Source organism: Microcebus murinus, chromosome 19 (assembly GCF_040939455.1).
Source record: "Microcebus murinus isolate Inina chromosome 19, M.murinus_Inina_mat1.0, whole genome shotgun sequence".
NCBI classification, from domain to species: Eukaryota; Metazoa; Chordata; class Mammalia; order Primates; family Cheirogaleidae; genus Microcebus; species Microcebus murinus.
The window spans coordinates 39,463,912-39,536,000 of NC_134122.1; the positions used below are offsets into that span (position 1 = coordinate 39,463,912).

At 44.0% G+C, this 72,089-nt stretch overlaps 1 pseudogene; it reads right to left on the reverse strand.

The window, feature by feature from the left end:
- Nucleotides 1-45,623: 45,623 nt before the first annotated feature.
- On the reverse strand, nt 45,624-52,574 carry LOC105871156 (cytochrome c oxidase assembly factor 4 homolog, mitochondrial-like; annotated as a pseudogene).
- Between the last annotated feature and the right edge of the window lie 19,515 nt (nt 52,575-72,089).

Consider the following 72,089-nt stretch of genomic DNA (forward strand, 5'->3'; position numbering starts at 1 on the left):
TGAAGAATTAATTTGTAAATTGTTCAACAATGATATTGAAGTCTTTTGTAAATAAGTCCTTTAAATCTGAGGTGCAATTTTTTTCTTTTCAAAATCACTTGGAAATCTTATTCTCAGGAATCAATGCGTGGACCGCCAAAAAACTTCTTTTTGAGCTTTTGACACTTTCAGAGAATTGCATTTATTCAAAACAAGACCTGCACACAGGGAGATAATAAATTTGCTCTCCAGAAGTGAGGGAATCCATACATAAATTAAAAGAACAGTGTACAAGATTTACTTTTAAAATTCTATAATTGAGCTTTGGAATATTTTAAGTCTTTTGATAGAGTTCTTATTTTCAACTAGATACATTTTATTTTAATGGAATGGAATAAAATTGAAAAAGGCTATAATTTTTGTAGCATCTAAATTTGGCAAAAGATTTAAAAAAATCATAACAGAGGTAACTTACTTGACAAATTTTGTCTCATAAAAATTTTGTTAAAGAAAAGCACTATGAGTAGAGACAGAAAGACAGCACCTGTGTGAATATTTGAGCTGAAACATTTACATATTCAATACAAAAATGATTGCAATTGAGAATATTCTCCCTGTAGCAGAATATGATCTGAACTTACCAGGTACCTCAGCACCTGTGGAAAGAGTTTCTTAATTACAAATTTTATGGTCTATGGAAAAGGGTCGATTAAAGATGTCAATAATCTCAAATTAATTAATCTTCAAGTGCAAGTTTGAAGATCATAGACGATTTTGTGAAAAAAATTTTAAATAGTAAGAGCACACAGAAAAAAACCCAAAAACATTCTTTGGAAAGTAACAGTAACAAAGCATTAGAGATCAATATGGTTAAGACATTGATTAAAGTATGTGAATATGTATCAAGAGTAATTATTCTGCTTACATTATCTTTAATGTTCAAACCAGTATAAAGAATTTGTTTTTGGCTGGGCGCAGTGGCTCATGCCTATAATTCCAGCATTCTGGGAGTCTGAAGCAGGACGATCACTTGAGGCCATGAGTTTGAGACTAGCCTGGGCAATGTTGCAAGACCCCACCTCTACAAAAAAATTAAAAATTAGCTCGGTGTGGTGGTGTGCACCTGTAGTCCTAACTACTTAGGAGGCTGAGGCAGGAGGATCACTTGAGCCCAGGAGCTCAAAGTTGTCACACCACTGCACTCTATCCTGGGCAACATAGTGAGACTCAGTCTCTAAAACAAGAAAAAGAATTTATTTTTGAATTTGCTTCAATGTACATAGATATATGCCTTGTTTATCTTTTAGAAGGAATTTTCTTGTAAAACTGTTTTTAGCATAGAAACTATATTGTAGATATTATCTAACAATATAAGAAACCAATTTTCAGTCTATAAATCAATAATTTTAATAATTATAATTTACTCTCAAAATTGTATTGACTTAGCAGATAAATTATATGATTCCATATCCATAAGTCTCTTCAGAATTTTTGGCAGGAGGGATGGGGTCTCACTATGTTGCCCAGGCTGGTCTTGACTTCGTCATCTCAAGCAGTCCTTCTGCCTCACCCTCCCCAGTAGCTGGGACTGCAGGCACAAGTCACCGTGCCCGGCTGCTTCTGTATTTTCTATCCTCAGCCTATGTCCTGAGTTCTGTGACCATTCTTACCCTCTCTCCTCTGAACAACTTGCTTTACAGAATGTGCCAGGGATAAACTCATTCGTACAATCTCTTATCATAGAATATACAGTTTTATGTAGTTTATTTTACTTTCTAAGCGTGAGAATTTGATATATTCCTCATTCATTCATCAATTCATCATTTTCCCATGTTCCAGGTGCTAAGGGCATGAGAGACATGGACAGGGACCCTTGAGAAACTCACTCAGTGGACATGTTTGAGGGAGACTCAGGCCCTCTCCCATTTCTCTGAAAAGGTGTTTTTCTCCCTACAGAACATCTGGCCCCTCAGCCTGCAGGACAAATGAAGCTCTGGATCTCTTGCCTATGGAAAAGAAAGAAAAGAACCCAATTGCAGGCAGAACCTCTCCTGCACTTTTAGTTTCCAAGTTCACTGAGCAGGTGGAGTTGCAAAAATCTCACCGGGCCCACAGGCCTGGGCATTGCTGCTCCATGGGTGGGTACTTCCTCCTTTGCCAATGTCACCTCTGTCAGCTGTTACTACTGCAGCCAGTGAGGTCCTTTGTCCCTAAGCTCTGTGCTCACCCTTTCAGATTGCAGCTCAGTGTCATTCCCAGGTGCCACAAAGCCAAGTCTTGACCTAGGTCATTCTTTCCCCCTCTGCCCTTGGCTGGGGCTATTTCTTACAAGCCTGGAGTTATAACTCCCACAGCCCAGGATGGTGCAGTGGACCCCATCATACTTCAACGTGCATTTGCCCTGTGCTTTAACACACCCCAGATAACGCCCTCTGCACTCACCCCCATCCTCACCAGACCCGCACACTCCACCTGGCTAAGACTCAACCCCTTCGTAGGACCCTGAAACTGAGGTCTCTTTTCTGTCCTTTACTAACAGTCCGAGTTGTTTCCCGAACTCTTTGCTTCCTGTGTCTGCCCCCTTTTTTTAAAGGCTGTTGTTCTGCTCTGTTTATTAGACGAGGCTAGTCAATATCGTAACGGGAAGGAAACGTATTAAAAAATGCTTCAGTGCTAGCGACTAACATATGTAAATTAAATGCATAAAAGCCTGGGTTAGGAATTTGAAAAGAAAGAAGAAAAAAATGGAAATGGTAGAGAATGGAGACCCAAAAGACCAAACACTGACAACCAGGAGCATCTTATATAAAGGGACATATTTAATAATAGGTAGGGCTGATGGGGATGGAGACCGTGCCCGTCATTTCCCAGCTGGGGAACACAGTCTTGTGGCACCTCCGATGGTCTCTGCCCAGTGGAAAAAAAGTGCTGGGTGGGAACACATTTGAGGCATGTATTTGCCATCCACAGGCAAGGTTTGGCCTGAGCACGAACCTGCAGGTTCCTTTGCGTAACTCCCTGCGTGCCAAAGTAACCCCAGCCCCGAGGGCAGAAGCCACTGTCCCACTGCACTAATCCTGCCCTCAGTGCAATTCGCAGGACTCTGTGCCAAGTGCCCTGAATAAGCAACACCAGGTTCAAGCCCAAGTCAGCCCCAGGGCTCCTCAGAGCCCAGAGAATTGTGTCTTGTTTTTATTCCTTTCTTTCTGCTGATACGTGTTTTCTGACTTCTGTACCGCAGACATAATGTACCTGTCAAAAAAATTGTAAGTTATTTTTAAAGGAGAACCTTCTTTTGATTTTATTTATCATATACTTGAACGCTACTCACTATATGTCTGGCATATTCTAAGCTCATTTCCCACCTAACTCAATCTTCACCTTAGCACTATTAAGCAGCCATTACTATGACCCCACTTTACAGACGGGGAAAATGAGGCACAGAGGGATGAAGTGATTTGCCCAAGGTCACGCAGACGGTAAGTGGCAGAGCCAGATCACGGATCAGGCAGTCTGGCTCCAGAGCCCGAGCTGCCTCCCATGTGACAAGAGCGACACCACTGCATAAAAGGCTAACGGACTAAAAAGATTTTCAGGTGATGGTAATGAACGAGCCAATTAGTGATGAAGCAGAAACAGCTGGTGAAAGGGACTGCAGGATGCCACAGGGCAAATGCTCGCAGGCAGGGAGGCCAGGAGAAGACACAGCAGCTCACAGGGTCTGGGGCGCCAAAGTAGAGAACCTTCAGCACAAACTGGCGAAAATGATGAAGCATAGATTACGTGGCAAAGCCAAAGACCATTTCCCACAAAAAGGACTCGGTCAAGACGTGGCCCTCAAGGCAGTCGTCGTGTCCGTGTTCAGTGAAGAGCTGGGACGGCTGGAAACGAGAGGAACACGATGGAAAAGACGAAATGGAAAAAAAGAGAAGAGAATGAAAATTCAATTTTGGTGTGTACGAGGGATAGATGCAACTAAGTCTAAAAACATTTCGCTTTGATCTGGAGTTGTATATAATTGCACACGACTTTCGAGCACCTGTAAGACTCGACTCTACAAGCATGAAGACGTTCATAGCTGCAGAGCTCCTCTAGCCATCCAGAAAATGCCTCTGTCTCTCTGTTAGTCCTTATCGTTGACCCGAGGAAGCCAGAGGCCACGTCTCCCATTCATTCTACCCGGGAAGGACAATGTCTGGGCACCGGTGGGTAGCTGGCTCAGGGCACCACTGAACATTGACGAGAACAAATTTCTCTTGCCATTGCTCCTCCCAAGCATCCTTTATGGCCCCTGTGTCAGCCCCTTTCTCCCTAGGCTTGGAGCCATTACAGTTCAGGCACCATTCATTCTTTTGGAGAAGGAAATTAAAGTAATAATCGTCTCCTCATTTTGCTCATCAGAAGAAGTGCTATGTTATACTATAAGGGCCAAATGAGGGCATTTGCAATGCTTTTGTAATGCCTTCATCTAAGACTCACTTTTTGTTATGAGAACTTTGTCCCCGGAGTTTTTGCTTCCTTTGTCCCTGCCAACTTCCATTTATTCCTTTTTATTCTTCGTCATGTTATAGCTAAGGTTAGGGACTTAGGTTATTCATATATATATATATATTAAATCAATATGTGGTTTTCTGCTGTAAACAATAGCAAAAAATAGATTTTTCTTTTGGAAAGAGAGCAAAATGTGATTTATTACTGGAGCTTGATAAGCTACATACATTTGACCATAAAGGATAACATCCGCGGTGTTCTTGACTAATAACTTGTTCCAAGTGGAATTCACAGCTTTTGATAAATTAATAATCTTGTTTGACAGATTAATTAAATTGCCACCCCGAGCTCACAGAAAAGCAGGTTTTCCAAATGCTTCCAGTACCCTTTGTAGTTCTTACAAACCAACAAGGTCCTTTTTCCTTTTTCTGGGAGACAAAGCAAACTCTTGGTGCAGGCAACAGAAAGCTCTGACCGTCTGAATCCTAGGAGCCCGCAAGCTTCGGAAGAGCAGAGTGGCAAACAGGTGGTGAACACAAGGCTGGGTTACAAGAGGTCTCATCTCAGATTGGTGGGGAAATCTCACGAATCTATTCTCTGGTTAGGAGACCACTGCTGCTCCTAATTCCAAATCCCTAGGAGAAGAGATAAAAAATGAAGAACAGAGTAAAACAGAGATGAGCCCATCATAGACGGCATCAGACGAATGCTCTGTGACCCTCTGGGTTAGCTCCACATTAAGAGATGGTCCTAGAAGGATGCCTGAAACCCTCGTTATATGGGAAAGCAAGAAAGTAAACACATGCCCAAGTAGGCAGTCCCAAGGCCTTCACCACACTCTTTTATTGTCACAGAGCTGCTGTAACCACCACCACCCTCCCCAAACCTCTCACCACCAAATAGCCCCACAACCTAGGAACCCGGATGAATAAAACCCACGAAAAGACAGCCAGCAGCTTCCCTGGAAGACACACTATGCAACTTAGATGTGGGGTTAGGGAAGTATTCAGGAAAGCCAGGGTAGTTGGATTTAATGAACATCTCCGTTGAATTTGATTTGAAAACTTCCTGCTGGGCCCCGACTGTGTGCCAGGGATTGTTAGCAGTCTGGGGGAAGGAGGGGAACGATGCAGGTGTTTGCCTCAAAAACTCCACGGTGGCAGAGTCACCAGGGCTTTTTACTGGAGTGCTGTCTGCCCCCAGCCCCTCCCCACAAGGGAAGGCCATGGGTCTGGGCACTTCCTCCAGGGTCTTCCCTGGGATTGCAGACAGGCACGGCCTCACGCCCCTTTGAGTCACAGGTGCTAAGAATGTAGACCGGGAGCTGGTAGGTGACAGCTGTCCCACCACTCGAGCAGACCTTACCTGCCACACAAAGCCCATGGAGAGGAGAGAGAAAGAGAAAGCTCCTTCCGACCTCTGGATCAAGCCTTTCCAAGCCAGGTACACGTTTAGGATTTTCAGGTTATTTGAGCTGGTCTGAGCAGAGTTTGTGAATGTGCCACCTACGGAGTCCTGACTGCGGTCGTCACTGAGGTTTAGGAGACAGAGAAGAGCATTGTGAACTTCGTGGGGCCCTACATCAGTGGAGCTCTGGAAAAATACTAGGCTTTCCAGGAAGGAAATGGGGAGCATGAAGATCTCGTTCGCAGAGAAAAGCGAAGGTGAATAAAAAGCAAAGAACAGCAAGTAAGAAAAGAAAGAATACACCAGGAGCTCTGGACACGTGCTCACTGAGATGCTTGCTTTTTCTTCTAAGGAGAAAGGTGTACAAATTTATTAACATACATGGAGTGGGGCAGGGGAATCACAGAATGGTTGATTACCCCACCATGCAATGGGGTGCAGATACGTATGTACCTATCTTCTTAGGGGCAAGGGAGATGGGGCAGTGTGGATGATTTTAGCAGAGGTAGTACATTATTTTTAGAGAAATTCAACGTGCTTGGAAAACATACAATGGCCTGGGACAACAATTTGTTGGACCTGCAGAGCAGACAATGGTTTGTGACATGTCTGTCCAGGTGACAGACTTCAGTCTCTCTTCCTGAGATATGAGTTCAGCTAACGAAAACTCAGGGAAAGGACCAGAGGTCATTGTTTTCTTCTTTGGCTGGTCCGGACTTCAGGCAGGGAAGGAACTTCAGAGAACAACTTTATTTTGTGCTTGGAAGAGACAGAAGATTGAGGGACAAGAGGGGAGGGGAAAGTCAGAGAGACTTTGAAGCTTCCTCATCAAGCATGTCAAAGTGCCAGATTTGGGGGTAGCAGTTTTTGAGCCCCAACATTTTCAATCTTACTATTTTGCTTCAGTGAATAACCTTGCACATGAATTACTTCACACACATCAGTTATATTTGAATGAAAGAGTAAATGCTTTGTTTAGAAATAAAAATTGAGGCTGGGTGCGGTGGCTCAAGCCTATAATCCTAGCACTTTGGGAGGCTGAAGTGGGAGGATTGCTTTAGGTCAGGAGTTCGAGACCAGGCTAAACAAGAGTGAGATCCCTATTTCTATGAAAAATAAAAAACATTAGCCGGGCATGGTGCTGACACATACCTGTAGTCCCAGCTGCTCGGGAGGCTGATGCAGGAGGATCCCTTGAGCCCAGGAGTTTGAGGCTGCAGTGAGCTATGCTGAGGCTACTGCACTCTAGCTCGGGTGACAAAGTGAGACCCTGTCAAGAAAGAAAAAAAAAAAAAACAAAAGAAAGGAAGGAAGGAGGAAGAAAAAAAAAGAAAAATAGCATGTTTTAGCAAAACTGGGATGGTTTACACCCAGTGAAATGTTTGGTGTTATTTTTCTGTTTCATTTTGATTTTTTCATAAATCTGGAACTAGACCAACCTATGCTTAAAGCCAGTTTCTGAGCAGTGTATGTGAGTTTGTGTTTGTTTATAATTTAACTCCCAGGCTACTAAAGTAGAAATGAAAACCCAGAAAAGGGAATATGCAGGTGGTCCTTCCTGAGAGGAGGGGGGGAATAGTTGCCTTGGCAACTCTAGGGGTCACCACGTGGTGTTGAGGCTCGAAAACTCTAACTCTGGGGTGTCTCTGCTGTCATTCTAGCAGTGTACTGGACTCTATTATACTCTCATCCTATTATTCTATTGTTATGTTTTATCCAGACCACAGATACAAAAGATGCCCTTCTTTTCATTATTATTATTTTTTATTTTTGGAAATTATGTTTGTACATTTATTGGATACATGTGAAATTTCATTACATGCATAGAATGTGTAATGATCAGTCAGAGTATTCAGGGTGTCCATCACCCACATATTTATCATTTCTATGTGATGGGAACATTTCAAGTCCTCTCTTCTAGCTACTTTGAAAGATGCAGTACATAGTAGTTAACTATAGTCGCCCTACTCCGCTGTGGAACATTAGAACTTATTTCTTCGAACTGTACATTTGAACCCGTAAGCCAACCTCTTTTCATCATCACCCTGCTTCCCAGTCTCTGGTATCCATCCTTCCCCTCTCTACCGCCATGTGATCAACTTTTTTAGCTCCCACATATGAGTGAGAACATGGAATACGTCCTCCTGTGCTTATTTCACTTATAATCACTGACATGCTCTGATGTTTTATGACAAGATCTCAAACCCCCCTCTGGGACGTCCCTGCATTAATGCTGACTCCCATGTGGGGACTTCCAGCCCATGATTTTGCTTTGGAATATGTTTGACTTTACATAAATTCAGGTGTAAATTCTCACTCTACCCCTGTTATTGAAAAACCTGACTAGGGCTTTGTATCCATGTAGCCACGGCTGAACACCACTTCACTTGAAAAAGCAAACTGGTGGCTCAATTGAATTGACCTTTTGGTTACATAGCAAAGTTAATTATGGTTGCAGACAATCCAATTATACGTACTGACACAGCCTATAATGAACTCTATTGTCTGTGGTACGGAGAATTTCAAATAAGTTGCCTAACTTTTCTCAGCTCCATTTTTTCCCCTAGATCTGGTGGGGCAAATGGAAAATACCCAGCACAATCAGAAAGTACAAGGATGTCCCTTGTAGCATTTTGTGCAATAGCAAAACATTGTTAATAACCAAAACATGTATCAAAAGGATTGAATACAGTCTAGTACATTCAGATGCAGCATAAAAAAGATACAGTCTATATATGGTTGGCCCTCCTTGTCCACAAGTTCCTTATTTACAAATTCAACCCAACACAGATCAAAAATATTTTTTATAAATTTAAAATTAACAATGAAAACAATATAAACACAATACAGTATAACGACTATTTACATAGGGTTTATATTGTATTAGGTATTTTAAGTAATCTAGGGATGATTTAAAGGGAGGATGATTTTATGGGAGGATGTGCACAGGTTATATGCAAGTACTACATCATTTTATATAAGGGACTTGAGCATTTGTGGATTTTGGCGTCTGCAAGGGATCCTAGAAACCAGCCTCCATGGATACCAAGAGATGGCTGTATTGGCATGGAAAGCTATCCATGATATATTTGTGAAGCGAGAATAGGGCTAGGATATATGACAACACATATACCATGATTTCATTGTATATTTATATTTATTCATATACATTTACAAATGCATGGAAGGACACATCCAGTTATACTAATGAGGGTTATCTCTGGTAGAGTGTGGGGATGGGAAGAGGAGATTAATTACAAGGGGATCTTTACCTTGTATTTATTGTATATATTTCCATATAGCTTTATTTTTGTTTTAAAATGAGCATGTGTCATTTTCATAATTTAAAAACCTACCATTTGGTCCAACAATCCCACCACTCGGTATCTACCCAAAGAAAAAAAAGATATTCTATAAAAAAGACATCTGCACTCGAATGTTTGTAGCGGCACAATTCACAATCGGAAAGATGTGTAAACAACCCAAGTGCCCATCAATACATGAGTAGATTAATAAAATGTGGTATATGTATACCATGGAGTTTTACTCAGCCACAAAAAACAGTGGTGATCTAGCACCTCTTGTATTACCCTGGATAGAGGTGGAACCCATTCTACTAAGTGAAGTATCCCAAGAATGAAAAAACAAGCACCACATGTGCTCATTGTTAAATTGGTGCTAATTGATCAACACTAATGTACACATATGGGAAGGAACATTCACAGGGTGTCAGCCAGGTGGGAAGGGGAAGGGATGGGTAAATCCACACCTAATGGATGTGGTGTCTGCTGTCTGGGGGATGGGCATGGTTGTTGGGTGGTACAAAGACAATTTATATAACCAAAGTGTTTGTACCCCTGTGATACCCTGAAGTAAAAAAAAAAACCCTAATAAATATATTTCCATTTTAGAAAAAAATAAAACTTCATTTGTGTTTTTTGTGGAGACAATATACACCAGTTTTTTCAGAAAAGATAAAAACAAGAAAACAATGGAACATTTTCAAAATTCTGAAAGAAAAAATGTCAAATTAGAATTCTATACCCAGCAAAAGTATCTTTCAAAAATGAAGGCAAAATAAAACTTTTTCAGAAATACAAAAGCTTAAAGAATTGATCACCAGCATCTGTACTACAGAAAATTTTAAGAAAGTCATTCAGGCATAAAAAAGTGTGCCAGATGGAAATGGAAATATGAATCTACACAAAGGAATGGGAGTGAAAGTGGTAATTATATTGGCAATTATGCAAGGATTTCAAAAAGTATTCAAACATCTTTAAAAGATAATTGAGTGTTTAAATAAAAATAATAACAGTGTAGCATAGGACTTAAAACATTTGACAAAGTAAAAAGTACAACAACAATGGCATAAAGATTGGAAGGGGAGAAATGGAAACACACTCATGTGAGATTATTATACTAAGGTAAAGTGAATAATATCACTTCAAGTTATACTGTAATAAGTTTTAGAGATTTATATCTTGAGGTCTAAATCCACCATTAAAACAACAAAACAAAGAGTAACTGTTAAAAGGAAGTAAAGTGGAATAATAAAATTATTAAATTAATTCAAAAGAAGACAGGAAACAAAAGGAGCAAAGAACAGATAGAACAAGTAAACAAAAAGTAAGGTGATAAATTTAAAGCTAACTATATAATTACATTAAATGTAATGTAAATGGTCTAAACACCCCAATTAAAAAGGAGAGAGTGTCAGATTGGCCCAGCTATATGCTGCCTACCAAAAAATGCATTAAATATTAATATGTAAATAAGTGAAAAGGATAAGAAGAGATAAACTGTGCTAACATTGATCAAAAGAAAGCTGAAGTACCTATACTGATATTACACAAACTAGATTTCAGAAGAAATAATATTACCAAAGATAAAAAGGTTATTTCATAATAATAATGGACTCAATTCATCGAGAGGACATAACAATATTAAATATATATGCACCTAATAAAAGAGCTTCAAAATATATAAATCAAAGATTGCCAGAACAACAAAGAGGAATAGAGAAATCCAAAACGATAGCCAGAGTCTACTATCCCATTCTCAATATTTGATAGAACAATTTAGAGAGAAAATCAGTTAGAACGTGGAAGATTTAAACACTATCAACCCATGTGACCTAATTGATGTCTAGCACTCTGTCCAAGAACAGCAGACACACACTCTTTTCAAATGCATACAGAACACTTACCAAGATAAGCCATATGCCGGGCCATAAAACAAGTCTCAATAAATGTCAACGAATTTGTCATATAAAATATATTCTCTGGCCACAGTGGAATTAAAACATAAATCAGTTACTGAAAGATCACTGGCAAATCCCCAAATATTTGGAAGCTAAATAATGTACGTAGGAATAACTCAAGGATCAAAGGATAAATTATAAAGGAAATTAAAAAAGCATTTTGAGCTGAATGAAAATGAAAAAAATATCAAAAGGAGAACTTGGGAAAAACTTTTGCCTCATATGTTTGCTCAGGGCTATCTGAAAATCTGCTTTTAGCGATTGGTCTGCTTTTAAAAGCGCAGCTTTCACTCTGAGGTCTTTTCATAAAAGTCTATATTTTTTGACTGGGTGACAAAATCCCAGCTCCTTAGCGTTGAGACACGGCAGCAGGCAGCCTGAGAGTAAGGAGCTGAGAGAGGGAGACTCAGAGGGCTCCTTCAGAAAGCAAGGGGCAAGCACTGGAGGCAAAGCCTTGTCCCAGGTAGACCCGGCGGCGGTGAAGACAGGCAGAGCCCTTGGCAGCCCTTGAATAAAGGTTCTGGGACACAAGTGACCTATGGGGAGCAGTAGGGCTGCATTTACTGTTAAATTAATGATGCTTGAGCTTCACAACCCACACATGCAGGTCCTCTCCCGAGACTCTGAATGTCATTTTATTGCCTTCAGGACTGTATCCTTTTTCTTATAAAATTTGAATCGGGCTGGTCAAGGTATTTGTACTAAAGACATCGTTTTCTTGGCCGGGTGTGGTGGCTCACACCTGTAATCCTAGCACTCTGGGAGGCCGAGGTGGGCGGATCGCTCAAGGTCAGGAGTTTGAAACCAGCCTGAGCAAGAGCGAGATCCCGTCTCTACTAAAAACAGAAGGAAATTAATTGGCCAATTAAAAATATACAGAAAAAATTAGCCAGGCATGGTGGTGCATGCCTGTAGTCCCAAATACTCGGGAGGCTGAGGCAGAAGGATTTCTTGAGCCCAGGAGTTTGAGGTTGCTGTGAGCTAGCCTGAAGCCATGGCACTCTAGCCTGGGCAACAGAGTGAGACTCTGTCTCAAAACAAACAAAAAAAAAGACATATATAAAAAAAGACATTTCTTGATATACTCTTTCTTCCTTTTCCTTTTCCTTTCTGACTTTTGTATCCCCATCCATTTAGTGCTGTATGTGCCTGGCTGTGTGTGCACATACGTGTGCGTGTGTGTGTGTGTGTGTGTACGCTGGGAATGCGGGATGCCCTGTGTTTTCATGGGGACTGCACCCATTTTCAGGACCTCACATCACTGTTCTGGTTGTATTTTCTTCAGACTCAAGAAAGTCCCACCACACAGCACAAAGCTCTCAGCCCATTTCCCCAGAACGGCCCAAACTTATTGCAGTCACGCCGAAAATGGCTCTAAACATAATTAAGTCTCTCTTTTTTTCCAGCTCCCTGAACATTTTTCTCTCTCCAGATAATGTCTTGGAAATGGCCCAGGAGCCGATGGAGTTATAAAGGCAACAGGATCCTTGGTATGGTCACATTCCAAAGATGCCTACACAGGGTTATCACATCAAGGGAGAAAAATGAAACCTCATTTCCGCAGCCTGCATGTGCCACGAGCCCCTGGGAGAGGTGCCCTGCGAGGCTGGAAGGAGGCCTGGACTACTACAGTGGCGTGGTGGACACCCCCTTCCCAGGCGAGCCAGGGGCTGCCCCCCTCCCCCCGCCTCCCCCCTCCCCACCCCCCGACCCCTCTTCATCTGGGCGACGTTTTAATAACTTTTCCTCCCACAGCAAATTCTTCTGGCATTCCCGGTTCGCTGAAATATACTTCATCCCAGGTTATCTTTCAGCAAATGAGAGCTGATGAAGGGTGTTTCAAAATGGTAAATTCAAGCGTATTTCTGCCTGGCAGGCCCGCCTGCCGCCCACTACTGGTTAATGGAAGCATTCAGCCCACAGATCCGGATTAGCTCTGCTCCTGCCCCGCAGCTCACCTTTGCAGGCTCTTTGAGCCTAACTCTGCTGGGCTAGCAACTGATAAGACAGAGAAAGAGAAAAAAAAAAAAAAGCTTTGCTCGCAGGTTTAGTTCCTGACTCTGAACCTGAGTTCAGAGGGATTGGAAAATATGGTAGGTATGAAAAGTTAAGAGTGTCCCCTAAAATGTCTCGAGCATGGGGCACTGTCTCTTGGGGGGGGGATTGGTGCAGAGGGTGGAGGGCAAGCTCGGGGCCCTGGTGCAAGGCAGAGCTGGGGAGGGAGGGCCAGGCATGGCCGTGGAAAAGACTGAGCCAAGAGGAGGGCACAGGGCTTTCTGCAGCTGGCCCATTTTCTATAATTGCCATCCAAGAGGATTTGAAGTGGCTTCCAGTAAAAGGTGGCAGACAGACCTTGCAGAACTAGGGGAGTAAAAACTTAGCTTGTGTAACAAAGGGGGTGGGGGATAATCATATCCAAAAATCTGTGATAGAGAAAGTTACTAAAAATAAGAACAAACTTCAGCTCTGAGCTACTAGAAATCCGAGGGGGAAAAGGGAAGCATCATGCACCACCTAATTTTCTTTGCTCAGCAGGACACCGTGGGAGCAAGCAGCATACCTGACGCCCAGTAGCTAGCATGGTGCCCGGCACATAGTGAACTCCTGGGAAGGATTTGTTGGTTGTATAAATAGGCCAAGGAGCCCGCAGCCTTTGCCCATGGGGAGCCTGCCAAAATTGTCATTGATGGCTGGCAAACAAAGCAGTGTCTGGAAAAGCAAAAAACAAGGCAGAGGCCTCAAAGGGACTGGTTGCAGAATTCTAACTCGTGTGACTTCTTTTCACTTTTAAAAAAAGTTATGACATAGAAGAGTGCACAAAACACGAGTCGACAATTTAATTAATAAATATAAAGCAAACACTCTTGTGACCAGCAGCCAGACAAAGAAGTAGAAGATTCAGTCCCTGACTTATAATGGTTCAATTTATGATTTTTTGGCTTTATGGTGGTGCACAGTTGATACTTGGAGTACCCATGCAACCATTCTGCTTTTCATGTTCAGTATGATATCCAATAAATTAAGTCAGATATTAAACCCTTTATTTTAAAATAGGCATTGTGTTGAGTGATATTGCCCAACTGCAGGCTAATGAGAGTGTTCTGGGCATGTTTAAGGCGGGCTAAGCTAAGCTTTGATGTCCCATAGGCTAGGTGTATTATGTGCATTTTTGACTTATGATATTTTCGACAGACGACAGGGCTACATCGTAATCAAGGAGCATTTGTATCACCACCACTGCAAAAGCTCCTGTTAAGTCCTTCCCATCCAGAGCAATTCACTGTCTTGTTATTCAGCCTAATAATTGCCTTGCGTTTTCTTTATAGTTTTACCACCTATGTGTTGAAAACCTAAAAAATATGGTTTCTGTAGTCCCTGATTTTCAATGACTGGAAATACATCAATGTATTCTGTGCACTGATTTTTTGCTGAGGATGATGTTTGTGAGATTCTGTGATTTTCCACAGCTGTAGTTTGGCCATTGTTGTTGTGTTGCGTGAACCACACTTGATGCGCACATGCTCCTGTCACTGGACGTTTGGGTTTTGTGCAGTCTTTGGCAGCCTGTGTGGGCTTTCAGGCCACCTCTGTGGTGTGTGCTCAGGAGCTCTTACTTCTGGTTGACACCTGTCCACGCTCTCTTGGCCAGAGGGCCATAGCTCCTCCATGAAAAACACCCTCGCTACTGCCCGGCAGCTCTGGGGCTCTCAGGAGGTTCTAAGTCACTGCTTGTCCCCAAAATATGTGTGTTCTGGGCATCCCGTGACTGTCCTATGACCTGCAGCTGTCTTGCTGGCTCAGACACTACATTATATTTGACTCAAGTTTTATTTTATTTTCTTATTTCTAGATTTCACCTCTGCTCTCCGTTTTCTAACTCCTGGGCTAATGCCATCCAGCCCCTCTGACAACCGTGGCCGGGCCCTGCTTCTCCCAGTTTGTTAATAGAAAGGGAATTCCAAACATTTCCCCAATCCCCACCATCTGCCCGGGCTCTTTGAATTGGATCAAACACGGTTATCGGTTTTGAGGAAACCGAACTGTGTCTGCCGCATCTTTATAGCCAACTGAGAAAAGAGCGATCACCCAGCCTCAGTAAGTCCCTAAGTCACAGGATTTAAATGTAAGACTTGCCCACAATTGGATGCAGCCACCATCTCTCAATTATTTCATTAAGCAAGTGTTTTATCTCCCACCCAAATTGAATAATGAAGGAGATCAGGTTCATCAATTCAATTAACCAGCATTACTGTGCACTTAGCATGTCCCGGGCACCCTGGTTAAGTGCTTTGAATTTAATAATGAGATGAAGAAGAGGCAAAAAACACGGGGAAATGGTTTTTACTTTGCAGCCAGTCCCTGGGAGGCACTGCAATTCATATTTGGAAAAACCAGTAAGTGGACTTTTTGCTGGAGCAGAGGTATGGCAGGGGGCCTGGAGGGGGCGATCGTCAGAGCGGGAGGGGAGCCCCGCCGCCGTGGGAAGAGACGACTGTCCTCCAGGACAGGGGAGGCAGGGCTCATGAGGCAGACTCTTGTTTGGGCTGGAGCAAATCCGGGACGCCTGGCTGCCAGCCAGATTCAAGACTGATGGCCGCAGGAAGACTCTGAACACAAAGCAAAGTGGGAGGATTTCAGGAGTGGCAATATTTGGTCTCGAGAGGCTTGTTCTCTGAAGCTTTCTGCTCCTCAGTTGTTATTAGCCCAACGTCACCCGCAACCTTTAATAAAGTTTCGCTGGACACTGCGGCTTACTGTCGGCTGGGCCGTGCAGCACCAGGGGCCGTGTCTGAGGGCGCGCGGGGACAGGGCAGCGTGCGCACTGGCGCGCCCACCCGGAGCGCACGGCCACCCGCTGCGCGCTCCGCCAGAGCACGGGGCCTGCCTCCCGCCTCGCACCAGAGGGGCTCGGGTTCCTGATTTGACCCAGGGCTGGGGAGAGCTTGGGACTTCTGTGTTAAAAAGAAATGAACATGGTGTCGCCGGCCCTCAAGGAGTTCAGATCCAAGCAGAGACAGCAGTCTGCACAGCGACGTGCGGGGCGCGGGGCAGAGCACCTGGAGCAAGAGGAGGGAGCGCCTGGAGCAGGCTTCCTAGAGGAGTCAGCCTTGAGGACGGAGGCATCTGGAGGCCAGGCCTCGGCAGGCCCTGTCCTCCGGGACGGTGGTGCCCAGGGCTGTGGGGAACGACAGCAGCAGCAGACAGATGAGCGTGTCGGCGCCGGGCCACCGGTTCCCGGATCACCGCGCCTCTAGCCGTCGCAGGACGCTGGACGGCTTCCCATGGAGCTGCCCCAAAGGAGGAGCCAAGCCTGAATCCCTGGCTAGGCCTCGGCCCCAGGGTGCAGCCTCTGGAAGCACGGGCGGGTGCCAGAGGCCAACCTGGGCCAGGGACATCTAGACCCTGCGGGCCTACGTGTGCGCCCTGCAGCCTGGGCTCCTGGGGCTGGGGGGTGCTGCTGTCCCCGCCCCTCCCGCTGCGGGGCAGGCCGGCTCCGACCACGCGGCTAACGCAGCGGGAACCCCGCGCACGGCTGGGCCCATCCAGCTGCTGTGGGGCCGCTGAGCCTCCTTGGCCGCTCCTACTCTACCGGGTCAGCGACTTTCAGTGGCGACAGTAACACGTGTTGCCATGCCTTTCACGAAAGTCTCTGTGTCTCTTCCCCAAAAGCGAGACCATACCCATGGAGGCACTTTTGAAAGGAGTGGACAATGAAATACGACATTTCCAGTGTCGTCAATATTTGGAAAGGGAACAGAAACGGAGTCCTCTAAATCAGCCATTCATTCACCCTGGGATAGAGAGTCCTTGCATAAGCTCTGTGAGAATTTAGTGGGTTCATTTTGAACAGGTCAACTCATCTTTGTTTGACTTAATTTTCCATTTTATAAAATATAGTAAGTAATGTAGTTTCCAACCTCTTTCCCTAAAAGGATGTTAAAATCCAAACTTTTGGTCAATCTCACCTCCCGCCCCAATTCCTCATTTCTTGGCATATGTATTTCAGACCATGGTGTTAGGACGCTCCGAGGCCCTGGCGCAGTGTCCATATCTTACTCTTCCCCACCTCCTGTTACCCACATGCCATCAGCCCCAAGTCTGGGCCACTCCTCCCCTGTACCACCTCCCACCGCCCTCCTGCCCTGTCTCTCCCAGTGGCACCAGCAGTCTCCATCCCCTGCCTGCTTCCTCCTGGGCTCCCTCCTTAGCTTCCCAATCGGTCACCTCCTTAGCATGTGCCTCTTTCAGCCACCTACGTACCACTCCCTAAAATACCCTTCTTCACAGATTGGCCTCTACACCAGGGGTTCTCCACCAGAGCAATTCTGCCCCCAGAGATGTGGCCATGTCACAGGTGGGGAGTGGGGGCTGGGCATGCTACTGGTGTCTGGTGGGCAGAGGCCAGGATGCTGCTAAACATCCCGCAATGCATATTATAGACAGTCCCTGTCAACAAGGAATTATATGGGTCTAGACTGTCAATAGTGCCAAGGTTGAAAAACTCTGCTCTATACAATGTTCAGTGGCTTCCTAGAATCTATTTAAAATAAAACAATCCACACGTATTCTCAAATCCAATCATCCAGCATCTTTCCACCTTCTCTTCCCTTAGCTCCCAACACCCATGCCCTGCAAGACAGACATTCAGCTTGGGACTCACAGGTTCTGGAAGACATGCCAGGTCCCCACCCTCACCTCCACCCCCTCAGCACACAGAGAGTGAGAAGCACTTTTGTCATCTGGGCCACCTGAAGCAAACTGCGTATTCTCTTGGATTGCTGGTTGCCTTTCCACATGCAATGAGACATTATGACCTACCTCCTTGGGGTCAGGAACATTCTCACTCTCCCAGAGGCCAAGCACATGGGGTAACACAGTAAGTATCAGTGACTGCTAAAGAGGAAATTACAGGAAAGAGGAATGAGAGAGCGTGCAATTCAAGTCCAAGGTGCTGTGCTCAAAAGAGCTTTTGAGCTTCTAGCAGCACTTGGTATTCTCTAACAATGGGACTTCCTAGCTCCTCAGATTCCAGACACACTGTGAGCCACATCGCAGTGTCACTGTATTTCTCATCCGAAACCACCCTGACGGCTCTGCAAGACTCTGTGTCTGAGGGTGGGTTCCCAACACTGTGCAGATTGGCAGTTGTGATAAATTCCTGTTTTAGGCAGGAACCCATCAATCCAATGTCTGCTTCGTTCTTTGCATGAATGACAGACTGTAGAGACTATTAAGGGCAACCCCCTATTTCAAAGACATACCAGGAGCTTCTTTGAACTAGAGGGATGTGGGGTCATTTAACCTAATACCCTGGCCTAGGACATCGTCATCATCATTAACATCATCGTTGTTTTTACTTCAAATCATGACTACAGACTTTCATGGTACATGGCAGAACTAGGTGTTATACAATCAGACAACCTTTGTCTTCTTTGAATTTATAATCTAGGGCACACATAGATGCCTAGGACTGGCAGAAGGCAGAAAAAGCTTAGCATGTGACAAAAATAAGCCTAGGACAAGGGGTTTATAAGTGTGTAGTCAATTAACAAGAATTGATTGAGCTTAGAAAGAATACAGGGTCATAATGCCACATAAAACGAGAAATGAGATATGACAATAAAGAAATGCCACTGATTTTTTTAAACTATCAAAATGCATCATCAAATTACCTGTTACCCTTTGAAATAGTCACCTTAAAATGGATTCCAATATTATTGATATTGTTTAAAATGCTTGCAGGTTTCCTGTTGTAGAATTTTCTTTAAGGCCAATCTTTTTGTTTACAATCTGCATGATTCTAAAATCATGCTAAACTTAGCATCATGTAACTTGATCACTTATATTAGTCACCTCAGCTCTCCAGGTAACTCAGTAGTTTCTCAAAATCAAAGCCATTCTTAAAGGGATATTATTCACTGTATAATTTTGCAATATTTCTTGGATGCAAGGGACATAAAATCCCACTTATAGTGGCTTAAAAAAATGCAGGTTTATTTTTCTAAATAACAAGTCTGGAGGTAGGTAGTTGCTGGTATTCACAACATATTCATTCACTCAATGGTGCAGGAACCAGAATCTCTGCGGTTATCTTAGCCCCTCCCTCATGGTGGCAAGAGGGCTGGTCTGTGCCCCAGGCATCAAATCTGTTTGAGGAAAGAAGGAGCGATGTGAGAAGCTGCACATAGCTGTTTTCAGCAGGAACATAATGGTTTTCCCAGACTATCCCCCCAGAATAATCCTTCATATGTTTCACTGGCCAGAACGATACCCCGTGGCATTTATAGCCTCTTTAATGGAGATTGTCAAGAAAGAAAAGATTAGGAGAAGGTGCTAAGCAGCAATTTACAGGGTTTCCGTGCCAGAGCACTTCTGAAAATAGGTATGGCCTTGCCAGGAGCTCTCAAATAAGGTCCCATGGTATTTAAAATGTAGTATTCAGATTTGTACTTCATTTTATAAGTTGATTTGCCTGAAGATTGGTAAATCGGGAATTAAATACATATACACAGACACAGCACAACAGATGTTCTAATAACATGGCGAGGGTCCTTTTCATCATGCTGTCCTCCTCTGCCCTAAAGGAGACTGCGCCTGCTTGCCCAGCAAGCCAGAGTGTTTGTAGACAGTGCTAAAGGCATGGAGAGAAGGAAGAGGTAGGCCACAGGGTCATCTGCCTGTACCTTTGTTTTATTTTCTAGTTGCAGTTGTTGTTTTCTTGGTCTACATTGTAAGAATAATACAAGACTGATATGTTGAAATCTGATCCCCAGTGTTGGAGGTGGGAGGAGGTGTTTGGGTCATGGAGGTGGATCACTCACGAATGGCTTGGTGCCCTTCCCAATGTAATGAGTGAGTTATCACCCTGCTAATTCACACGAAGCTGGTTGCCCCTCCCTCTCTCTCTTGCTCCTTCTCCAGCCATGTGACACAGCTGCTCCCCCTTCACATGGAGTGGAAGCTCCCTGACACCCTCACCAGTAGCAGAGGCTGCTGCCACGCTTCTTGTTCAGCCTGCAGAACCGTGAGCCAGATAACCCTCTTTTCTTTATGAATTGCCCAGTCTCAGGTATACCTTCACTGCAGTGCAAAATGGACTCACAGAAGAACTAATTCTCAGGCTGTGTGACCAATAGTAGGTAGCAGAAGTAATGGCCAAGTACTCAGGAGGCTGGGGCTAGAGGATCACCGGAGCCCAGGAGTTAGAGGCTGCAGTGAGCTATGATCGCACCACCGCACTCCAGCCAAGGCGACAGAGTGAGACTTTGTCTCTTAAAAAAAAACACAAAAAAACCAAAAAAACAAGATGAAGAAGTAATGGTAAGTCACTTCCAGTACTGGGTTATTAAAGTCTGTGGCTGTCTCCCCTCATCTCCTCTCTGTTTCTTCCCACTCTGGGGAAAGCTAGCTGCCACACACCAGTGGCCGTCCGTGGAGAAGTCCGCATGCCAAGAAACTGAACCTCCAGCCAGTGGCATTGAACTAAGACTTGCAACAATGATGTAAGTGAACTTGGAAGGAGACTCTCTCAAGCCCAATTCAGTCTTGAGATGACTGCAAACCTGGCCAATAGCTTGACTGAAACTTCCTGAAAAACTATGAGTCAAAACTATCCAGCTGAACCACTCTCAGATCCCCAGCCCTCAGAAACTGTGCAAAATAATAACTATTTCTTGTTTTAAGATGCTACGTTATGGGGGTCATTTGTTAGATAGCAATAAATAACTATAATACAACCATAAAGAAGAAACATCATGTGATGCTCTTGTTAGAGACAGAAAAAGCATGTGATAATCTTTAACACATATTTATAATTTTTTAAAAGAAAACTTCCATGTCAGCTAGGAGAAGGCAATGTCCTTACCTACAAAAGAATACTCACCACAAAAAACAAAAAGGTTGTACTTGGTGGTTGTCTTAGTCCACTTGTGTTCCATAAAGGAATACCTAGGGATGGGTAACTTATAAAATAAAAAAGATTTATTTAACTTATAAAATAAAAAAGATTTATTTGGCTCACTGTTCTGCAGGTTGTGCAAGAAGCTTGGAGCCAGCATCTGTGTCTGGTGAGGGCTTCAGGCTGTTTCCACTCGTGGTGGGCAGAAGGAGAAGGGAGCTGGCATGTGCAGAGATCACACAGTGAGAGAGGAAGCAAGAGAAAGAGGAGAAGGTGCCAGACTCTTTTTAACAACCAGCTGTCAGGAAACTCTGGAAGGAACTAATAGAGCTAGAACTCCCTCAACCTTCCCCCAGAGAGGATATTAATCTGTCCATGAGGGATGTGCCCCCATGACCCAAACACTTCTCATTGAGCCCATCTTCCAACATTGAAGATCGAATTTCAACATGAGATTTGGAGCGGTCAAACAAACCACATTATAACAGTGCTGAATTCTTAAAATCTTTCCCTCTGACATGAGAAATGAGACAAGCATGCTTGATATTGCCATCTTAACTCAACATTTTACCAGAAATCCTAGCCAGTGAAGTAAAGAAATAAAAAAGAAATGAAAGGAATAAGGATTGGATGGAAAAAAATTAAGCTGTCATTATTTGAAGATGACATGCTTGTGTTCATAGAAAATTCAAAAGTCTCAACAAATAAACTACTAGAATTAACATTTAGCAAGCTCTCTGGATAAAATGTCAATAAAAATTCATTGTATTCTATACACCAGTAATAAGAAGTAGAAAAAGAAATTTAAAATTAATACCATCTTCAATAGTACTCATAAGTCAAATACCTGACAATAAATCTAACAAAAGATAGGCAAGACCTTTCTACACAGTGAATTATAAAACATTATTGAAATAATTTAAAGAAGACATATATATACACCTATACCACATTCATGGATTAGAAGGTAAATGTTGGTTTTCCACAAATAGATCTATACATTCAACATAGCCCAGTTAAAATCCCAGCAGGCACATGACATTGTATACTTTCAAGATTGGTTACAGGCTGTATGCTTTCATAATCATGAGACTCCTTAAAATTGAATGTGGGATTGATCTTTAATTTCTTCTTTTATTATCATTAGTGCCTCAGATATAATGCTAAATAAAATTCAGACTTTCTAAAAAAAAATTCCAGCAGATATTTTTGAGAGACTTGATAAATTGATGATAAAATGTACATGGAAATGCAAAAGAACTAATAATATGCAAGACAACCTACAGTTTGAATGTGTCCCCAAAATTTCATGTATTGTAAATTTAATGCACAAATTCATATGTTGATTAGAGGTGAGGCCTTTGGGAGGTAATTGGAATTAGATAAAGTAATTAAGGTGGGACTACTATGATGGGACTGGTAGCTTTATAAGAGGAGGAAGAGAGACCTGAGCTGACATGCATGATCTTGCTATCTCACTATGTGATGCCTTTTGCTATCTTATGATGCAACAAGGCCCTCACCAAGTGTCAATGCCATGCTCTTGGACTTCCCAGTCTCCAAAACCACAAGCCAAATAGACTTCTGTTCTTCATAAATTACCTAGTCCATGGTATTCTGTTACAGCAACAGAAAACGGACTAAGATGGGACACAAACATTCAGTCCATAACAAAGATCTGTGGCATTTGGAAGCATGCAAGTGACAAATGAGTACTACACCTTTATTTCAATTTCAGTACTTGAGATCTCAGGTGCAATACAAAGTTAACCAAGAAAATTCTTAAAACATCTATAGCAGCATTGTTTATAATGATACAAACCAAAAATAATTCAAATGTCTATTGACAGTAGAGTGGATGTATCCATTGTATTTCCACACAATAAGTGTGAGCCATCTACTGCAAGCAACAGCATAGATCATTCTCTCAAGCATTGTGTTGAGCAAAAGGAGCTAGACACAAAAGAGTACACACTGCATGATTCCTTTTATATAAAGTTCAAAACAGGCAGACCAAACCTATTGTGTGAGAGGAAGAGACAGTGATTACCTCTGGAGAGGAGGGAGGAGGCAGTGATTGGAAAGGGCCAGGAGGGGAGCTCTTGGGACTGGCATATTATATCTCTTGTCGTGAGCAGTGGTGGCATGGTGTGTGAAATTCATGAAAATCCATCGATCTATATAATTATGATTTGTACATTTTCCTAAATGTATGTTTATTTAAAATGACTTATATTTAGACTTCTCCTCTGAGTATCTCCTTAAAAGCATAGCCTAAGTTACCCAAAGTCAGGAACTGGCAGTCTTCCTCTGAAGAAGCAGAGGGAAGTCTAGCGTTTGGCATTTGTTAAGCAAAAGTGATGCCCACTGGTGATTGCTCCAGCTCCCGTAGCCTCACGGTGAGTCAGTCTGTCAACAAGTCTTTATTAAATACCATCCTACACCCCGTTCTTGTGAACTAAAGGTCTAGCCAGCAGTAACACAGCAACATGGCCGAGCACCATGTGTAGAGCTTTCAGCTGCTAGAGCCAAGCAAGACATTCTGCCTCTCCCTGATACTACTTCAGGGATTTTTCTCATCCTGAACTTCTACCCTGAGATGCACTCTTGGGTAATGGAGAAAGTCTGGGAAAAGAAATGACTGAAACAAAATATCAGGAGGAGAGGCGGAGTCTAGAGAAGCAATCTTACAACGTTCTAGATGGTAAAGACAAGTTATTTATTTAAAAAAAAAAAAAAAAGAGGTCCAGATTGGCATCAGATTTCTTACCTTGTCTAGAGACCAAAATGTGGTAATTTAATGCCTGTAGGCTATGAAGAGTAAAACCCTGCAACCCTGCAATCCAAGAATTTTCTTCTCAGCCAACATATTATTCTCTGGTCAATATGCAAGAAATATAATTGAGAATTTGTAGTATATATTATCCACACTCCTAGGGTTGCCATATTGTACACAGTCCAACGGGAAAACCCACATTTACCCCATCCAACCTCACAATCCCCTAACGGCACAAAAACAGAATCAAAACAAAGATCTCGATTTTGTGAACAGAAAGACAAAAAAATAAACAAGATATGCCAAGGTGTGTCTTTTCCCACCTGATCATTATAGAAATCTTAAATTTAAAAAGTACAACTTTTATACTCCATTTTATCTAGTCGTAAGACAATAAAACTAGAAAAAAATAAGAATAAGAAGGAAGCAAAAAAAAAAAAAAACCTCTTAACTATTATAAAATTAGGAAACACACTCATGGATCAAAAAGGAAACCAAAAGTGAAATTATAAATGGCCTAGAAAGCAATGGAGAAGAGTACATTTTCTGTCAAAATCTACATGCATAGCAAAAACTATTTATAATTTAAAATGTCTTCTTCTTTAGAGAAAGAAGAAATCTAAAAATGGATGTTGTATTTGTCTATAAAAAGGAGCAGAAGTATAGAAAAATTATCAAAGCAGCATAAGGAATTAAAGAAATAGAAACAAAAAAATTTTGAAAGCATAAATGATTCCCAAAGTTGATGTTTAAAAAGACCAATAAATGGCTAACTCTTATAAACGTGAATTATAAGAGGGAGGAAGGAAGGAAGGAAGGAAGGAAGGAAGGAAGGAAGGAAGGAAGGAAGGAAGGAAGGAAGGAAGGAAGGAAGGAAGGAAGAAAAGAAGGGAGGGAGGGAGGGAGGGAGGGAGGGAGGGAGGAGAAGGACACACAGATAAAAAGAAATTAAAGAATTACAAGATAATACTTTGGCAATAAGTTTAAATCCCTAGAGGAAATGAATAATTTCCAATGAATTATATATTAACAAAAGTAACCAAGAAAAAATGGAAAGCTTGAAAAGACCAATTAATATAGTAGAGATGGGAAAGGTTAATAAAGATCTACCACTAAAAATTACTGGGAACAAATGGTTTTAGAATTTATATCTACTCAACCTTTAAAAAACAGATAATTTCAAGCTATAGAAAAAGTTTCTCTAATTTATTTTATACAACTAAGACAAAAACTTGATATTGTACAAAAGGAAAAATTATAACCTAATTTGATATGTGACTATGAAAACAAAAATTCTAATCCAATATTAGCAAATAGAATAATAGCAATGCATCAAAAGAAATACACTATGGACCAGGCGTGATGGCTCACGCTTGTAATCTTAGCACTCTGGGAGGCCGAGACGGGAGGATTGCTCAAAGTCAGGAGTTCAAAACCAGCCTCAGCAAGAGTGAGACCCCGTCTCTACTAAAAATAGAAAAAAATTAATTGGCCAACTAAAAATATATAGAAAAAATTAGCCGAGCATGGTGGCGCATGCCTGTAGTCCCAGCTACTGGGGAGGCTGAGGTAGAAGGATTGCTTGAGCCCAGGAGTTTGAGGTTGCTGTGAGCTAGGCTGATGCCATGGCACTCTAGCCCAGGCAACAAAGTGAGACTCTGTCTCAAAAAAAAAATAAAAGAAAAAAGAAATATACTATGACCAAGTAATTTTTATTGCAGAAATTCAAGAGTGGTCCAAGTGTCAAGAAATCCACACATAAAATTGGTTACAATAACATATTAAAAGAGAAAAATCCATGTGGTCTATTAATACATATTGAACTTAATAATGTTCAATAGCCATTTTTCAAAAAAAACTCTAAATAAAATAAGAATAGGAATCAACTTTAAAATGTTACATGCTGGTTACAAAGTTTCAATAGCCAGCATCATTTAAATTGCAAATCACTAAAACCATTTTAATTATCATTAGAAACTAAACAAGAATGGCAGTTCTGCCATTTTTCTTGAACAGTGTCTTAGAGGTTTTAGCAAATGCATTTAGGAAAGAAAGTGAAACAACTGGAATAAATATTAAATAATAAAAAAATAAAAGTTCTCTCTTGCTAATAATATAGTTTTATATCGAGGAAAGCAATTTAGCAAAATGACTAGATGTAAGATAAATATACAAAAATCAATAGATTTTCTCTATGCTGTTTTTCATGCAGAGAAAAATGACAAAAAAATTATGTTCATAATAGCGGCAAAAATTGTTGTTGTAAAGCTCATATGAATAAATATAATAGTGAAAGCATGGTATGTATATGAAGGAAACTTTTTAAATGTATTTTAAAGATACAAAATGAGTTCTGAATAAAGAAAAAGATATGTCTTTTTACAGATAAGAAGACAACATCATAAAAAATTAATTATCTCCAAATTATTATATATTATGTAAAGTTAATGGAATTTCAAAGTGTTGACAAAATTTTCTTTACCCTGTATATGGATTTTAAAAAGCTCATTTGGGAAGGTGGAAGAGAGGAGGGGGGATGGGTATATTCACATCTAATGAGTGTGGTGCATACCATCTGGGGGATGGACATGCTTGAAGCTCTGACTTGGGTGGGGCAAAGGCAATATAAGTAACCCAAACATTTGTACCCCTGTAATATGCTGAAATTTAAAAAATCAATGTCATATTTCACAGATCTAGAAGAATTAATTCTGTGCTTCATTTGGAACAAAAAAAGGGCCCAAATAGCCAAAGTAATATTTGAAAGAATCACATTACCTGACTTCAAATTATACTACAAGGCTATAGTAACCAAAACAGCATAGTACTAGTGTAAAAGAGAGACATAGACCAATGGAACGGAAGAGAGAATCCAGAAATAAAACCATGTAGCTACAACCAACTGATTTTTGACAAAGCAGGCAAGGAAAGGAAGCCCTATTCAATAAATGGTGTTGGGAAAACTGGATAGCCACATGCAGAAGAATGAAACAAGACTCCTATCTCTTGCCATATACAAAAATTAACTCAAGATAAAGGACGTAAATGTAAGACATGAAACCATAAAACTTATAGAAAAAAAAAAAAAACACAGGAAAAAAATCTTCCAGACATCAGCCAAAGAATTTACGACTAAGACCTGAAAGGCAAATACGGCAGCAACAAAAAATAAATGGGACTTAATTAAATTAGAAAGCTTCTGCACAGAAAAGGAAACAATCAACAGACTGAATAGATAACCTACAGAATGGGAGAAAATTTGCAAACTATACATCCGATAAAGGACTAATATCCAGAATCTACAAAGAACTCAAACAAATCAGCAAGAAAAAAAATAATAACCCCATTAAAAAGTGGGCAAAAAACATGAACAGAAATTTTTCAAAAGAAGATAGATAAATGGCCAACAAACACGAAAAAATGCTCAACATCACTAGTCATGAAGGAAATGCAAATTAAAACACAATTAGATACCACACCTTACTCCTGTCAAAATGGCCATTAATAAAAGGCAAAAACAATAGAAGCTGGTGTGGATGTAGAGAGAAAGGAACACTTACATTAATACACTGTTGGTGGAACTGCAAGTTAGTACAACCTCTATGGAAAACAATATGGAGATTCCTCAAAGAAATAAATGTAGACTTACCATTCAATCCAGCAATCCCACTGCTGGGTATCTACCCAAAGGCCAACAATTCAAACATACTTGAAAGCTACTGTACTGAAAGGAAGAAGAAAATATAGTCATCCTTCAGTATCCACAGGGCATTGGTTCCAGGACTCCCTCAGATAGCAAAATCTGCAGATACTCAAGTCCCTGATATAAAATGGTATAGCATTTGTGTATAACCTACACACATCCTCCTGTACACTTTAAATCATCTCTAGATTACTCGTAATACCTAATACAATGTAAATGATATGTCAATAGTTATACTGCATTTTTTATTTGTATTTTTTTTTTTTTTTTGAGACAGAGTCTCACTTTGTTGCCCAGGCTAGAGTGAGTGCCGTGGCGTCAGCCTGGCTCACAGCAACCTCAGTCTCCGGGGCTCAGCGATCCTACTGCCTCAGCCTCCTGAGTAGCTGGGACTACAGGCATGCGCCACCATGCCCGGCTAATTTTTTGTATATATATTTTTAGTTGGTCAATTAATTTATTTGTATTTTTGGTAGAGACGGGGTCTCGCTTAGGCTGGTTTCGAACTCCTGACCTTGAGCAATCCGCCCGCCTCGGCTTCCCAAAGTGCTAGGATTACAGGCGTGAGCCACCACGCCAGGCTGTATTTTTTAATTGTTTTGTTATTTTTTGGTTTTTCCAAATAGTTTCACTCCTTGGTTGGTTGAATTCCCCAGATACAGAGGGCTGATCTACTAGACAGAGAAGATGGTCTACAAATAGATTTTAATTTGAAAATAGAATTTAATATATGACAAAATTGATATGTCAACAAGTATGGAATTTTTTTTTAAAGAATATTCTCAAGTTGTTAACATGCATTATCATTGGAGGGTTTGGCAGGAAAAGTAGGTCATGCAGTTCAAGGGGGAAGAAGAGAGGGAAGGATGAGGTAAGCAAACATAACAATAATAATAATAGAGAACACTTATGGAGCTCTCACTAGGTGTCAGGTACACACACACACACACACACACACACACATACACACAGAGTCATCTCTTGGTATCCGTGGGGGATTTGTTTCAGGACCAGTTCTGGTTATTAAAATTCAAGAATGCTCAAGTCTAAATGCTGAAGTACTTGTATATAACCTAAATACATCCTCCCCTATACTTTAAGCACACTTTAAATAATCTCTAGATTACTTATAACACCGAATACAGTGCCTGCACACTACTTCATTTGGGTGGATTTAATGCAGTACTTGGCATGCAGCAAATTCAAATTTTTGCTTTTTGGAAATTTGTGGAATTTTTTCCCCCAAAATATTTTCAATCCACAGTTGGTTGCATCCATGGATGTGGAATCCGTGGATACAGAAGGTGGCCTGTGTTCTATATATAAAATACATATTCTATAGAGTATGTGCATATACAAGGGCTGTCCGGAAAGTATCCAGCCATGTACTATGTTCTTGTTATGTTAACAATGGGCGGATACTTTCTGGACAGCCCTTGTATGTACACACATGTGTCTATATGTAAGCTTCTCTCTATACATGTATGCGCATACTATGTAAATATTCTCTCTATTTATCTCCCTTCGTTTCTCTCTCTCTCTCTCTCTCTCTCTTTCTCTCTCTCTACTGCCCCCCACAGGTATATATAAAAATTGATCTAATTCTTATAACAAACCAATGGGGTAGATATGTTATTAACCCCATTTGGCCAGATGCTGCAATGGGAGGACACAGAGTGAAGTCGCCTGAGTTCACACAGTTGATAAGTGGCAGAGTCGGCATTCCAACCTGGGCAGTCTGGCTCCAGAGTACCATCCTTAACTCCTGTGATAATGCATTGCTCCCCAAAAGAAGAGGCTGCCTAAAAGACAGTGTGATAAGGCCCCATTTGCCAGGGCATGACCCTGACAAGCACCTTGTTTGTCCACCCGATCCCAGCCCTGCCATTTACATAATCTTATGTATATATGCATATGTGCAAAGGGAGTTCCAAAAAAAAAAAAAAGAAAAAAGAATTGGATCTATACCCACAGACCTGTCGGGATATACATGGCATTGACAAGTAAGAAGGGCAAGTTGGAGTAATAATATTTCTATTTCTGTGAAAACAAACAAACATGTACCAAAATGTTAAATGGGGAGATTTGTCACATACTTTCAAATGATGGATGTCAGAAATCAAAGACAAGTTAGATGACAAATTCATAAGGAAGATTTCTTTTTTTAAGTTACAGAACTAGAAGAAGGGGAGAATTTGTAACGTGGTGTCTTTGGAGAAGGCTGCTATCTTTCTGCGGGTCCCACCTCCCCATTTCAAGGGGAGGACATGGAGGGAGTCACTCTGTCCCCATCATAGCTAAGAAGAGCCAGCTTCAACAGACCTGCAGGGGCGCTGGCTACCTGCCCATGGAAATGGAGAGGCACATGGAAAGGGCCCGACACCCCGGAGCAGGTTCGCTGCGTGACACGGGTAGGGCACACCATTCCCAGTGGATTTTATGTGAGTGGTGCTGCCCCACTTGAGCCCTTGGCCATTGTCCTGAAGGGGACAGAGGAGAAAGGGAGAGGGAGAGAGATCTCCTGAGCTGGGAAGTAACTGCATTCCCCTAGAACAAGAGCAAAGGGTGCAAGCAACCCAGGGACCAGCTGTGGCGCCTGTAAGAGGAATAGATCAGCCCGGACCATTTTGGGAGAAGTCCTGTCCGAGAAGGTATTTCCAAAGTGAGTGGCCCTTGGCGCAGTCAGCGCGATGGATGGCTGAACCGGAGCAGCCAGCCCAGGCAAGAGGCCTCACCTCTGCTGCCGTGGGGGTGCAGCCAGAGTCCGCAGGGGGCCTCCAAGGAGCCTACAGGTGTGCACAAGAGAGCAAGAGGCCACATGGCTGTGTCACAAAGGCACCAGGCAAGTCAGACCTTCCTCCGCCTGCTTTGCCCCCCTGCCTCCCACCCTAGAAGGGTTGGTGGCAGCAGCTGGAAGTGGAGGGAGGCACAGAGAAGGACGAGAAGAGGAGCCACAGCACGCTCCCCCTGCGGGCAGACATCCCCCCACAGGGTGAGGGTGGGGTGACAAATGGAGGGGTGGAAATCTGAATTGTCAATGGAAATATATTAAGTATGGCTTAGTCATGTTTGAAAAGAGACTGAGTGTTGTTATGCAAGATAACTAAGACTTTCAATTTCCGCAAGAAACACTGTCGTGGGGCCTGCTGAGGTTTCCATCCAGACAGTGCAGGGGACAAAGTTCCTCCCTGGATACATTTGAAAGAGACAGTGGGCCACTGAAATTAATGCGCATGGAACGTATCTCACAGGTCACGCTTGGACAACACACCAGTGGTACAAACAGAACCCTGCCCATCTCCCTAAAGTCATGTCCACGTGCATGTGCTGTGTGAGCAAGGGGAGAGGTGGCAGGATATAGGATGAGCTGGTGAAACCGAGCACCCGGGAACAGGGTGCCAGGAGTGGGAGGAAAGCAGAGGGAGGCTGAGCTCTTCAGGTGACACACTGAAGCCACATCACAGCTTTGCCCAAGGCCAGATCTGTCGATATTTCTGGACCTGCTGACAGCCCTAAAGGCTTGCAGGGGAGCCAGGAACCCCGACATTTGCCCGGCAGCTCAGCAGTCTCTATGGCCAGCCTCAGCTCATTCTGAGGACTACTGGGTACGCAAGGCCTCAGCCCTTGCTGGGTAGGCTGAGATGGTGCCAGGTCACGGCCACACTGCATGTCTAGTCTTCCTGTCTCTGATCACAAAGCTGATCCAATAAAGGTGGGCAGAGAAAGGCTTCCCCCAGTGTCCTCTGTGCCCCTCTGCACTTTGATTTCTAACACAGACAGCACTTTCCATATTTTATTAAAATGGTATGCTTTTATGCCTGTTTCTTAGAAACAGAAAGTAAGTTCCTTAAGCTAAGAGCCAAATCGTACGCCTCTCTGCATATTCAGTAGTTGGCTCACAGGTACGAATAAATGTTTGTACTGAACTGCACCCATACAGGTTCCTCGTTGGAAGATTCTTAACTAACTCAGTGACAGAGCACAGTGACAATCCTTGTTTATGGCTGAATTTTCTGGAATGAGCAACAAGAACACAGTGCTCTGTTCTTCCATGAAGTCAGAATATCCTTGGGACATGTGGGCATCTGCCCAGTGTCTGGGTTGTTTATTTTGCATGTCTCTTCCCTCTACAAGAGCACACGTTCCAGAACATTGCCTAATTGGTCTGTTATCCCCAGGCCCCAGAAAAGTGCATAATGTAGTTGAATGAGCAAACAAATGAATGAATGGATCTTTTTCAGGGCTTATGCATGGTTAGCCCTGATTACCAGGGTCTGCGTTACGTGCTGGGCATTCAGAGAAAAACAAGATGCAGTCTAATCCTCATCCTCAAGAAATCACCTTCTCACGTGGGAAAAACAAAGAATGGAGACAGGTCAACAAATAATTGTGGAACAGAGTGGTACCATATGGGACAATAGAGGTTTCAAGAGAGGAGGCCACATCCACCTTTGTCTCCAGGGTGGCAGGGCAGGCAGGGTAGGTGAGGTTCAGGTAGGCAGCAACCACAGTGGATGACGGACACGTCCTATGCCATTGCTTCCAATTCTGAGCCCAGGGCCATGCAGGGTTGAGGGCCTGCCCTAGACCAAGGGGGCGAATCTGTGCTGTGATTTGAGGGGGCTATAAGAATTTAAAGCATGTCACCTCTGGACTGCCTCATAGCCACAGATTCCTGCCCTACTTGTTCATTTCTGTGACCAAGACAAGGAGAATCCTGTTGGAATAGTAATTCCCTCCCCCTGACTAAGCAACCAGAACAGAGTCACATTCTGCAGAATTGGAAGCCAAAACAACCAGAATGTTGGTAGTTTCTGAGAATAGTGCTGAGAAGAAATGTTACAACTCTCAAATGCATAGCTGTATCAGTCTTCTTCTCTTCCTTTATTCAAAAAATGAATATATGTTTAAAAAACAATACATATATTTGAATCTTCATGCTTGACTGATAGTTTGACTAATATAGAACTCTAGGTTGCAATGATTTTCCTCCAAATTTTGAAAGCACTGCTTTACTGTCTGGTAGCTTCTGATGTTGCCATTGCGATGTCTGCAGCCACTTTGAGTCCCCAGTCTTCTGAATGTGACCAGATTGTCCTCTCCCCACCTGGAAGTATATAGAATCTTTTGTCTTTCTCCAGTATTCTGAAATTTCACACAAACACCCTAATGATTGGTGTTCACTTTCACCCATTGTGCTGAGTACTTGGTACGCCCTTTGCATCGAATGTACGTGTTTTCCATCTCTCTTTTCCTCTGTCTTCTGTGATATTTCCACAAGTTGATCTTCTAGTCTTTTTACTGAGTTTTTTTTTTATTTCTTCTGCCATTTTTGTTTGTTTGTTTTTTAATTTTCAAGATCTCTTTTTTATTGCCTGAGTGTCCCTTTATTTATCTATTTTTTTGCAGCATCTGGCTTTTGCTTCAGTTTAAATATCATGTTCTCTAATATCCCCCAGGGTATTAGAGATTCTTTTTTTTTTTTTTTTTAAGATTTTCCCCTTTCTGCCATCTGTCTCTTTCAAATTCTATTGTCTTTGTTTCCTTGTTTGCATGCTGATTCATGTTTTGTGATACAAGAATTCCTTGGGCATCTGGTGCTCCTTGGCTTCTGGCCCCCATTGAAGAATGAGGACAAGTCTGATTAGAAGCTCTGGGCATGTAGCTGGCTCACCCGTAAAGGGCTCACTCCTTCACTCCAGGCTGTGCTGGCTGAGTCATTTCATTAGGAAAGACACGTCCTTTGGGAATAAAACCCTTACCTTTCTGCTAGCATTGAAGAGGGCAAGTATGCGACTGAACAGAATTGGAAAGGGTATTTAGGAGTCTGCTTCATAAATAGATGCTCAGCCCATATATCTTATTTTAGCATCCTGTGTTAACCACACTGCCAGGAGTACCTGTAATCTTCAATTCTTGAACATTTTGAGGATTCTGCAGACTATGCTGGGCTACTTTCTCAACTTACCCCATTACTGGTTTAAAACTTAGCCTTTTCTAGATCAGTAAACTTTTTATCCTTCATCTTTCTAGCTTCTAAAATTTGGTTCCCATTACCTTCCCTACATTCAGTACTCCCTCTCCTTCTGGAGAATTGTGTTTATTTATAATCCCAGACTCTGCTTTCTGACTGTGGTTGACAGAAGAACGGCCCTCCTAAAGATGTCCACATCCTGATCCCTGGATTCCATGAATATGCAAGTCACATGGCAAAGGGAGCTATGGTTACAGAAGAAGTTCAGTTTGCTAATCAGCTCACCATAAAATAGGAAGATTAGCCTGGGTTATCCAGGTGGTTCCAATGTAATCTCATGGGTCCTAAAAAGTGGAAGATAGAGGCAGAAAAGGAGGTCAGAGTGATGTCGTGTGAGAAGGATTCAACCTGGCTGGCTTTGAAGGTTGAGAAAGGGAGCCCAGAAGCTAGAAAATGCAAGAAAGTGGATTCCACCCAGAGCCTCCAGAAAGGAATACAGTCCAGCCAGCACCTTGACTTTGGCCCAGTGAGACCCCTGTTGATCTTCTAACCTACAGCACTATAAGAATAAATTTGTGTTGTTGGGTATTTAAGCCACTAAGTTTATGGTACTTTGTTACAGCAGCCATAGGACACCAATACACAAACCATGAAAGAGTAGCTGCTGTATGTCTTACCTTCTATCTATAAACAGGTAGAAACTGGACAAAATACATGAAACAACTGTTTTTAGAAGTTGGCAATGGCAGTATAGGACTGTGATCCTCAAAACATGGTACACAAACAAAGTGAGCCCTGTGATTGTTTCCACTTTCTGTCTAGATGATTTGCAGGCTGCACTGCACAGAAGGAAACCCAACAGAGCTCAGTAGTTTCACAAAGTGGAAAAGTCATAAACCAGAATTTAGGAAGGCTGAGGAGACTAGAATTTGTAGGACAGATTACCAGCAAGTTCAGTAAAAGAGTACAGGTCTCAGCATAGGGATCCCTTTAGTGTTTATAAGAATACCAGTCTGCACATAAATCGGGTTAAATTCCATTACGCCATGCAAAACCAACTTTTGGAAAAATGAAAATTCCTGGGAAGCTATAACCGAACAATTCCCAGAACTCATACAGGAATCACACAGTTAGATAATCATTAAGTTCCCCTCAATGAGGAGGCCTAGAAAAATAAATGAGGCCCTGAAAATAAAATCCTTTAGTAATGGGACTAAACTAGCCCTGGAGTAAAATATACTCAAAAACAAAAGTTTAAAAACAAGATTTAAAAGCAACAAGTACTTTCTTACCTGTGAGGCAGAATGAAATCCAAAACCTTTAAAAGAATATTATATCAAAAGTATAAAATTTTTAGGCACAGCATTTGATAACAAACTATTAGACATGTGAAGAAGCAGGGATGTGCAGCTCCAAACAAGAAGAAAAATCAGTCAGTAAAAATAGATCCAGAAATGACAGTGAGAATGGAAATAGCAAGACTAAACTAACTCACTTAGAAATCCAGAAATGACAGAAAGGATGCAAACAGCAAGACTACATAAATAACTCACTTATTTACATAGTATAAGTACATACAAAATGATTTTTAAAAACCATGAATGTAATGAAGAGAGAAATGGAAGATGTAAAATAATAAAAAGCAGATTGAATTTTTAGAGTTGAAAAATCGTGTCTGAAATGCACAATTCACAACTGCAAAGATGTGGAAACAACCCAACTGCCCATCAATACATGAGTGGATTAATAAAATGTGGTATATATACCATGGAGTTCTAGTTAGCCACAAAACAACAATGGTGATCTAGCACCTCTTGTATTATCCTGGATAGAGCTGGAACCCATTCTACTAAGTAAAGTATCACAAGAATGGAAAAACAAGCGCCACATGTACTCACCATCAAATTGGTATTAAATGATCAACACTTATGTGCACATATAGTAGAAACATTCATCAGGTATTGGGCAGGTGGGAGGGGGGAAGAGGGGATGGATATATTCACACCTAATGGGTGCAGTGCACACTGTCTGGGGGATGGACATGCTTAAAGCTCTGATTCTGGTGGGGCAAAGGCAACATAAGTAACCTAAACATTTGTATCCCTGCAACATGCTGAAATAATTAAAAAAAAAAAAACAGATATAAAAGCTTTATGCAAATGCTTAAGCAAAAAAAAAAAAAGTAAAATAGTGTCTGAAATGAAAAAATTCACTGAGGAAATTAATGGAAGATGAGACGCTGTAAAAGAACATATCACTGAACTTGAAATCATAAGAAGACTGTCCAATGAAAGATAGGGAGAGAAAAAAACTGAAAGCAGTAAACCAAACATCAATGACCTGTTGTAAAATTAGTATAGCATACAAGTAATTGGAGTCTCATTTAAAGAGAATGAGGAGGGACATAAAAAAATGTCAAAAATTTTTCAAACTTGATGAAAGTTAAAAACCCACAGATCCAAGAAGAACAGGAAAACCTGGGCTAGATAAACACAAAGAAAACCACACCAAGGCACACCATAATTAAATGGCTGAAAACTTCTGATAAAGAGAACATGTTAAAACCAATCAGAAAAAAAAAAGACACATTAGTACTAGGGAATACAGATAAGAATGACCACAGACTTTTTGCCAAAAATTATGCAAATCAGAAGACAATGAGAAAACATGTTTAGAGTAATGAAAGAAAAAAATTATCAAATAGACTCTTCTACTCATAAAAACATATTTTAAAAGTACAGGTGAATTGAAAACTTTTTCAGATCAACAAAATCTGCAGTATCTCTTTGCCAGCAGATCTGTACTATAAGAAATGTAAAAGCAGAAAAATAATTATACCAAATGAAAATTTGGATTAACACAAAAGAGAGTAGGGTGATGGGTATTTCATTATTTTGATTGTTATGATGGATATAATCATTACTATAATTATGATGTTTTCATGGGTGAATACATATGTCAAAAGTCATCAAATTCTAATGTTAAATATATGAAATGTGGATATCAGTTGTCCCTCAATAAAGCTGTAAAAAACAAAAAGGCAGGCCATAGACTTGAAGAAAATATTTGCACATTTTCAACACATATATATATGAAAAAATAACTATACACAAAATGTATGTAAAAATAAGAAGACAAAATGACCAATTCAGCAATGAGCAAAGGTTAAACAGACATTTCATAAAAGATAATATGTGGTGGTCAATAAGCACATGAAAAAAGCTCATCATATTTAATCATCAGCGAAATGGTGAAACCACAATAAGACAACACTACACATCAACCAAAATGGCTGAAATTTAAGAGACTGGCCCTACCAAGTGTTAGTGATGATGTGGAGCAATTAGAATTCTTGTACACTGCTGGCACAAATGACCCAGCAATTCCACTTACTTAAAAGAATGAAAACATATATCCATATAAATACTTATACATAAATTTTTATAGTAATCTTATTCATAAGAGCCCCAAACTGAAAACAATCCAAGTGTTCCAAAAATAGCTAAATGGATTAAACAAATGGTTGTCTATCCATAATATATGCTACTCAGCATTAAAAAAGAAGAAAGTGCTGATATATGCAACAACTGATATGAATGTCAAAAACATACTGAGCAGAAGCCACACCCAAATGACTTCATACTATATGATTCGTTTTATATGAAATTATCAAAAAGGCAAAACTAATCTATAGTGACAGAAGCCAGATGAATGGCTTCTTGGGAAAAGAACTGTTAGTGAATTGCTGGTCAAGAGACATAGGAAGTTTTCTGGGTGATGAAAATATGCAATATCTTGATTGTGGTGGTGTTTACAGCAACGTACAAATTTGTGAAAACTCATCAAACTTTATCTGTAAAATGGGCACATTTCATTGAATTTAAGTTATACCTTGATGAGGTTATAAAGGCATAACTTTGGTTGCTGTTTTTAAAAAAATCTCTCTATTGTCTCTTTAGTAAGAATTATGGAGGGAATGAAATTATATGTGTGTTTTCAATCTATCATCTTGACGAACAAGTTATTGCTAATTTCGAAGCATCCCTACAGGGCTTGGCTGAATATCATGTACTTGAGAACTTACATAACAGCTAATATTTTTATACTACTTCATAATTTACAAGGACTTTCACACATATCTCATTTTATCTTTAAAAAAATACCTCGAGAGGTTTGGCAATGATTTCTTGGATATGACACCAAAAGCTAAGGAAACAAAAGTAAAAATAGATAAATTAGACTACATCAAAATTAAAAATTTCTACACATCAAAGGATACAATCAACAGAGTAAAAAGGCAACTCATGGAACAGGAGAAAATATTTGCAAGTCATATATCTGATAAAAGGTTAATATCCAGAATATATAAAGAACTCCCACAACTCAACAACAAAAAAACCAAATACCTGATTAAAAATAGGGAAACAACATGAATAGACATTTCTCTGAAGAAGAGATACAAATGGCCAATAAGCACAAAAAAAGATGCTCAATATCACTAATCATTAGGGAAAATGTAAACCAAAATCACCATGGGATATTACCTCACACCCATTAAGATGGATACTCACCTAACCCCAGTGAGATTGGCCTCTATCAAAAAATCCCAAAACAACAAATGCTGGTGAGGATGGAGAGACAGGAACACTCTTACACTGCTGGTGGGACTGCAAATTAGTGCAACCTCTGTGGAAAAGAATTTGGAGATACCTCAAAGAGCTAAAAATAGAAATACCATTCAATCCAGCAATAGCAGTGTATTAGGCATCTACCCAAAAGAGCAAAAAAGACATTTTATAATAAAGATATCTGCACCTGAATATTTATGGCAGCACAATTCACTATTACAAGAATATGGAAACAAACCAAGTGCCCATCAATTCATGAGTGGTTATTAAAATTTGATATATGTATACAATGGAATATTAATTATAAGAAACGACGATGATCTAGCATCTCTTATATTTACCTGGATAGAGCTTGAGCCTATTATCTGAAGTGAGGTATCACAAGAACAGAAGAATAGTTTCCACGTGTACTTGCCGTCAAATTGGCACTGACTGATCAACACTATGGTGCTCACATGGTAGTAATATTCTCCAGGGATTAGGGGACTGAGGGGGATAAACTCACAACTAATGGACGCTGTTAGCATTCTAGAAGGAAAGGGCATGCCTCTAATCCTCAATTGGGTGATGCAAAGTCAAAAAATGTAACCAAAATATTTGTACCCTTATAATATCCTGAAATAAAAATAAAGAAAAAAGAAAAAAAAAGACAGATACTATAAAAAAAAAAAAACAAACAGAAAAATAAGTGTTGGTGAGGACGTAGAGAAATTAAAACCCGTGTGCACTGTTGGTGGGAATGTAAAATGGTGCATCCTCTGTGGAAAACAGTATGGCAGTTCCTCAAAAAATTGAAAGTAGGATCATCATATGGTCCAACAATTCCACTTCTGGGTATATACCCAAAAGAACTGAACGCAAGGACTTGGAATATTTGCAAACTTATGTTGCTAGCAGAAGACTTTCATTTTGGGAAGATGAAAAGAGTTCTTGGACGACTGGTGGTGATGCCGCACAACACTGAGAATGTCCTTAGCACTACGGAACTGGACATTCGAAAAGGGTTGAGAAGAACAATTCTGTTATGTGTATTTTACCACAATTTTAAAACATACCTCAAGAGGCAGATTTGTATCCCTGTTCCACAAATGAGAAAGCTGTGGGTCAGAGAGGTTAAGCGACGTGCAGAAGGTCCCGAGTGAAATTGGTAGCGAGGCCTGGGTCTGAACCGAAATCTTCTTACCATGGACTCTGCATCGTTCCCACTTGCTTTTATAGTCGGCTTAAAAAAGAAAATGACTGATTAATTGCAGAGCGGCTGATTCTCGCGCACGTTTCCCAGGCGGGTTCGTCGCTGGCTTTCTCTTGCGCTCGCTTCCTCCCACGCCCTCCTGAAAAACACTCACCCAGTGATCCCGCTTCCTCAAGCCAGCGTCCTTCTAGGGGCCACAGCCCAGACACCCAGCTCTGGAGTAGGGCCCCCAAACCGGGAGGCTGGACTAACCCTAGATCAGCCCAGGCTGAGCACAGAGAGGAGTCCTTGCTCCCTGTTTGTTGTGTCTTCACGGTTCTCTCTCCTCCTGCAGATGTACTGCGGGTGCTTATTAAAAAGCCCAGCCTACTCAATTCTTTGCCACCGGGATCTTCAGGTTCCACTTTGCAGTGCTGTGCCCTGCCCCCGGTGTCTAAATCCCACACCGAGGACCTGCCTTCCACCCTCTGGCCACCCCTGCTTGGTTCCAGAGTCGCCCTGGATCTTTCCAATTCTGCTGTGCGGCCCCCACACTGGGCAAGGTGAGGCCAATCCTGCGTGCCCCTCGCCCAGCCAACTGCTGACCAGTCCTGGCAGGTGCCCAGGAGGGAGAAGCCACCCCCTGCGCCCTGGCTGGCTGGTTTTCCTCCCTCGCTCTGGCTCTCTTGTCAGCACTTCCCACCTCGAGCATCCTGGAAAATGACAAGACCCTCTTCTCATAAACTGCTGATGCACTTTCCCCAGAACTCAGACTCCCTTCCTGCGTCTTCAGTGACATCCACAAGATGCCACTCCTTTCTCTGTGTCAGTCCAAGACACATACATGCCACATACATGCGCATACGCCCCATACATACACATGCACACCTCACACACATATACACATGCATACCACATGTACATACATATTCATATGACATATATAGATGCATACACCCCACATACCTCCATGTACACACAGCCCGCACAATACATATACACACAACACATATATACATACACACCACATGAACATAGATGCACACACTACACATACCTCCCTACACACACAGACTCCACACATATACTGACACATATACACACACCACATGCATACAAACACATGTGCCACACACATGCATATACATGCCACATACATATACTTGCCACACATGCATACACACACACCACACACGATACCACACACATGCATGCCTGTACACACCATGCATGCACACACACACACACACTCCCTCCTCTCCCATCATCACTTGCCTGCTGGTGTCAGGAACTGGCCGCAGCCTGCGAGGGCTGACGAGACTTGCATGTCACGCTGCTCTCCCTGTCCATCTGCCCCTGTGGTGGTTTCCCAGCACCGTGGTGGCTGGACAGCTGGCTCATGTTTCAGAATCATGCCAGTCTCCATCCAGAGGAAGAACTTGTGGGACACTTCGATCACCGGAGCCCCTGTTTGGTAGGGACACTGCATAACTTCCAGCAGACTCAGCCCAGGGAGTCACGAAGCAGGCCTGCAGAGGCCACTTTGCCAAGACAGCACAGCCTTCTCTGGGCCACCTACTCCACTCAGAGTTTGAGGACTGAGTAATCAGCCACGATCCTTGAAGCAAATCGGTTCCCCACACAGAGGACGGGCACCTGCCAACCTACTGTGTGTTCTCATGGGAAATTTTTATCCTTTGTCCCAGTGAATAAGTAACAAAATCTACGCTCCCCTGGGAAACCACAACTGATTGACTTTGGAATTGCTAAGACTGTGGGCTCTGACTCCCTCACTCCTCCCGCGCCAGGGCCGGCACCAGGTCCTAGAAGCCAACGGCAGCTGCTGCTGTTGTGTCCTGGCGTAGGTTCTCAGCCCTGGCTTCCTGCAGGGACGGCTCACCTGGCCACGCAAACCCTCCAGGTGACAAGCTACAAACTACTCGAACTACCTGCAGGCCACCTCTGCCAAGACCGCAAGCCTTGAGGTGTCCCTGGGGCCTGCAGTCTCCCTCACCTGCACTGAAGCAGCGCCCATATCTCTTAAGTTGTGTCTTTGCCGCACCCCTAGTAGGCACCGACTCTGTCTTGGCAGTCTGCTCTAAGGAAGAAATTGCCATCTGGCCGCACAGGGCCTTGTGCACTGCCGCTCAGGCTCTCTGCCTGCGCTCCGGCAGCTTTATTTGCTGGCTCTGCCTTCCCCAGCCCCTCAGGATGGTTGCACCATCGCAAATTCCCCCTCACTGCATCCTCTCACCTCCCCACCAAGGGTACAGGGCGCAACCAGGGCCTGGCTGGCACTGACTATCCCAGAGTTCCCCAAACTGAACGCCACTGGTGCCCAAGAGGCCACCACGCTTCCGGGGGCCACGTGACCTAACTCAGGAAAGCCACCAGCTGCAAGCGCAACAATCTTCGCTGATGCTCTGGGCTTTCATAGGTTTTCTCTCTTTTCTTTTCAAGAAGCAACGTAAGATCATTGAAAACACACATCTTTAATATTCTGGTGCCTTGCTACAATACACAGAGCAACAGTTCCAGGATAACTCAGTATCTGTAATTCATAATTTATGTCCAAATTTGTTGTGTTCAATTATTCATATCCTGCAACAGTGTGTCCCCAAAGAGGCAAACAAACTCAAAAGAAATCTCACAAAACGTAGGAGATGAAAAAGTAACCCAAGTGTTGCAAGGAATGGGGTGGGGTGGGGAAGGGCCAGGGGAAATGCAAGTGTGATCAGAAAGAATGTCATAGAAGGCTTTTCTCCAAGACCTGATGAGGTTGGTGTTTGTTGCCATATTCTTTGGGGAGTTGGGGAGGGTAGAGGTGGTGACGCACTGTTTTTTATTCCTAGCACAGATATCACCAAACAGTATTTCTTCTAACCAATTTTAGGGAACGGAATTCAGTCATCATTGCCAAAAAAATTTATTAATCATCTATGATGTGCCAGGCACTGTGCTTGGAGCACAAAAGATGAATAAGACACAGTTCTTGACCCTGGTGAACCTTTATTCTCACCAGAAAGGCAGGAAAGAAACCCCACCCACAGCAGCCTGGTAAATGCTAGAAGGGAGGGATCCAAACTCAACATGAGAGAGTCATTGGTCCTGCCAGTGGGAGGTGTCAGACAGCTTCACACAGAGAGAACGTTTGGGGGCAGCTGGAAGGGGAGAGTTTTGCAGATGGATAAGGTCAGGATGGATCACTGGGCAAGGCAGAACGACAAGCTAGCAGAAACCTGAAGGCATGGAAAGCCAAGTTTTCTGTTCTTTTCCACTTGAGATTTCAACGTAAGCCATGGGATTGAATTGAACTAATTTTTTCACCAAGCTTTTACATACATAGCCTAAGACCTAGACTGAACTGCTCGGGTATTGGCTGTGCTCTTAAAGTATTTTTATATTAGGAAAAAATAGAGGCAACTTCATGTTAAATACCAGGGAAGAAATTAATGAAGCAATCCATGCTTCCAGTGACAAGTAAGATAGCATCAAAAATAACAGCACCTAAATTGTTCATTTCATTCATTCGGCAGGTCTTGGTTGTGTTCAAGGAGCATGGTGGTGAACAAAACAAGCAAGGCCTGGGGCTTATATTCTACTGGAGGAGGGAGCCAATAAACCGATCAGCACGCTATACATTACCAGGCAATGACAGACAGACATGGCGGTGGAGGAGTCTCTGGAGAGGCAGATTGGAGCGGAGGCCTGAATGAACACATCAGTGGAGAAAACACAGCAAGTACAAAGGCCCTGTGGCTGGACTGTCCCTAAAAGGACCACAGTGGAGCAAGGGAAGCTGGGAAGAAACAAGATTGGGATGGTAAGCAGAGACCAGAGGAACTTGAAAGGAATGTGATTCATCTGAGAGCCAGAAGGAACTTTGGAAGGTTTTGAGCAAGAACATGCCATGCTCTTAAGTTTTTAAAAGATCATTCTTCATACTGTGAGATTCTGTTGTAGGGGGCAAGAGTAGAAAGTGGGGGACAGTCAAGAGAGGGTTCAGGAATCTAGGTAAACGCTGATGGTGACTAGGACAGGGAGGAGTTGCAGAGGTGGTAAGACGTGATCAGATTCAAGATACAATTTAAAGGGAGAGCCTAAAATATTTGCTGCTGGTATGAACGTGGGGTGTGAGGGAAGGAGAAGGGTCAACGTGACTCATGGGATTTGGGCCTGAACATTTGGGTGAATGATGGTGCCGTTTCCTGAAAAGGAAACAGTGGGGGAGGATCTGAGTCCGGTGTGAAATTAAGAGCTCGCTTTTAGATGTGTTAAGTTTGAGCCACTTTTTAGTCATCCACAAGGAGGTGTTGAGGTGGCCTTTGGGCATATAAATCAGAGCCTCTGGAGAAAAGTCAGGGCTGGAGACAGAAATTTGAAAGAGGCCAATTTATAGATGGTATTCAAAGCCCTGAGATTGGATAAGATGACCTAAACTGAAAGTATTTGAGAAGAGGTCCAAGGACTGAGACTTGGACATGTCCAGTATGTACAGGAAATAAAGATCAGGAATATTCAGCTAGCTGTCAGTAGCCCCTGTTAAGGTTTGCTAAAAGTGTCATCCAACAACTCAGTAACTTCCACTTACATCGCATATGGGGCCACACTTAGCTGCAAGGGAGGCTGGGCAATGAAGTCCTGTAGCTGATAAAATCAGGAAGAAAGAGGAGGAGGCTGGCTATTGTGTGGTGACAGTCCCTGACAGTCCGTCTCCTTCACCAATGGGACTTTGCATGTCCGCTGTTCTGACCCATTCGCCCACCCACCCCTGACCCAAGCAGGGCTACCATGCTGTAGGAAGAGATATTGGTGCCCTAGAAGGCAAGAGAAGAAAATGTTTCAAGAAGACAACCAAATGCTCCTCCCAGAAAGGATAGGTCTTAGGATGGAATAGATCCAGTGCCTGGCACATTATGGGATCTCAATAAACAGCTGAGGAAGGAAGGAAAGGAAAAAGAAAATGGGGAGGTGGGGTAGGAAAAGACATAGGGAAGCAAGAAAAAAATCTAGGCAACAATAGAATTCTCATAAATTTCTCAGCGAAAGAGCACAGGACCTAGAGTCAGGAGACTGGAGTTCACCTGCCAACCACGGGCTACTTGCTTAATCAACCTGAGCCCCCTTCTTACCAAGCCCCCCAGCAGAATATTTCTAACACAGATCCTGCAATAAAATGGCTACTGTGACATGTGACTAGTGGCATCATGAACATTGTGAATTGGTACATCCCACTAGAGAAGCAATTCATTAATGTGAATCAAGAATCTGCAAAAAATATACATAGTTTTGACCCATTTTAGAGTTTCTGTTCAAACAAGATAATCCCAAATATTTTTTAAAATGTGTACAAATATCGAAATAGCCTGTGTCCCTGACAATGTTGTGGCCTCCAGACTATATTATGTGGGAAAGTAAAGCATTAAATGATTAACCATTATAGTCCAGTCTCTATTACTAGCAAACGAACACAATTACTAACTGGTACCAAGCGGGGAGAGTCTGGCTGATTTGGGCCAAGCTGGAAGTCAGGTTACTTCTGGTGGTGACAAAGGGGAAATAGGAAAATAGTAGGTAACAAATAATGAAATTAGTCCTGCTGATATTTCAGGGGAAGTGGATGATCCACTCTAATTTCAGTTTCCAGTGTGTGATTTTTTTTTTTCAAAAGCTGAAAACCTGTATTTTAATGTTAAATATACTTTTAAAATGTTAGGCCAACTTTGTGTTTGTTGGGGTGGGAGCAGGTTGAGGCCAGACTCTGCATCTGTTAATTCAACAGAATGTGGCATATAAAAGGTACTCAATATTTGAATAAAAAGTTTTCTTGCTTGCTTGCTTCCTTCCATTAAACTGAATGAAACACCCAGAACAAATGATAAAAGATAAAAGCACTCATACCATTGTCAGGAGCTAGTTGTTCCAGTATTGTTTTACTACTGTCTCTCAATCTAGATTCTTCTCTAATCAACATGAAGGCAGAGGTCATATCATATTATTTATCATGTCAGTTTCCAAAACAATGGCTCAGAAATACTTGCTGTTGTTTTACCCATGAGTGAAGAAACAAAGATCTAATTTGCTAACCAATATACCTTTATATTGTGAATTTACTCCTAAATTAAAATGTCCCTGAATTGAGTACACTGAGTGCTTGGCACACCCAAGTACTGAGATGGGTACATCCCCTACCCCATTTTGTTTTAGATGGCAAATATTGGTGGAACAAGATGAGTAAGGATGTGTGGGGTTTGATCATGAATATATAACAGCTCTTTGTGGCAGTCCTGTCCAAACCCATGGTGTCTGGGTCTCAACAACTCCAGTTCCACCATCCCCATTATGTCCTTCTGGCCCATTATGTCCACCATCTAGGATTTCTTCTTCCCATGGTGTCTTTGGGTGCTGGTTTCTACATGGCCATCTCCTGGGGACAGGTGGTTTGGGGTCTCAGCGGTGGGCATTTGCTTGCTCTTTCCTCCTCTGCAAGCTCCTCCCACCGCCTTGCCTGCTGCTCACTCATGCAATCCCTGAAGGCCTGCACCTGTGGCTGGCACTGCCACCAGTCCTGGTGCTGGGCCATGCACTCCTGCACTGCAAAGTGGGAGGCAGCACAGCCAGAGCGGAAGATGAGCTGGTCCAGTGGGTCCTCTTCCTCATCTTCCTTCTTCACCTGTCGGGTCCAGTTATGGCCTTGAGGAACTGAGGTTGACCTCTTGGGGAATAGGGCAGAGTGGGAGAAGACAAACCAAACACCCTCTCCTGAGCGGCAGCACAGCAGCACTGCAGCAGGTGCTCTCCCGTGCTTCCTCCCAGGAACCAGCCCCTCATGGGGAGCACCTCCAGTGTGTGATTGATACAGGCGCAGTGTGGGGATGCCAGGCAATGACTACCTTCCCTGGAGGATGGGGTGCTTCAAGTGCTGCAGCAGGAACTAGCAAGGACCCTGCAGTGTGATACTGTGAACAAAAAGGCAGGCCAGCATGCATCATATTCACTCACATTACAGCTGTGCAAAAAGTATGTGATTTTTAAACTTTTGGGACTTTTGCAATGTTTTTTATTAAGCTATAATTTACATTATAAACATATATTAAATATATGTTTACAGTGTTTTAGTGTACAGTTATGTGAGTTTTGTGACAAATGCATATAGTCATGAAACCACTACCACCCACAATCAAGATATAGCACCTGAAAAGGTGCCTTGATATCCCATTGTAATCAATTCTCTGCCCCTATCCCAACCCCAGGTAACCAGTAATCTGTTTTCTGTCCCTGTAGTTTTGCTCTCTCCAGAACATCACCTAAGTGCAATCTGTAGCCTTTGAATCTGGCTTTTGCTTTCCCTTTAATGTCAAGAACAAGGCAAGGATGTCCACTCTCACTACTCCTATTCAACATCATACTGGAAGTTCTAGCTAGGCAATAAGACAAGAAAATAAAGTAAAAGGCATACTGATTTTAAAGAAAAAAAGTCTGTGTTCACAAATGACATGATTGTCTATGTAAAAAATCCCAAAGAATCAACCAAAAACCCCTCCTAGAACTAATAAGCAATTATAGCAAGGTTCTAGATACAAGATTAATATACAAAAGTCAATTGCTTTCTCATATACCAGCAATGAACAATTAGAATTTGAAATTAAAAACACAATGCCATTTACATTAGCACCAAAGAAATACTTAGGTATAAATCTAACAAAATATAAATGATCTATATGAGGAAAACTATAAAACTCTAATGAAAGAAGTCAAGGAAGATCTGACTGAATGGAGAGATATACCATGTGTATGGATAAGAAGATGCCATTATCAAGATGTCAGTTCTTCCCAACTGGATTCATAGATTCAATGCAATCCTAATCAAAATACAAGGAAATTATTTTGGGGGTATCAACAAACTGATTCTAAAGTTTATATGGACAGATAGAAGACCCAGACTAGCCAACACAACATTGAAGAAAAATAAAGTTGGAGCACTGACACTATCTGACTTCTACTTCTACTAATTCTACTGTAATCAAGGCAGTGTATTATTGGCAAAAGAATAGACAAACAAATCAGTGGAATAGAACACAGAGCCCAGAACTGAACCCACATGAGGACAGTCAGCTGGTCTTTGACAAAGGAGTAAAGGCAGCACCGTGGAGAAAGGCTAGTTTTTAATCAAATGGTACTGGAATAACTGAACATTCACATGCAAAAAATGATACTAGCACAGCTCTTGTGCCCTTCACAATTAACTCAAAATGAATTATAGGCCTAAATGTAAAATTAAAAACTATAAAAATCCTAGAAAACAACATAGGAGAAAATTTAGGTGATATTGGTTTTGGTGATGACTTTTTAGATACAACTCTAGAAGTTTGATCCATGAAAGAAAAAAATTGACAAGTCAGATTTCATTAAAATTAGAAACTACTGCTCTTTGAAAGACACCTCTAAAAAAAAAAATAAGACAAGCCACAGACTTGGAGAAAATCTTTGCAAAACATATCTCTGATAAAGGACTACCAGTAGTATCCAAACTATACCAAAAAAAATCTTAAAACTCATCAATAAGAAAACGAACAACCCAACAACACATTTTAAAAGTGAGCAAAAGTTGTGAACATACCCCTCACTAAAGAAGGGGTATATATAGATGGCAAATAAGCATATGAAAAGATGCACATCATATATTGTCAAAAATTTGCAAATTAAAACAACGAGATACCACTGCACACTTATTAGAATGCTTAAAGTCCAAACACTGACAACAGCAAAATCTAGTGAGGACGTGGGCCAACAAGAACTCCTATTCATTGTTGGTGGGAATGCAAAATGACACAGCCACTTTGGAAGACAGTTCGGCAGTTTCTTACAAAACTAAACATGTTCTTTATATGATCCAGCAATCACACTCCTTGATATTTACCTAAATGATTTGAAAACTTATGTCCACACGGAAGCCTGCACACAGATGTTTACAGCAGCTTTACTCACAATTGCCAAACATAGGAAGCAAGCAGGATGTCCTTCAGTAGGTGAATGAGAAGCAAACCGTGGTACATCCAGACAATAGGATTATTCAGCAATAAAAAGAATGTAGCTATCACACCCCCAAATAACATGGAAGGACCTTAAATGCATATTGCCAAGAGAAAGAAGCCAACTTTAAAAAGCAATTTCACTGTGCAATTTCAACTACATGACATTTTGGAAAAGCACGACTAAGGAGGCCGTAAGAAGGTCAGGGGTTGCCAGGGGTCAGGTAAAGGGAGGGATGAACACGTGGAGCACAGAGGGTTTTTATGACAGTGACGATAGTCTGCATGATACCGTGGTAGTAGGTAAATAAAAACCTAAAACCAAATCTGCCCTACAAATTAAAGTCTATTAATTTTTTAAAGTATGGAATGACCATTTCAACCATATTCCCTTAACAGAGAGACCCCATCCTAGAATGGTTTAGCCATAACCACCTCAGAGAGGATCTAATTCACTGCCTTTGTTTTTATCTATGAAAAACTGATATGAAGGAGCAGATTCTTTGTCCTGGATCACATAATTGATCAGAGGAAGAGCTAGGACCAGAACCCCAGTGTTCTGGCTCTTAGCCTAGTCTTTTTTCTCTAAAAATGTTTAGAATTGCATGGTGAATGTTTACATGGGTTTTTATACGTAAGGACCTTATACCTATACCTGCATTCCAAGGTTCCAAGTTGTAAGAAATGGTGATTGAGTCCATAGCTCCAGCCCCTGCTCATCTCTTCACTTCAGTAACTCATAGGTCATTTAAGAGCAGGGAGGCCTGGTCTGGACAGCTCAGCCTTGTGCACTCCCTGGACCAAGTGCACCAACATTTGCCGATTACACCAGTGCCCGTGTGTGCCATGGCACGGCCCCAGGCCAGCGACCCTACAGGTTTTGAAGACTATGTGAAAGAGGACACTGGACAGACTGGAGCCAGAAATAACTCTTGACATTTTCAAAGAGCTGCCAAGATGAATTCAGAGAAGTGGTGGCAAAGGGTCTGGACTGGGCAGAGGACACTCTGCTTCCAATTTGGGCTCAGCCGCTATCCAACTGTGCACTTTGGGCTTTGCCATCAGAACCTGAGTGAAGGATTCCCTATATGCTAACTGAAAAGCCATGTCCCTTTCTCTGGGAAGGTCATCTTTGGCTGATGCACACAGGCGCAAAGCAGAGAGGGTATCAGTGAGGAAGAGATGGATTCACTGGGTTCCACATCAGCTTGAGGTTTCCTTCCGTTATCCATTCTTCGGTTTGCTAAATATTTATAGAGATCTGAGAATACGCTCTATCTGATTCCATGGGAAATTCTAAATAGTTCTCAAACGTTTATAACCTAGATGAAAAACCCTTGGTAATCATCCACAGTGCTATTCACAAAGCAGGTTGTGGAAGGTTGGATTCCTCAGGAAGCAGATGCTGAGTGGGAGTTCAACATGAAGGATGTTTTTTAAGGAGTGTCCCGGGTATCATGAGATGCAATGATATGGATGAGAGGGGAAGGGAACAGGATTGGGCACAGGGAAAAACCAAGCTGTGATTTGAGCCCAACGACAAAATGAACCAACCCTATGGGGAGTTCTGGAACTAAAATGACCTTTCAGAATTGTCCCCAAATGGCCCGGCTCCATACCCCCAGACTGGATCAGACACCATGTGTGGGCTGCCATGGAAGGAGTGTGAATTCGGGCAAGATGGGCAACGTGGCTGTCTGCAACTGAGGCAACTCCTAAAGGGGCTGACAGCTGCAGGTATCTGCTGATGCCACCCCCAGCACCTGGGCGACAGAGCCTTCATGGACTGGGAGGCCTGGGTGTGCATCATGCTACCCACACACAGGTGCTCAGTAGGTATATGTGGAAGGGATGATAAACACTTTGAGAATCCCATTATTTTAACAGGAATTTCCATTTCCTGAGTGATTCATAAAATTTAGCCACTCTGCCAGTGAGAGTTGCCACTATCTAAAACAGCAGTCCTTTTCTAACCCCAAAAGATGCCTCTGGCTTTTCTTAGGATTATAAAATCTCCCGACCAGATACATAGTTCTCTGTGTGCCTTTGGCCTGGAGACCAATGAGTCAACCCATTACATCCGCTTCATTATGCAATCAGTCCCTAAAGCCAAATGCTCTTTCTGCTTTCGATTTATTCACCAAGAAAACTGCTCCCCAATGGTTAATTTGCAACATTTAGTTGATCTCTGGGCCTTATCTGCTTGGTCTCCTAGCCCAAAACCAGTGTGAAATCAATTTCCTGGGTCCCCTGAGAAGGAAGAAGGAACCCCAAAACTGTAATTAGAAACTCCTTGGTCCCCAAGCTCCTGCATTTCCATTCTACTCCTGGCTGTCAAGGAGAGATTGCAGGCAACTAGTAGAACATTCTGAAAGATTCTGAATGTTTGCATGAATGAAGCGATGCTTGAAGGGACGTTGGGATTTATACTCCCAATGATAGGGACGGGGTATTCCAAGCAGGGAAGAGCTTGAGTAAAGTTGGGAGGACAGAAAATATAGAGCAGATCAGGGAGGGTCAGAAGTTCAGCTTGGTCAAGGCCTGTGCAGGGTGGGGAATGTTTGTGGGAAGAGGCCTGTGACTGCTAAGAACATTTATTCTGGAGAAAATAGCAACACATACCAGATAGCTGACGAGGATGAGGAGTACGTCCTACAGTTTTGAACATCAGAAATGACTTACTGCCCCAAACACTGAATGCCAAGCTTTACAACAAACCACAAAGACAGCAAGGTGGGGACTCCTTCTGCTAAAGGAAGGCAGAGGTTGACAAGAAGCAAAGCAAGTCTGCCGTAGACCCTGTGTATCTGCCCCTTCCCCATCTGTGGATTAAACCCACTGAGGATCTAACATATTCCCCAGAAATAGATGGCTGAACACATACAGACTTTTTTATTATTCCCTAAACAATACAGCATAACAACTATTTACACAGCATATCCATTGTATTAGATAGTATAAGTAATACAGAGATGGTTTAAAGTACACGGGAAGACGTGTATAGGTTATATGCAAACGTTACACCATTTTACGTCAGGGACCTGAGCCTCTGTGGATGTTGGTACCCTCTGGGGGTCCCAGAGCCAACCCCCGTGGACACCAGGGGGTGAATGTGTTTTCTAGGCAGAAGAATTATCAGTAGCAGAACCGATCAATATGAAGCCACAAAAGCCAGCTCTGAAGTCTAGACAAGCTACTTCCTCCTTCTACTGCAGTCTATTTATAAAACCTCTCCTGCAGGAGGGTTTTCTGCTCTCTAATGTCTGTCTGATGGCACACACGCACACACGCATGCACACTCATGCACGCATGCTTTGGGACTCCATCCGCAAAACCTGTGGCAGTGGCGGCTCCGCCTCAGCAAGCTAGAGCTGCAGCCACCAAGACCTCTTCCCCGCAGGGCCAATCCTTCCTGCTGTCAGCCCCGCGTGGCAGCATTTCTGTAATAGCCTCTCATTGTCACGTTAGCAGCTGAAAGCACATCACCAAGCCACTGTATGAACTGCGCGATGAGTGCCGCTCACCCCTGTGAATTCAGTTTGTTTCTTCCATGTGCTGCTGCCCTTTAGGATGCCTGGCTCCCGCCTCTAGCCCGAGACTGGGGGAGCTGGTGCCTGGCAGAGGTTCCCCTTGCGGGGCTCATTCCCCTCTCCCCTCCTGCACAGCCAAAGGAGCCAGACGCCACCCCCAGACTCGCCTTCCGCTCTGCCTCCTGCCCTCGCTCCCTGCACCCCTGTTCTTCGTAACCCCCTCGCTGCTCCTCCCCTACCCGACCTGGACGAGGCGAGCGATTCAGAGCTCATGGCTGGTCTTTACAGAGACCCGGAGCAAAGGCAATCAGCTCAGCACTTTGGATGTACAGGACCAGGACAGAGCTTGGTCCTCAAACTGGTCCGGGGAGGGAGGGGGGGAGCGCTGTGAACTGGGGCGCCTTGGATTCCCACGGCTGACGAAGGTCAACCTGGGCTCACAGCCAAGGGCAGACCCAGGGGTTTGTGGGGCCTGAAGCTAATACCATTCTGAGAGTCCACTTTAAGAAAAAGAATACAAAAATGCCTTACATCTGCCACTTTTACAAAGCATATAACCATGTGAACGCGTTGCTGAGACCCCTCCCACCGCCAGTGAGGGTCTGAAGCTCAGGCGTCACTGGCCTCTCAGTGTGTGCACCTGTCCCCCGGCACTGGGCCCCCACCTGTGCCGGGCAGGAGTGGCGGCCCTGGGTCCCCTGGTCATCACTGACTCCCTCGTTCATCGGTTCACCCAGTGCGCCCCACACAGCCAGGCCACGCTGCTCACTGCTGCCCTTGCTCCCTGCGAGGGCTCCCTGTACCCACAGCGCCCACCGTGAAGGAGACCTCTGTGTGTCCCTTCAGGCACACACGGCTCAGTGCAGGAAGCCTGGCCTGGATTTCAGCCCCAGTTCCCACCCCGCCCCCCCCCAGCCATATGCAAGCTCCACCATACTCACATTCTCCTAATCCACACCTGCTGCGGTCCCATGCCCCCCTGCTCACCTGGCAAACTCTTCTGAGGCTTTCCCAGACCTACCTAAGCAGTTGTTATCATGAATTCAGTGTGCCCTTGTACATGTCTATTATCCTAACTCCTACGCAACGTCACCATCATTTATGCCACCTTCTGCCTCCCATTCCCACCCCACCCCCCAGGACACCTGAACACATCACGGACTCACACAGACATCCCTCATTGAGCATGCATTCTGCATCAGACACTTCTCGGGCTTTCCGCGACGTCCCACACGCATTGGAAGTGAACAGGGCTCAGGCTATTTATACACTTCCTGCTTATCAGAGCTGACTCCAGGCCTGGAGTGGGCCTAAAGCTGCAGTCAGAGGCATCGAGAGCTGGGGCAGGAGAGAGCGGGCGGTGGGCGGGAACCGACATATCCTTGGCACTCGCCACGTACTGCTTCATGCGATCTGTCCATATGATGTGTTCCTTTGGATACATAAGCTCCTTCCAGACACTGGCTGTATCTCATAACTCGTTGCATATCGATCCTTTCTTAAACAGCAGGGGCCTCGCACACAGTGGTCGGTAAATATTTGTGGCATGCTCGGTTGTCATGATTCAGAAGTGGGCAGCAGCCTTCCGAGTCAGCAGTCGAGAATCTGCTTCATCCGTCTTCTTACCTTCAAGCAGCTACCCAAAGACGGCGCACTTCAGCCCTCAGGCCTTCGACAAAGACTCCTCAGCATTCACCAGAACTCCAGCCCAACACAAGATAGTCACCCACGGACCCCCCTGAATGAAGTAATCGATACAGCCCAGTCTTCTGCAAGCTTCTATGCAAAATCAAGCATCTGATCTCATATTCTAACTCACCCATTAAAAAGTAACATTTGATTCGAACAAACATATACCACTCCACAGCTTCATTTCATCTATAAACTGCATGCATAGGATGAAAAGTACTTGGAAATGAGCATGAAAGGAGATATACATGCATTTTCTAAAATGTGCCTTCAGAAAGATTACGCTTTAATACAAGGAATACTGGGTGAGCTTCAGGGCTGGTTCTATTAACAATTGGAAACCTCACACTTGGCAGAATTGATGAACTACAGGCTTTATGTGCATTATGAACTAGCAAGTGGTAAATTTAGGTAACTTGGTAAAATAATCAGAACACTAAGTTCCACCTTCTTTGTAAATATTTTCTTTGTCCTCCCAGTGGTGGTTAAGATCGCCTTGCTGCTAAGTTCTGCCACCCTGCACCTTTGTTGTATCCCCGCCTTTCCCCTTAGATTCCTTCAGCAAGCCGGGCTCAACCCCTGTTATAGCTCAGCACTGCTCTGGGACACAGCAGGGAAGGAGTCAGGTCAGTCCTGCCTTCTTGGAACCCACATACTCGTGATAAAGACACAAAGAAAACAGATACAAGAGTGTGATTTCCTCAGCCCCAGCACTGTAAGCTCCTTGAGGGTAGAAACCACATCTGAAAAAGAAAAAAGAAAAGTAATAGAAAATCTTTGAGATCTTGGCTCCCGCTGATACAGGCTGCTTACCTGGTGGGATTTCCAAGTTCTAGCAGGCGAGGAGACGTTGTGCCCTCACGCATGCTGGACGTCACATCAGGCATGGCATGCCCCGTGCAGCCTGAGCCCTGCCCTGCCGCCTGCCCTACAATGGCGACATCCGAGGCTGAATTAACCAGGCAGAGAGACAGGAGCTTGGGGGTGTACACGTAATTTGGTCCATTGACCTATTAACATCTAAAAATCTTCCTGTGATTCACCAAAAATAATGAGATTTGGGGAGAGTATCAGTAAGCTTGAATGTCATCAAAAGGGCTGTTGCCTCCTCTGACAAGCAGCAAGAATAAGAACAACTCTCCCCTCCCCATCTTCACCGATCTCTGCTCTTTAAGGTATCCAACAACAACGTTGCCGGCCCAGGCAGTTCCACGGAAGTCTGGAAAAGACTCAATTCACAGCGCCGTGATTAGCGTGGGGCAGCCAAGGATGACCGCAGGATCGGGCTTTGCCTCTGAATTGCCCCTCGTGCTTTGTTGGGAGTCCTTTCAGCGCCGAGTCCCTGTTCCCTGGAGAAGGAGGAAGAAAGGCGGACTCCAGGCCGTCCTGCCGGCACAGCATCTCCAGACAGTTCTCTGGAGCTCCCTCTTCTTACAAGTCTTCCTCCGTAAAATAAGGCTGCGCTCTCCTGGAGCTGCCGCTGGCCCTTCCTGCTGCAGGAGTCACAGAGCACCCCCCACCACCCCAGACCTCAGACTGCCCTTGCATGGGTTGTGCAGAAGCCTCTCAGAGCGGGTTTAAACAGAGCTCCTGCTAGGCAGACTGCTGGTTCTGTGGAACCTTCCTTCTCGAATATCCACACATGTGGGGGGGATCTTCTTGTTTTGTGAAATTTAAATGTAAAGTCTCCCATCCCCCGAGCATCGGGAAGGTGGGAGAGACGAGCGGTCAATCGCTGTTTCCGTGTTCTGCCACAGAAAAGGGTTTCCTAAATGTGCCACCTTGCCATCACCTGGGGTATGGTAATTACGAGTCATTTAACCTCCTGACTTCCTCAGGACTGTCTTCCATTTCCTCTAAGCATTAGCATCTATTGCTGAAGACACTGGGGATCCCCCTGTAGCTATTCCAGTTTTCCAAACATCCTCCTTTTGAGCTGATTCAAACCCCTGATGCTCCAGGAAACCAAGATTTCTTTTTTGCATTTGTGAATTATTTTCTCACTCTTGCGGGATCCCCTATCCCAGCCTTGGCTGACAATGAATTTGGGGGTTCTCTGGTGGATTGTCTTCCCTTCGGGACAACAAAACCACTCGGGGCTTCCAGAACCTGCCAAAGCCAAATCCTTCCACAGAATGCAAAACTCCACCCAAAAAGGCTTTGCTGTCCCGACCCTGTTCCTACTTTCCCAGTGCCCCAGGAGACCCTCTGTTGCCTCAGTTGGCACGTCTGTATAATGGGGAGAGTAGCATAGTACCTGACTTGTAGACAACTGTGTGATTAAATGAAACAACGCATGTGAAACTCTTTGCACAGAGCCTGAAGCATAAGCTCTCAATAAACGTGAGCTATTATTATTACTGCTGCTGATTGCTGTTGATTAGTGTTGGCTAAGGGTATGCTGCTCATACAGGTTTGTTCCTGGTCAGCAAGAAGTCAATAAACATTCCCAAGGTGCCCAGTGCTCCCTGAAGAGAGATAGTCTCGATGGTAACTTGAGATTGTGTGAGACAGGCATGAAACGCAGAGCTCCTCGTACCTTGTAAATAGATGGTGTCTTTCCCTGGCAGATTTTCCATGTGTTCTTTTTAAAGCTTGTTTGCTTTTATTGCCCCTTTTAAACTCTAGAAAAGCTAGATGCACAAAATATATTTTGGAGCTCACATATCGGAAGAAAATCCATCACAAAAAAAGCATTTGCTTTCCTGTTATTAATACTAATATTAATAAATAATGAAATAGCGCCGGGCACTTAGGAAACTGTGCTTTCCATCTTCAAAAGGATTTGCAGGCATTAATGTTTCTTCCAAGCATCGCTTCTGCAAGGTTGGAAGGCACTCCCTCTCCTCCATTCGTCAAAATGTCACAAACGCCCACTAAGGAAATCTCATGCTTTATTGTTCTTTTTTGTTGATTGTTTTCAACACAGAAGAGAGAGAGTTAGTTCTTAGCTGTTGTATATTTTTATATTTAAAATTTGATTATTGATTATTTTTTAACCATTGAGTCTCCCTACTTAGGCAGGAGACTCTCTAATTTCCTATTTAGCAAATATTAGCTAAATCTGAGTCTGAATCCAGCAGTCTTACCGTTTTGGGGGGAGCAGGGGAATGTTTTGTTCTATTTTGTTTTCACATCAAAAAGACCAGGCAAACCTCTCTAAACCTGAATCAACCAATAGAACTTTCCACAATGATAGAACTATAATCTGCAATCTTGAGTACAGCAGCCACCTGAGCACTTGAAAGGCAGGTAGATTTTTAATTTAGTTTAATATTGATTATTTTGAATTTAGATTTTTTTTTCTTTTGGAGACAGGAGGTGTGCTCTGTTGCTCAGGCTAGTCTCAAACTATTGGCCTCAAGCAAGTCTCCAGCATCAGCCTCCCAAGTAGCTGGGATTACAGGCACAAGCCACCGCCCCTGGCTACAACCCCTGAATTTGGATTGAAATTGACACATGTGGCTGGTGGCTACCATACCAGGCAGTGCAGCTCTCCCACCTCAGTAAGAAGTCATCCATATGTGTAAGAGGGATGACAGCCATGAGGAACGTACTTGTATGCCTCTATTTTAAAACTTGGCCTTTAATTTTTCAAAAGAAGACAGAATAATGCCCAGCAAACATATTTAAAAATGCTCAATATCTCTAATCATTAGGAAAATGCAAATCAAAAACCACAATGAGATATGACCTAACCCCAGTGAGAATGGCCTTTATCAAAAAATTCCAAAACAACAAATGCTGTTGACGTGGAGAGGACATGGAGAGATTGGAACACTCTTACAATGCTGGTGGGACTGCAAATTAGTGCAACCTCTGTGGAAAAGAATTTGGAGATACCTCAAAGAGCTAAAAATAGAAATACCATTTGATCCAGCAATAGCACTACTAAGCATCTACCTAGAGGAACAAAAGACATTCTATATATAATAAACATCTGCACTTGAATGTTTATAGCAGCACAATTCACTATTGCAAGGATGTGGAAACAACCCAAGTGTCCATCAATCCATGAGTGGATTAATAAAATATGGCATATGTATATACCATGGAATACTACTCAATTACAAAAAAAACAGTAGTGACTAGCACCTCTTATATTTTCCTGGCTAGAGATATTTCCTGGATAGAGCCCATCCTCCGAAATGAGGTATCAAAAGGATGGAAGAATAAGCACCACATGTACTCGCCATCAAATTGGCACTAACTGATCAACATTAAGGTGCTCACATGGTAATAATGTTCTTCAGGGATTAGGGGGATGTGGGGGTAAACTCACAACTAATGGACGCGATCAGCATTGTATGGGGAATTAGAGCATTGCACGCCTCTAATCCTGGCTTGGGTGAGGCAAAATCATGACATGTAACCAAAATGTTTGCACCCCCATAATATCCTGAAATAAAATATAAATAAAATGAGTTTTTAGATTTTTAAAATAGAAATATCTGGCCACTCTGAAAAGTCGCTAGGAAAGTCGGGCTTGAAAACTGCTGGAACCCTGGTAGTGTGGTTCATATATCATCAATCTTTAATGCTCTGTTCAAAGTAACGTCTATATCAAGCTTGCTTCAAAGTGAAGGAGGTGTGTGTGTATTGACAAGCAGGCTGCCCCAGCTCTGGAGGAAACCTCTGTGAACACTCCTCTTCTTCATGAGGCTCTTCTATAACTGAGATTTTTTTCTTAAACTATAGAATGTGGCTGTAAATTAATAGCTTTCCTGACAAAAGAGCCTGCCAGTGCCAACTACTGATTTTCTGTTCACTATCAATTTGTGGTTAAGCTAGACACATAAGCATAAAACACAAGCGACGGCCCAGTAAAGAGAAATCCAGAGAGGGCGGGTCTTGGGCTGGAGTAGTGGGTCAGGTATAAAGAAAACAAAACCAAATCTTCGTCCCCTTTGGAAAGGAAACGATCACAAGCAATCTGTGCATTGCTGGAATGAAAATCCAAAAACACTTGCACCAGAAATGCAAGTTCCACGAAAGCACCCTCAGAAAAAGGGGGTGCGGGCGGGATGGACAGCTATCTGGGTCCGTGGTATTATACTCGAGGAGGCAAATTGATACCTGCTCTCAGACCAGGGGAAATTGGGAGGTTAATAGTATTGATCTAAACCTCCTGGGAAACCTGCAAAGTTGGATCTGGTTGCAGAGGGCCACTGGGGACACAGGAATGAGATGTGGCATTCTCTGTCAGTCAGAGTGTACATGGACATGCTAATGATGTCTCCTTAACACAGAAGAGTTAAGAGCAGAGCAGGAGCAAGCAGTCGCCAACAACCGTTAAAGCTGAGATACAAAGCAACGATTTGTATCAAGGTGTGTATTTATAGCTAGCTCTATATTAAACCATGTTAAGAAATCTTCAAAGAGTTAGCAGCTACACTTCCCACATTCAATGAACATAGTAATTATCTACCACTGCATAACAAATCACCCCAGAACCTAGTGGCTTAAAACAACAGTCACCATTTTGTTCTCTCTCTTTCTGTTTCTGAAGATTAGGGTTCAGGAGTGGTTCGGCCCAGTGGTTCTGGCTCAGGCTTTCTCATGAGGTTGCTAGGAGATGTCAGCTGGGGGCGCAGGTATCTGAAGGCTTAACGGGACTTGGAGCATGCGCTTTGGAGGTGGCCCACTACCCTGGTGCCGCCTAAAAGTTTTCTGCATGTGGGTCTCTGGACAGAGCGTCTTTGTGACACAGCAGCTGGTCCCCCACAGAGCAAGTGATCCAAGAGCATTTTATAACCTGGCCGTAGAAGTCATGCATGCGGCTCCTGCTATATGGTCAGGTACAAGGGCCAGCCCTGATTCTCATGGGAGAAGATCACACAAGGGACACCGGGATCTTTCGGAGCCATCTTGGAGGCTGGCCACCACATGGAAAATGTATTTTGAGAATAAAAGCATAATTGACCACAAACTGAAGCAACAATATATGTTTTATTCTTCAGATAAGTAAAAGATTTAAAAGAATAATGTCTTGTGCTGGAGGGGAATTGGGAAGAAGGGTCCTCTCCATTGGGGTTGGCGGTGAAATAAATTAGTAGTATCTACTTGGAGGACAAAGGAACTATCAAAATTTTAAATGTGCATGACATTCAATCTTCCTGTTCTTTTGTATCAATGTATATACATCCTAGAGAAGAACCAACCATGTGTTCACAAACTAGAATGTTTGCTGCAGCTCTTGGCAGTGGGGGTAAGAGTAACAGAAGAGAAATAACCAAAATTGTTTTCTCATAGGTGACTTGTTAAAAAGCTATGGTACTGGGTGATGGTTGTAAATCTCTGCATACATTAAAAACCGCTGAACTGTACACTTTAATTGAATGGGTTTTATGGTATGTGAATTTATCTCAATAAGCGGTTAAAAATGAACAAACAACCATGGTACATCCGCAGAAGGCATTGCATACAATGCAGGTGTAAAAAAAAAAACCCAATGATAATAATAACGAATGTTTTCATAAGTGAAAGAACAAAACAGAGAACGGTGTATTCAATATGCTACCCTTGTGGTAAAAAAAGGGGTAGAAAATAACACCATGTATTTATGTTTGCTTATGTCTGCATGAAAAAATACAGGAAGGATGTCTAAGAAACAAAGCTGCAGATGAGGCGGCTGAGGAGGAAGGAGGCAAGAAGGGACCGGGCCATAGGAAGGCTTCTCAGTGTTTGTCTTTGCTGCATTATTCTGATTTTTGAACCATGTGTATGTATTACCTAGTTAGAAATACAATAACATAACAATATACCATAACATTTGTGCACATTCTAGCTCTAACTCAATGAGTATCTCTGTAGTCTTAGAAATGTCATTTTGCTTTTCTGAGTTTCAGTTTTTTCTTCTGTAACGTGGATTCATTTGGTCTTTGATCTCTTGGCTATCATTAAAGGTCATATATATATAGATGAATATATGTATTATATGTATGTATATATAAACAAATATGCACATATATGTACGCACATGTGTGTACATACACACATACACATATGCTTTCAATAAAGAAGGAAAAAAGCATAATTGATTAGAGTCTCTGCCAAGCTGTGTTACCTCTGTTATATGAGCCTGGCAAAATATTTGCCTGCTGTTCCCACAGCCATACTCCACCTATTACCTGAATTTTAGGTCTAATGTCTCAGAGAGCACAGACACCCCTGGGGAACTTGATCTGTAACCCTCATCTCCCTAAAACGTTCCCACCATGTGACCACAGAGTGCAGAGAGATATCAACAACTATGAACAAGAGCCATGCCTGGTCCTATAGATAAAATGAGTAAAAATGGATAATGGGGGGAAACCCAAGTTTTCAACAGCAAAAAACAGCTAGAACAAGGGTGGAGCCAGGACAACTGGAATATTAGAATGACAAGACAGTGATGTGCAGGTGTCTTGTGCCATCATCTCAGATTTAGGATTTATGGTAGATAAGGACATCATGCTAGAACAGCAGAGACTCTCCAAGGCTCTGCCTGCAGCCCAGTGTCCCCCCCAGCTGCATGTCACCAGCAGCTGATATCCCACCACATAGCAACCGCTGGATCAAGGCTTCTTTTTGAGAAAACTCCAGTTAACAATGGACGTATAACAACGGGACACCAGTCGGCACACCAGTCCACTGGCACTCCCGAGCGCACTGGCATGGCACAGCAGAGCCCTGTGGTTAGCTCCGACATGGAAGGAAACAGCGCCCTGAATGAGACAAGCAAAGAGATGTGGAAGCAAAGCTGGTACTAAAAGCAGCCTGGGCAGGCACCAGCATCAGAGCAGCCAGCAGACAGAGAGAAGACTCTAGTCTCCCAGGAGGAGTCTGGGGAGCCTGTGTGACCTGTGAATGTAAATGCCATCAAATGCTTGAAAGGTTATCACATTGATGAAAGCGTTGAGTTTTACTTCTCCAGAAGGCTGGATGGGTGGCAATTCAAGGGAGGAGGACCACAGCTCCAAGGAAAGAGTTTTCTACTAGGATGAGTGACAGCCAGGCAGGCTGGCTCCTGATGTGGGAATTTCCTGCCACTCAGCTCAAGCAGCCTGTACCACTGTCCTCCCTCCAGGATGCCTGGACAAGTCGTGTCACATCCAGATACAAACAGAATCACCCAGAGGGGCTTATTACAAATCAGCTTCCCAGGCCTCAGCCTGAGACTTAGAGTTAGCAGGTCAAAAGGGGGCCCCCAATTTGTTGTTCTGAACAAGCACGCTGGTGACTCTGATATAGCAGCATGTGAACTGACATTTGGGAGCCACTTAGATAAATAACCTAAAAATGGTTCAATTCAAGGTTTTATTTCATCCAGAGTTTGCCCTGCCCTAAGGAGAGGTAAATTATAATAATCCTTTTTATTTCTTTCCAAGAAAGAAAATGCCTTGGTTCTGTAGCCTTTATTTGTCTTGGTAACATTTCTTTTTGAGTTCTGTATTTTATCCCTCAAATCCTAGCACCACAAGAGAACACAAGGCACCCTTAGAACTGTGCAGCGGTGACAGCATTATAATCATCCCAGGGGACAAGCTCTGATATTATGCTAATGGGCCTGTGCAGAATAATGCTCATCCCTGGAAAGAATGCCTCTCTTCTGCAAAGGGGCCCTGTCATCGTCCCCGAGGATCTGGAGATGAGGTTGGCAGGGTGCAAACACACCATGCTGGGCTCATCTCTTGTGTCCTGACCCCGGGCTTATCACCAGACCATCTTGAGCTTTGATTTCTATCTGTAAAGTTTCCAGGTGCATTTTAATTAATTCTGAAACTATAGCAATGATTAATATCATTTATGGAATATCTACCATGTGCAAGGTATGTGTTTTCTGTAATATATGTGTGTGCATGTACATGTACACAAATATACATGGATATGTGCATATATACACACAAGCACATGCATATATATGCATGTGCATGTACTGCATATATGCACACACCTGTGTATACATACACACATATACACATGCACATGTGCATGCATGTATGTATAAGTGTGTATGTAAGTATATGCCCATACATGTAAGTACACACACATATATACATACACATATGAATATGTGTGTGTATTTTTTTCTCATCCTTGCAATATCCCCAAGCCTGTTGTTACTCCCATTTTTCTGGTATAGAAAATAAGGCTCCAAGATTGTATCTTCAGGGCAGGTCTCAGTCCAAAGGGAGCAATCTGACAGTATCCATCAATGCATGTACTCTTTTTGTTTGTTTGTTTTTGTTATTATAGAGATGAGGTCTCTCTATGTTGTCCAGGCTGGCCTTGCACTCCTGGCCTCAAGCGATCCTCCTGCTTTGGCCTCCAAAAGTGCTGAGATTACAGGTGTGAGATTACTGTGCTGGGCCTAATGCATACACTCTTTGACCAACCTATTCTACTTGTAGGTGATCAGCAGTGCACTACTTTTCTGTTGTTTCTGTCTCATATTTACTATAAATTGAGTGTTTAACACAAATTTATTGTCTCACAGTTCTGTAGCTCAGAAAACCGGAGACAATGCAGCTGGTTTCTCTACTCCATGTCCCACAAGGCTGAGGTCAAGGTATTGGCTGGCCTGGGCTCTTACGTAAAGGCCCTGTGGGAGAATCTTGTTGCAGACTCATTGAGGTTGTTGGTAGAATTTGGTTCCATGCACTATAGCACTGAAGTCCTCAATGCCTTGCTAGCTGTCAGCCAGGGCTCGTTCTCGGCTCCTAGAAGCTTCCCACATTCCCTGGCTCAAGGCTCCCTTCTTCAAAGCCAGCTTTGAAGAAGCTGGGTGAGCTGTCCTTTCATGATCCAAGTCTCTCTGGCATCCCTCATGCCTCCCGCCTCCAGCTGGAGAGAGCTGCTTGCTGGCTAAGGCCGTCTCAGGCTGTGTGGGCTGATGCAACAAAATACCCTGGCCTTGGTAAAATAATTTACAAACAGCAGACATTCATTACTTACAGTTCTGGAGGCTGGGAAGTCCAAGATCAAAGTGCCGGCAGATTCGGTGTCTGGTGAGTGACCGGTCCTCGTAGATGGTGCCTTGTCTGTGTGCTCGCATGGCAGAAGGGGTGAGCAGGCCTCTTGAACAGGGGCACCAATCCCCTCAGAGCATAATCACATCCCAGAGGCCCCACCTCTTACTACCACCACCTTGGGGGGGGGGGGCTGCAACATATGAATTTGGAGGGGACACATACATTCAGACCACAGCAAAGCTCACGTGCCTAGACCATACACTCAGATAATACAGGATAACCTCCCGGTCTCAAGATCCATCAACTTAATTCTATCTACAAAAGTCCCATGTTCCGTGTAACATAACATATTTGCAAGTTCTGGGGATTCGAATGTATCATTTTAGTGTCTGGTCTGCCTACCACAAACCTCACTTGTGCAAAATGGTGTACCCATAAGAATAGTTGCTGCAGCATTAGCTGTGATAGCAAAGTAATGGAAACAACTAAACGTGCATTGGGAAGCGAGTTTATACATTAGGGTTTATACAATGGAATATACTATGCAGTGTTAAAGATAATGCAGCAGCTCTGCATGAGTTGATATGTAAAGAACATATTATTGTATGTGGTGCAAAAAGGAAGACTATAAATTCTACTATTCGTCTGGAGAAAGACTACACATATGCTATACATACAACATAGCGTATAAGTGTGCGTCCATGGATATACATATAAATGCCATGCAACATTTTTGGAAAAGATGTACAAAACACTACAGACTATAGTAACCTCTCAGGGAGGTAGTTGGGAGTCTGGAGGACTCACGGGGGAGGGCACCGGTGCTGGAGCCGGGCAATCTGCCTTCCAGTCCTTGCCCTGCCCCTGGCTCTGCCCGTGAGATTTTTCCATGCCTTAATCTCTTCACCTGTTAATCTCTCAATCTCAATCTCATAATCTTGTCATCTCTCTGTGCCTGCTGTTCTTCTCTGCAAATGGGCATGAGAATACCAGCCTCCCTCCAGGGTTGTTGTAAGCATCAGATGAAATACTATATGGCAGCAGTAAAGGTTTACAGCAGGGCATGGCAGAGTAAATTCCATCTGAGTAACTGCTATCGTGAGCCATTCAAGAATCAATAAATGCAATACGGGGAGGGGTGGCGGGAGACGGTGCCACATCGCTACACCCCGAAACTCCCATGTGGCACTTTTGGGGTCTCCCTGCTGACGGGCCCTATCAGAGTGAGGGTCCAGTCCCTCTGGGACAGCGGAAGTCAGGCCTTGTGGGCGGGCCCAGGCCAAGCAGGGGCTCCTGGCTTTGGGGCTAGCGCTTCTTCCCTGCCCGTCAGCGGGAGGAGTGGTCACCCGGGCGGCAGCGTGCCTCTACCTGCTGCCTTCCCACCAGTGAGGGCTTACCTGCGGCTCCAGTCGTGGTAAGAACGATGGTTAAGAGCTCCGTGTCACCCCAGGGTCTGTTTTCTGTTCCTTCCTCATGCTCTTCCCCCTAAACCTCCAGATGTCACAGTGTGTGGGCTAGAACAACTTCAACCAGGCCTTTAGCCTCGCCCTGTCTCTTGTTTCTCAGCTGCGAAATGGGAGGATTAATATGACCCTGTTTCACTGAAAGAGGCTGAGTCACTTCGGTTATGTACCGTTTTCCAAAGCTCTGGGAAACAGCCTCAAGGAAACACAAGAACCTTTATAGGAGCAGTTGTAACGGACTGCCAAGGAAAGTTCTGGGCCATTCAGACCTTCCATGATTAACCAAGAGGGAAATGACAGAAACGGAAATAGTGAATTTGTACTAAATCGTTACACTTGGAGCATACACTGCCTCTTGGCAATTCCATCTCAGCACTTATTCTGCCAAAGAGAGGGAAGGAAGTAATGCATTGAGAATTTCCTCCTCCCTGCCTCCTGATTTCTTATTTTTTTTCTTCTAAAGGTCAAACATATTGGCTGAGCCACCTGGAGAAATACCTGCCCTCCGCTCGGAGAACTGAAATGTCATTGCTGACAATGAGGCCACAGACTGGAAGTGGGAAAACCGCAGAGCGTGGGCTCCAGTGACCGGTCCCAGCACGGACGCCTGCCCCACGAGGACTCTATCACAGTCTTCGAGGACGCAAATGCCCTAATGGAGTTCGAGAAATTTCTGCTCCCTGCTTTCTTTCTCTTTTGACTATGCATTTGATTTCAGCCCCATGGTGAATTGTTGGTTGGGAGTAGGAGCAGGAGGAAGTGGGGAGAATCCGGCCCCTTGGGAGTAAGGAGGAGGTCAGAGGACACACACAGCACTGTGCTTTCTCAGCCAGGAAACAGAAAGCACAGGTCTCCTTTTGCGATGTTACTAAGGTGTAGGCGAAGTCAACAGGCAACTTGTTCAAGTGGGGCTTTTTGTGATGAATGCTTCCAGCAAGGAGCATCAATCCGCCAGGATGCAGCTGAAGCCCAGATCCAGGGGACCCGCGTGCCAGGCAAGCAGAGGGAAGCCTGACCTCCCTGTCTGGTGGCTCATTCCTCCTGCGTGAACCTGCTTGGGAGAGCTAAGCAAGGCTCTGCATTTTGCTGATGCAGCTGTTTCTCAGCTAGTAAACACAATGCGTTGAGAATTTTCTTCTCCCTCTCTGTCTCCTGATTTCTTATTTTGTCTTCTTAAAGGTCAAACATTGGCTGAGCCACCTGAAGAAATACCTGCCCTCCACGCAGAGCCTGGAATGCCACAACAGTGCCTGAATGAGGGCTCGCCCTGGCTTCACAGGAAGCAGACATGCAAGGCAGGGCCAAGCTTGTCTCTCACTGAAGTTGGCTCATGTGTCCCCGGCAGCTGCACAGGTAACGGGACTCACCCAACACGCCCACCGCTGCCACGCCAGGTGCCTCTGTAAAGCTCCATCAGAACAGGTTAAAAGAGTTAACACAACTTCCAAAAACGAATATGCCTTAGGAGCCATGATAGAAACCGCTTCCTTTTGACCAATGGGCAGTGGCCAACGCCAGTATCTGCCTAACATTAGTAAATCACTACTGTTTACACCGGGGTCTTGCAGTTGCTTTCTCTGGAAGATCCCTGCTGTGGATTAGAGGAAGGCAGCTGAGGATTGAGTGCAGAGAGCTCCTTATGAGATGCAGAGAGTGACCGGAGTGGGCAGATGGCCTCAGAGCTCTCCTGCTCCTCTGGGGCCCTTGGGCCAAAGGAAAGTCAAGTCCCGGCCACGAGTGACATCCAGAGAGCAATTTTACTTTGCTTCCTACATTTCACAACATTCCCCTTTGATTGACTATGAAGATGCAGCTTATGATAAATTCGGATGTGCCGCAGAGTCCACTCTGGTTGCGCTCACTCTGGCCACAGTCTGCCTGGGATCAAACCCGGCTCGGCATTTCCAGCTTGCGGTCTTCAGCACTTAATGCACACGAGCTCTCTAAACGTCATGGCAGCCCTACAGGGCAGGCACTATAAGCACACGCCCTGCATGGACCGGACAACGAAAGCTTAGGAAGGTGCGGAGACGCGCTCGGAACCACAGAGTTAGGAAATGCGTGTGCAGCATTTGATCCCAGCAGGTTCCAAGGTGGACACAACCAGAAGGAGCCCCAAGAAACAGCTGATTCCAGACACCCCCGTGTCTGCTCCAGCTGCCGTCACAAAGAGCCACGGACGGGGCGGCTTAAACTGCACATATTTATCCAGGTCTCACGGTCCTGGAGGCTGGAAGTGTGAGATCAAGCTGTCAGCAGGCTTGGTTTCTCCTGGGGCCCCTCTCCTGGGCTTGCAGATGGCCGTCTTCTCCCTGTGTCCCCACATGGCCTTCCCTGTGTGTGTTTGCCCTAATCTCCTCTTCTGGGAAGGAGACCAGCCATACTGGACTAATTCCCAGTCTAGCGACCTCGTTTCGACACGATCACCTCTTTTAAGTCCCCATCTCCAAATACAGTCACATTCTGCAGTGCTGGATATTAGAGCTTCACCATGTGCATTTTGGAGGGATGCAATTCAGCCCTAATACCCCGTTTCTTAGATGAGGAAAAGGAGCCACCGAGCAGTCAGGTCGCAGAGAGAGTCAGTGGCAGGACACACATTCAGACCCGGCAGACCAGGCCGGGGGTCCCCGGCCAACCTCCGCACCACAGTCTCCCAGCCTCGTGTGCTGGGCAGACCGTTCCTTTACATCTCGAGGCCATGACTTGGGACGTCGGGAAATGCAGGTGCTGGCAGTCGGGAGAGCTGCTGTGGGGCTGGCATCCGCACCCCGCATCCAGGGCAAGAAAATAGGGATACACCAGGATGTTAAGTGTCTGATCTAAGGTCTTACAATAAGTCTGCAGGAAGAAGTTTCTGAAATGCAAGCCCTCTGGTCAGATGCCTCCAACGGAGGCTGTAAAAACCCGGTGCCACTAAGAGCTCAGGCCTGAGTCAGAGCGGGCTTCTGTGTGCCTTGGGCAAACTGCTCCACAGTTTGAGCCTGGTGAGCAGGGCATACGGCCGAGCGCGAGGACTCTAGGAGCTGATGCACGTGTCCAGCGCTTTGCATGACGCCCGGCACATGGTTGACTGTCATAACTGTAAGCGATCCTGACTGTCATCCCCCCTTTCAGTGCAGCAGTGGTCATGCCTTGTCTATGAGGAGGTGACACCAGGCTGCAGCCTTGGGGCTTGACCTGAGCCATCACCTCCCCAGGAAGGAGGAGACGGGAGCCTGAGTCCACTCCCCCAGCTTGCGAGCAGGGCCAACTACCCTGAGGGGCTTAAAACTGCAGACCGATTTCTTCTTTCCAGTGATTTGCAAAAAGCTATGAGTCTGAAAAAAAGCAAACTCAAACTTTGAGCATAAGAGGGGGAAAGATAACATCATTTTGGACCAGCGTGGGCGGGGTTGGTGGAAGTTTCTCAACAGAGCCCCAGCGACATGGGCTGTTTCTGGGCTTTACTGCTGCACAGAGGGGTCAGTACGATCACCTGGGTCAGGAACCAAATGTGTCCCGGTTTCCTGTCTCTCGATTTCAGGGAGCTAGAATCAGCTGCTACTCCTTGGGAAAGGAGGAGGCAGCTCCAGAAGCCCGGCCCCGAGGACCGTGAGGGGTGGTGGGGCCTGGCTGCGCCCTGGACTGAACCGGAGGAGCCCTGGGCTCTGGGCACAGCCAGGTCTCCAGCCAGCTGCACCTGCGGCCCGGGGCAGATCCTCCGTCTTATAACCCAGAGATGTCTTTCTCTCCGTCCTCGTCTAGAAAACAGAGCTAACAGGATCTGTACCGCCTCCACTTCCAGGATGTTGGGAGGACTAAATAAGATCAGGTATGTGCAAGGAGTAGCAAAAATAACCACAAGGTAGGTGTCGCACGGAATCCAAGCGCCTGTTATCAGGTGTCTGGCATCCCCCAAGGAAGCAGCCAGGCGATTGGGGCCTGGCCCATGCAGGTGTTAGAGTTCTGAACAGAATATTCAGAAAATATCACTGTGGTAAGCTCAGGGCAATGGATTTTCCTTTATTCTTTCCCATAGAAGGTGGGTAAAAAATAATGCCGTGTGATTATTATAATCACAAGCTCCATCAAATTGACAATTTAGCCAACATTTATTAAAAAGAGCCAAGGCGGCCGGGCGCGGTGGCTCACGCCTGTAATCCTAGCACTCTGGGAGGCCAAGGCGGGTGGATTGCTCGAGGTCAGGAGTTCCAAACCAGCCTGAGCAAGAGCAAGACCCCGTCTCTATTATAAATAGAAAGAAATTAATTGGCCAACTAATATATATAGAAAAAATTATCTGGGCATGGTGGCGCATGCCTGTAGTCCCAGCTACTTGGGAGGCTGAGGCAGGAGGATCGCTTAAGCCCAGGAGTTTGAGGTTGCTGTGAGCTAGGCTGACACCACGGCACTCACTCTAGCCTGGGCAACAAAGTGAGACTCTGTCTCAAAAAAAAAAAAAAAAAAAAAAAAAAAAAGAGCCAAGGCGTAAGACCATGCTGGTTACCGTGGAAGCGTCAAGATAACCAAGCGTACTTCTTAACTCCAAGATGTTTATAGACTCGAAGCAGAAAATCAGGTTTCACTATATTCATTTGTTCTTTCTTTCTTTTATTCAGTCAATAAGCATCTACGTAGTGCGTGCTGTCAAGCACCACAGCAAGTTCTTGGGGTCACACAATACAATACAAAAAGATATGAACATCATAAGGGTTTGCTAGAAGAACAAAGTACCAAGGAACAAAGAGAAAGGAAAGTTAACCCTGACTTAGGAAATCAGAGAAAACTTCCTAGAGGGGGCAACATGCGAGCTGGTCTTAAATGATGGCTAAACTTTTAGCACTTACAGATAGGAGAGAAGCCCTGAAGAGAAGGGAAATAGGAATGCAGACAGCAGCCCAGGGGCCCCTGCTGGCTCCAGCGTGGGTGGGTGCCCGTCTCGGTGCAACAGGAACAAAGAGGGCTGGCCCTGGCTCAGCACCATCAGACAGTCTCGGCTCTCCTCCCCAGCCCCACTGCTGGGCCCCAGCTCTTGTCCCCACTATTCAGCTTTGCCTGTCCCCATGGCAAGCCAGAGGTGAAGAAGGGAATTCTTTTTTTTTTTTTTTTTTTTGAGACAGAGTCTCGCTTTGTTGTCCAGGCTAGAGTGAGTGCCGTGGCGTCAGCCTAGCTCACAGCAACCTCAAACTCCTGGGCTCGAGCGATCCTTCTGCCTCAGCCTCCCGAGTAGCTGGGACTACAGGCATGCGCCACCATGCCCAGCTAATTTTTTATATATATATCAGTTGGCCAATTAATTTCTTTCTATTTATAGTAGAGACAGGGTCTCGCTCTTGCTCAGGCTGGTTTTGAACTCCTGACCTTGAGCAATCCGCCCGCCTCGGCCTCCCAAGAGCTAGGATTACAGGCGTGAGCCACAGCGCCCGGCCGGGAATTCTTAAGTAAACCACCCCCAACTGCTGTCCACTGGGGGCCCTGGCCTCTGTCCCTGGGCTGAAGGCCCCGACGTGCCTTTGCACCAGCACTGACCTGGGACACTGCACTCTCAGTTCCCTGGGCCGCCCCCAAAAGCTCTCCTCGCTCCTGCCCTGCGCCTGCTCGCTCTCCCGTGCTTCTCGGGTAGGTGTCTCTGAGCGGAACAGGTGCAAGACCACCTACGGCTCCACCATAGTGTAAACCTGGGGTAGCAGTTCTTTTCCTCTTTCTTGCCAAATGCCCAGCAGGGGTGAGGCGGGAGGTGGGGGGAGCGCTGCCCACCACCCATGGCAGGCTGAATTCCGAACCCTTGATTGCGGAGCTTCTTAAGTACGACCCTAAGGATCACTGAAGGGATCCAGGCTGCGCAGCTGTACGTTGTGAATGTGATTCTCGGGTGGAGGGCAGGTGGATGGAGGTGGGGGGCGCGCTGGCAGCAGCCACATCTGGAGGCCACTGGGCCAGGCAAGGGAGACGTGGTGAAGACGTGGTGAAGCCCTGCACTCCGGAAAAGCCACAGGAATGGAAAGAAATGAGAACATGGGAGAGAAGTTGCTAGAGAGACCCAGCAGGATTTGTGAGTGGCCTGCAATTGGCAGGTTTGAGTGAGGCAGGAGTGATGGATAATGCCCAGGTTTTGAGGCTGGGTGACCAGAAAGACGATTGTACGTCACTGTGACCCAAGTGAAGGAGGAACGGGAAGCAGCTCTGGCGCGTGTGGGCGGGTGCCGAGGGGCGGCAGGCTTAGCTGGAGAGGTGAGCGGCCCCCCTCTCACAAGAAAAACTCGCAGGAAGGACCTGGTGGCCATAAAGGGGGCTCGTGGTGCTGTGTTCTCAGACTAAAGTCAGTCCTGCTCACCACAGATACCTGTCCTGCGGCTCGCCATGTTAAACATTCTGGGTTTTCTTGCATACTCCAGCGCGGAACTACAATCTCAGAGGTGGCAAATTTCATTCAAGGTGATTCTTTGGAAAAATAACGAATTATCATAAGGGTTTTTCTGCATGGTGTGGGGACCAAAATTCATCAGCGAATCCTGTAAGAAGACAAACTGCAAGCAGGAAAAATAACGGCCTTTGCCAAAACAGGCTGGGCACGGCGGGCGTCCGCGTTTCTTCCCAGCGGCTGGTTATCCCTGATGGTGTCTGCGTCGGGTGACACTGTCAATCATCTTCACTTCCCGTTGTTCCTGTCGTGCTGCCTGCGGGAGCTTGAAAGGACCTGGGCTTCCTTTTCTATCTTGAACACACAGGAAATAGGTGACGGTTCAGTGCAGGCTGAAGAGACAGGAGGTAAAACTGTCCCCCGCACTGCGGTGGAGAAGCGGGGCTGGCCTCGCTGGCCCCCAGGACTAGGCGTTCCCTGTTGGGTTGCAGCCCCTGGGCATGTGCCCCAAGGCCCAGGCCTCCTGTGTGAGCCTTCGTCCTCCTTACCTGCTCCTTGTATTAGTTTGCTAGGGCTGCCGGGTGACCAAGTGCCACGGCCTGGGTGGCTTAAACCACATAAACCGATTGGCTCACAGTCCTGGAGGCCGGAAGTCTGAGATCGGGTGTCTGCAGCGTTGGCTCCTTGGGAAGGAGTGAGGGGGCGTCTGTTTCACGCCGGTCCCCTCGCTGCTGGTAGTTTGCTGGGCACCTTTGGCCTTTGGTGGCCATGGCAGCACCACCCTGATATCTC